Source organism: Siphateles boraxobius, unplaced genomic scaffold (genome assembly GCF_051911475.1).
Source record: "Siphateles boraxobius isolate OS27281-9 unplaced genomic scaffold, OSU_SipBor_1 22, whole genome shotgun sequence".
In the NCBI taxonomy this organism is placed as follows: domain Eukaryota; kingdom Metazoa; phylum Chordata; class Actinopteri; order Cypriniformes; family Leuciscidae; genus Siphateles; species Siphateles boraxobius.
Window position 1 is genome coordinate 14,021,234 of NW_027508833.1, and position 65,904 is coordinate 14,087,137.

The 65,904-nt window shown below is 39.9% G+C and overlaps 2 protein-coding genes and 1 long non-coding RNA gene across 5 annotated transcripts; all 3 read right to left on the reverse strand.

Annotated features, from left to right (window-relative positions):
- Positions 1 to 8,903: 8,903 nt before the first annotated feature.
- On the reverse strand, positions 8,904 to 12,014 carry LOC143746697 (uncharacterized). Its single transcript, XR_013206600.1, has 2 exons — positions 9,442 to 12,014; positions 8,904 to 9,236 (listed from the first exon to the last, which is right to left on the reverse strand). It is a non-coding gene; the product is annotated as an uncharacterized LOC143746697 (long non-coding RNA).
- Positions 12,015 to 12,960: 946 nt separating this feature from the next.
- lgals8b (galectin 8b) lies at positions 12,961 to 28,523 on the reverse strand. Of its 3 annotated transcripts, none has more exons than XM_077238699.1 (9): positions 28,333 to 28,523; positions 28,049 to 28,137; positions 27,273 to 27,483; positions 26,979 to 27,098; positions 26,502 to 26,528; positions 26,279 to 26,367; positions 26,040 to 26,106; positions 16,609 to 16,754; positions 12,961 to 13,376 (listed from the first exon to the last, which is right to left on the reverse strand). In XM_077238699.1, the coding sequence occupies exons 1-9, from the start codon at positions 28,369 to 28,371 to the stop codon at positions 13,289 to 13,291; spliced, it is 876 nt and encodes a 291-aa protein (XP_077094814.1). In that variant the 5' UTR covers positions 28,372 to 28,523; the 3' UTR covers positions 12,961 to 13,288. The 3 variants fall into 3 exon arrangements, with proteins under 3 accessions (XP_077094814.1, XP_077094813.1, XP_077094812.1); XM_077238698.1 differs by having other exon boundaries at positions 26,040 to 26,121; XM_077238697.1 differs by having other exon boundaries at positions 26,040 to 26,205.
- An 18,686-nt stretch (positions 28,524 to 47,209) lies between these two features.
- Positions 47,210 to 54,589, reverse strand: gnmt (glycine N-methyltransferase). The gene is made up of 6 exons (XM_077238691.1): positions 54,261 to 54,589; positions 51,943 to 52,070; positions 51,745 to 51,858; positions 51,527 to 51,669; positions 50,324 to 50,448; positions 47,210 to 48,539 (listed from the first exon to the last, which is right to left on the reverse strand). Exons 1-6 carry the CDS (start codon positions 54,464 to 54,466, stop codon positions 48,368 to 48,370), a joined length of 888 nt encoding a protein of 295 aa, XP_077094806.1. The 5' UTR covers positions 54,467 to 54,589; the 3' UTR covers positions 47,210 to 48,367.
- Positions 54,590 to 65,904: the final 11,315 nt, after the last annotated feature.

Genomic DNA, 65,904 nt, shown 5'->3' on the forward strand with positions numbered 1-65,904 from the left:
AAGGTAAAAAGTTCACCCTGCATCATCTGACTTAGATCAGAACTGACAAGTTTGTGTCCGTGAGGTGAAATGAAGGTTCATTTCCGGAGGTCATTTCCGGCTTGTGTCTGAAAATTACGCATATTGCGTCTTAAGGTTGTCCGTATGTCCAGACGCTAACCGTGCGTCGCCGTTTACATCTGGATATTGCAATTCCATGTATACAAGAGAAACTCTCTCTGCTCACGCATGTAAACGGGTTATTCCTAATGTTTCACAAACCCGAATAGTGACCTTAACCCGACCATAACCCGAAAATTGTCTGCATGTAAACGTTGTCAATGAGCTGGGGCGAGGTGTGTGGTTATATAGCTGAAGTGATTGAGGGTGCAGATGAGGTGCAGGTGTGTTTGATTAGAACTCAGGAGACTGAGTGCGCTGTGATTGGCTGGTGCGCTGTGATGGGTTGGTGCAGGAACCTAGCAGATCTGTGGTTGTGGACGCAAGTTCTTCTTTGTAGAAAAAGAGCGAACGATTTCTTCTTTGCAGAATGGAGCACACTATAATTCAATAATCCTCACAAATACATCAGCATAATGTACTTTGTTTATAAATTCAGCCTTCAATCTCAATCAAGTAATAGTAAATAACCGCTGTTCCCTCAGGAAAATGATTGTGCGTGCTCTGAGCCAAAACAATAAACGCACAAGTTGTGTGTCATCAAGTATCTTAGACAAGGATGCACACACTTCCTGAAGCGTTTTCACGAGCCATGATTACCTTTTTGAAGTTTTCTGGTTGAAGCGTACAAACAAAACAGTCCCTGAAGATGAAAAGATGTTGACATGTTCTGGCGCCCGAACAGGGACATCCTGGTAAAGAGTAAGAGCAAGGTTAAAATTATGGACGCATCTCATGACGAGGCTGATGTGGGTACGGACCCAGACTTCACTGCTGAACCTTTTACAACTCGCCGTGAAACAATTCAAGAAATGATTCGGTCCTTTAGTAGTTTGTACTTGGAGTCTGAAGAGGAGGCCATCGTACAGGAAGAGGAAGAAGAGGTTGGTTTGACTAATTTTCCACCACCTCCACCAGTAGAGGAAGAGGAAGACGAAAGTCTCATCAGTCTTACCTGAAGAGGATCTCCCGAGTCCTATTGCAATATGTCATGCACAGGATGTGGGTAAGGATTTGTCTGTGGACTGGGAAGAATTAAAAAAATCACAGAAGGACGACCAAGCACTGCGGGATCTATGGGACAAAGCCAAATATCCCCCACAAGGCCCAGATCATATTCACTACGTTGTACAGAATCAGTTTTTGTTCTATGCATTCCTGACCCACTGAAAGGTAGCAGTTTGCAAGTGGTTATTCCCACAGATATTCGTCAGAAATTCCTTGAATTCGCCCATGATAACCCACTGAGCGTACATTTGGGGCGTGTGAAGACGTTACGTCGGTTACTCAATGTAGTATACTGGCCAGAAATTCGACGGGATGATTGGAATCATTGCAAGCAGTGTCAGGTTTGCCAAAAGTATAAACCACGCATTCACAAGCTTTCTGGACAGCTACATTCTACACCTTTGTTGATTACCCGAACTGGTGCTTGGTTATGAATTGAAACACTTTTTGTTGGACTTCTACTCCGGGACTTCTAATGAACTTTTGGAATATTGGAAACGCTCGCTTCTAACCTGAGCTACTTGTGGTGTAGTGAGAAACTGACTATATTTCTGCCTGGACTTAAACATGTGATGAACTGAAATTTTCTAACATAATGAAGTTATGTTTTTCTTTTTCTTTGGATGTGATGATTTGCTGAAAATATTGCTGTTGTGTATATATCTATATAGTTTGGGTTATCTCACAAAAACATAAATACACTTAACTCTACTCTTGGATGAATGGATCCCCTTCATTTAGTATGTGACCAAAACAAGAGTGTTACATATAATGGCTGACATGTTCAGGCGCCTCTTACAGTATATACTTCCGGGTAGCACTAGTAGTGACGTCATAGGCAGTCTCCGGCCAGTAGGATTGCAGTGATTAAATAAGCGTTTCAGACACCGGTTCACATGGAAGCGTTCCCCATCAACGCAGTGCTAGTTCCCTTTCGAAAGCAAACATTTGACAACCAACGTCAAAGACGTTCTTTTTCTTTTTTCTCTTTATGATGTGCTCAACTTCCATGTGCTCAGTCACCCAATCTTGTCTCATTCAACACAATGCATGAGTTATTTTAATTAGCACATACCAAAATCTCGAAATCTCTGCAATGGATGTCTTACATTTGTTATGGCATGATGTTTTGCCATTACAATTTTTCTTTTTTAAATTTCCTGTGGATAGAAATTTTTAATGAGAGGCTATAAAACATTGTTATAAAGTTGTATATCTCGCTTATGTTCCCAGGTAAAATAATTAAGTTTCACATTCATCACACTTCACTCCTCTGCTGAAAATGACCAAATTCCTATATGGTTATCATAACATCTGCTACTTTGTCTTGCACGGGCCAACAAAATCGTGCAACTTTTGTCGACTGGTTGTAAGTACAACTTCCCAGGGTCATATAATCAGATATATAACATTTCTCAAATGTTTTTCCAGACATTTCTTCTTTCTCACGATTATTTTGTTTGGTTTCAAGGTTGCTCTGACAATATAGATGCAATATAGATGGGCCCCCTGGGTTTACAATTACATTTTATGCATTTGGCGGACACTTCAATTTTTTTAATTGCATTGCTAGTGCCATGCTATACTGAGGCTACAGGTATGCTTTATGAGATACAGGAATGCTTCTTACTAATAATACTAAAATCGTTTGGCTGGTTGCTAGAGTACGCTTGCTGTATGTTAGCCATGTTAAGATCTTCTGGTTGGTTACTGGGCATTCTAGGGTATTCGAGCTAAAAACTATTTTAGCGCCTTTAAAAATCTTTTAAGATTTTGCAAGTTCCTGGGCCTTATTAATCTTATAGCCGGTTGCTAGGCATTTTGAGGGCTCTCTAACTGGTTACTAGGCATTTGTTTTTTGCCTGATTGCTGTTGGGTTTTATGCACTGACATTTACATAGATTAATAATGAATATATGAAGAGTTCAGATGCAAAAGCCTCTAAGTGCCATCTGAAAATTTCTTCTAGAATGATCATTTTTATCAAGCCTGTATATTTAAGTTCATTAATTTCAATTAAATGTCAATGAAAATGACCTATTAATTGTCATTTAAGTGAAATTACTGAACTTAAATGTAAGAGCTTGACAAAAATGATCATTTTAGAAGAAAATTTCAGATGACACTTAGAGGCTTTTGCATCTAAGCTCTTCATTGTAAAAACTAAAATAAAAAAACATCTTTAAACTTGTGTTGTAAACTCACTTTGATAGCCAATAATGATCCACTTGATATGTGCTTATAGCTGATTAAAAACAATAACATTTTGGTTACTGAGATTTTTAATGCATGGCTCTAATAACAACTATGAATTATGTTCATCATCTTTCTCACAGTTTGTGCAATAAATCTATGATTATAGTAGTAATCTTGTAAATTATTACAGTGGAGAAAATAATTATTTGATTATTTTTAAGTTTGCCAACTTACAAAGATATGAAGGGTAAATAATTTTTATGGTAGATTTATTTTAACGGATAGAGACAGAATATCAAAATCCAGAAAAAAAAACATTATATAAAGGTTATACATTGATCTGCATTTCAGTGAGTGAAATAAGTATTTGCTTCCCAAGCAAAAAATAATTTAGTACTTGGTGGAGAAACCCTTGTTGCCAAGCACAGAGGTAAGACGTTTCTTGTAGTTGGTCACCAGGTTTGCACACATCTCAGGAGGGGTTTTGGTCCATTCCTCTTTACAGATCCTCTCTAAATCCTTAAGGTTTCTTGGTTGTCATTTTTTGGCCACAGATTTTCTATAGTATTAAGATTTGGAGACTGGCTAGGCCACTCCAAGACCTTAATGTGCTTCTTCCTGAGCCACTCCTTTGTTGCTTTGGCGGAATGTTTTGGGTTATTGTCATGCTGGAAGACCCATGCACGACCCATCTTCAGTGTTCTGGCTGAGGTTCTCGTCCAAGATTTTAAGGTACATGGCCCCCGTCCATCGGCCCCTCAATACGCCGACGTCGTCCTGTACCCTTACCACAGAAACAGCCCCAGAGCATCATGGACGTGACGTCACGCGCAAGGCTCAGTGGTAGGTTGCAGCAGTTGCCGCAGGGGAGCCAATGAGCACGCAATATGGCCTGCTCTAGGTCTGCTAGCTGCTGCACTGCGTTGACAATAAATACAAAATTAAGGATAATTTTTGGCATCAATATCTTGAGCAAAGATGACTTTACCCGTAGCGTAAGCTAGCTTACGCAATACGAGAGAACCTCTCCTAAGAAAACTCAAGGGTCATGAGCCCAACTAAAGCAAACACTGATCTCAATCATGGTGACATCAAATTTATGTTAAAGTTTATTGCACTTTATTTAAATTAGCATATTTTACTTTAATTTTATGGTTTTTGTTTGGCAGCCATAGCTGCCAGTCATTTGACCCTTTTTTTACGATTTTTTTACAATGAAGGTATTTGATCATAATAATGCAGGAAATATGGGGGTGGCTTAGCGTATAAAAGCCAGGCTCATAAGTTACCTCACTGATTTCATCATCTTCAGCGAAGCTCTCCGCATCGCTGGACTCTGAGAGAAGCCGCCGCCGTTGAAACCAGCGACCACCAAGCAGAGGAAAGAGCCTGAGGAAGCCGGCCATCTTCAGCCTTCCGTGTCTGCTACGCCATCCGGCGACGAATATCCTTTAATGCTATAGCGTTCTGTGTTCTTACTAAAAGAGCGCGAGGCGTTTTTCTAAAAATGCCTTGCATTTCCTGTGGCTCGAACAGAGCCCCGCCCAGCGCCGGAGACCGCCATGTGCTCGGCGCTCTCTTCCTGGGCACGGAACATGGGAAGCGATTCCGCAGTCGACCCTGCGGAATGACTCGAGGCCTTCGCTGCAAATACTGTCACCCCGGAGCTCGCAGGATTACGTTACATCCCGCCAGCTTCTCTCTCTCCTTCTCCGCCCCTCCCGGACGCACAGCTGCCGCCTTTGGCCCGCACTGCCGCCGCCTCAGGGGACGAAGCTGAAAGAACGGACCTAGGTGACAGCTGTAAGAACGGACCTAGGTGACAGCTGTTTAAGGTATATTCGGCAGCCAACGAGCCGGTAAAACAACCCGCTCGCCTGCACACACTGCCGTTGCTATGGCAACCCAGACGAACCTCTCAAAAGATGGTTGAGTCCCGCCGTGGCCGGACCACCATTGAAACATCTCGCTCTGTCAGTCCCCTAAGAAAAGGCTACTGCAGCAATGTATTCGGCAGCCAATGAGCCGGTAATGCTACCCGCTCGCCTGCAAAATCTCAAGAGTGTAACGTCTGGCTATCCGGCTCTTGCCGTGGTGCTCTAAGTGTAGTATTGTGCCCACATCTCAGTGTTCACCCCTACACGCAAGCAGGTTACCCCCGTGTCTCTCACACTCACAGAGCCCACTCTCATAAAGCTGGCAATTGCCGCTCGAGTGTTAGATGTAGAGAATGTGCCCACAAATCTGTGCTCACACGTACTCGCTGCCCGCTCTGTTACACGGGAACAGCCTCACAGCGGCCATGCTGTGAATATAAGTCACATGCCCGCCCATGAGCGCTCACGCTTACTGACAAACACTTCGCCCCAGGCTCCGCTCGCGATAAATATAGGCACGAAATGTTCCCCATTCCCAGTAATCGGGTCATATCAAGTGGTTCAGGCAGTTACAGCTGTCAGCGAGCTGCCGTTACTGAGATCAGAGAGCGTGCGCACCCCGCTCACGCCTCAGGTACAGTTTCCCGAGCCCGCGCTGCGCGGCCAACGGAACCCGGAGTCCATTCTGCCCCTAACCATACATGTAGAAGCATGGAAGGCTATTCCAGATGTGACAGATTGGGTGCTAAGCACGATAAGTCAGGGCTAGTCGCTTCAGTTCGCTCGCCGTCCCCCTCGCTTTCGAGCTCGGGCCGAGACGAAAGTGAAAGCGGATGTAGCTCATCTACTCCGCGCAGAAATAGCCAAACTGCTGTGCAAAGGGGCCATAGTACCTCCTTCTCAGAGCGAGTCAGGCTTCTACAGCCGTTATTTTCTCTTACCCAAGAAGGACACACCTATCTTAGATATAAGACATTTGAACAAAGCTCTCATGAGACGGCCGTTCAAAATGATTACGACCAGACAAATCCTCGCGCACATTTGCCTGGGAGACTGGTTCGTTTCTCTCGATCTGAAAGATGCATACTTTAGATTCGCCTTCGACGGTCGGCATATCAATACACCTTCCTCCCGTTCGGCCTATCCTTAGCACCCCGTTCATTTACGAAATGCATGGATACGGCTCTCGCCCCTTTGAGAGTGAAAAGGCTGCAAATTCTGAACTATTTGGACGATTGGATGATTTTAGCCCAGTCAGAGATGGAACTGATATCTCACAGAGCTGCGCTTCTCAGCCATCTGGAAAGCTTGGGTCTCACGGTCAACTGGACCAAGAGCTCATTACTGCCCAGTCAGTCAGTTTCCTTCCTAGGAATAGAACTGGACTCGGTGGCTATGATGGCCCACTTACCGACACAGCAAGTGCGCCGTGTTCGACAGCTAGCCGCGTCTTTCCAGAGAAGCAGTATTATACCTCTGAAGACATTCCAGAGGATGCTAGGCTGTATGGCATCAGCTGCGGCTGTGCTTCAGCTGGGCCTGCTGCGCATGCGCCCGCTACAATGCTGGCTGAACTCCCAAGTGCCTCACAGGGCTTGGGTTTCAGGCTACAGGCGAATAAGAGTGACTCAGAGCTGCGTTTCGGCTCTGCAGCCCTGGTTAGCGGCCGACTGGTACCAACGGGGAGTGACGATGGGGGCTGTTTCACATCGATTGCTCATCTCGACGGACGCCTCCAACCTGGGTTGGGGCGCCGTCTTCGACGTCAGACCAAGAGAAACACTTCAACATAAACTGTCTGGAAATGATAGTGGTCGAGAACGCGCTTAAACGCTTCCTCCCTTTCATAAAGGACCACCATGTACTGGTCCGCTCGGACAACATGTCGGTGGTGTCCTACATAAACCGTCACGGCGGTGTCAGATCCAGAAACCTCTGCCATCTGACGGAACGCCTTCTTATGTGGTCTCAGGGCCGCCTGCACTCGCTGAGAGCCGCGCACGTGTCAGGCCATTTGAACGACGGTCCAGACACACTGTCCAAGAACCACATCCCCCCGGGGGAATGCTCCTTGCACCCCCAAACAGTCCAGTTACTATGGCCTTTTCGGCAAAGCGAAAGTCGGCCTGTTTGCGTCAAAAGACAACGCTCATTGCCAGCTGTTCTTTTCAAAGAACGAGGATGCGCTGGCCCAAATCTGGCCCAGCCTCCCACTTTATGCCTTCCCTCCGGTCTCTCTGTTACCACAGGTAATCAAGAGAATCAGGGAAACGCGCCACTCGGTGCTCTTTATAGCCCCGCGCTGGGAGAATCAAACTTGGTTCCCGGAGCTGATGCGGCTGTCCCACACAGCCCCTTGGCCGATTCCGGTGAGCAGAGACCTCCTCCCTCAAGCCCACAGGCTCAATCTGGCATCCCCATCCAGAGCGCTGGTATCTACATGCATGGTTGATCAACGGATACCCGTTGACCACCCGGAGTGATGAACACGATCACGCAATCCAGAGCCCCCTCTACGAGGCGGCTTTACTTGTCTAAATGGTCGGCGTTCTCCAAATGGTGTGCTGATAGAGATCTAGACCCACGAATGTGCGGGGTCCCGGGGTTGCTTAGCTTCCTTCAGGAGCTGTTGGATAAGGGCAGGCCCCAATCCACGCTTAAAGTCTATGTGGCTGCCGTTGCAGCGTTCGCTGAGTCGACGCGCGGCCAGTCAATAGGAAGGAACGAGCTCGTCATTCGCTTCCTTAGAGTAGCTAGACGGGTGGACCCCCCGCGACCCCCCTCGGTTCCCCTCTGGGATCTTTCACTGGTCCTAGAGGCCCTGAAAGCTTTCCCCTTTGAACCGTTAGACTCCGTGGACCTAAAGTATCTCTTGCTCAAAACCGTTTTTCTGACAGCTCTGTCATCAGTTAAACGTGTGGGGGATCTAAACGCTCTGTTAGTGCTACGTGTCTTGAGTTCAGGCCAAATGACTCTAAAGTTATCCTCAAGCCAAGACATGGTTATGTCCCTAAAATATTGGGCACCCCATTCAGAGCGCAGGTCATTTCTCTCTCGGTTCTGCCTGCATCCGACAGTGAGGGTGATGTGAATCTCCTCTGCCCCGTTAGGGCGCTCAGGATTTACATTACGCGCTCCGCCTCTTTCAGGCGTTTGGAACAACTGCCCGCAGGGCAGCCAATGAGCACGCAATATGGCCTGCTCTAGGTCTGCTAGCTGCTGCACTGCGTTGAAAATAAATACAAAATTAAGGATAATTTTTGGCTTCAATATCTCGAACAAAGATGACTTTACCCGTAGCGTAAGCTAGCTCACGCAATACTCGTTCCCTCTTCTAGAGAGAACCGAGGTTACGTTAGTAACCGAGTATCGTTTTTAACATTAGTGTCACAGTAAGTCACATATAGTCACAGTAAATCATACATGTAGTTAACTACATGTTTTTTTAGTAAATAATCAGGAAATATATGTAAATAAGTGTTTCTGTTAAAAAGCTTAATGAAGATTTCTGTAATAGTCTTTTGCACTTATTTAAATTAGGATATTTTACATTCATTTTATGGCACCCATTGCTGACAGTCATTGACTGTTTTTTTATGGGATTTCTTTTACAGTTAGGGTGTTTGATTGTAATAATCCAGATAATGTCACGACAAAAGGTTAGGATCCAAGTGCAGTATTTATTTGGGACAATCCAAAATCGTAGTCAGCCAGGCAAAGGTTCAAAATCCATACAAAGCAGTCCAAAAACAAGAAACAAAAACAGGAACAGATCTCCAAAGTGCCAGTGACATTAAACAAGGACTCCATGACAATCACAGAAACAAACACACAGATACTAACTAGGTGAGATGACGGAAACAGATGTGTGCAATGATTAATGAGTGACAAAACAGGATGATGGGAAATGTAGTCTGAGTGAAGGACACCATGGTGGAAGAGGACCTCTGGTGGATACCCAGGGAAACACAAACCCGACACTGTGACAGATAATAGCTGTAAAATAACAGTGTTTTTCTGTAAAACATTTAAAGAAAATATTTGTAAAAGTTTTTTGCACTTAATTTAAATTAGGATATTTTACTTTATTTTTACGGTTTTTGTTTGGCAGCCGTAGCTGCCAGTCATTTGACCCTTTTTTTAACGATTATATTTTTTACAGTGTGGGCTGATCCCTCACCTTTCTCATGATCATCCTTACCCCATGAGGCGAGATATTGCATGGAGCTCCAGACCGAGGGAGATTGATGGTTATTTTGTATTTCTTCCATTTCCGAATAATGGCTCCAACAGCTGTCTCCTTCTAACCAAGCTTCTTGCTTATGATCTTGTAGCCCATTCCAGCCTTGTGCAGGTCTACAATATTGTCCCTGATGTCCTTTGACAGCTCTTTGGTTTTGCCCATGGTGGTGGAGAGGTTGGAATGGAAGATACAGATTCTGTGGACAGGTGTCTTTTATACACATAACAACCTGAGTACTTTCTAAAAGTGACAGGACTAATCTCTGTTCCACATGGGCACATAACCAATCTGTGGGAGGCAGAATTCTTGCTGGACAAATGTACCCAGTTCGGTTTAAAATAGCTAAAGCCAGATTTACTTATTTAGGAATTGTTGTAACTAGGAAGTTTAGCTCTCTACGAGAAACCAATTATGTCCCCCTTTTGTTGAAATTGAAAAGAAATATTCAGTTCTGGAGAACTCTTCCTATCTCGTTAATAGGTAGAATAAATGCCATCAAGATGGTTTTTCTCCCGCAACTATTATATCTGTTGCAAAACACCCCTTTATTTCTCCCCAAATCCTTTTGTAAGCAACTCGATTCAACTATCTTACCCTTTATTTGGAATTATAAAAATAGTAGAATTAAGCAAATACATCTTTCTAAACCCAGAAAGGCAGGGGGTCTTGCTTTTCCGGACTTACGCTGCTATTACTGGGTAGCTAACCTCAGAATTATATCAATAATATTAAATGACAAAAGTGGACAACTGGACTGGCTCAGACTAGAACAGGATGAATGTACCCCCTACGATCTTGGTGCTGTGATTCTTTCACCAACGAGCTGTAAAAAATAAATCTACAGGTGCAGCCCTGTCATTAGTAGTATGATCCGTATTTGGAAACAAATTAGAATTAATTTTGGGGTGGAGACGTTACCTTTATCAATTCCCATAGCTGACAATCCCTCTTTTATACCCTCCAGATTGGATAAAGGTTTTCAGCAATGGAGAGAATCAGGAATTCACGCAGTAAGGGATCTGTATCAAGACGGTACATTCGTCTCCTTTGAAAAATTTCGGGAGAAATACAAACTTCATAGAAGTAATTTTTTTAGGTTCTTGCAAGTCAGGCACTATGTACAATCTTACTTAAACAGGCTCTCTATAATTAGCCCTTCTTGTCTGGATACCTGCCTTAATTATTATTTTGGCAAAGGGAAAATGATTTCCTACATTTATAACACCCTCCAGGCCTCCCAATTGCCTGTTACATCTTCAATCAAGAGTCTATGGGAGGAAGAATTAAAGTCAGAGATTTTTGATGAGTTATGGGCTGATAGCCTGGAAGAGATTAATAGATGTTCTATAAACTCCAGAAATTGCCCCATTCAGTTCAAAATCTTGCATAGACTACACTATTCTAAAACAAAATTATCCAGAATATTTCCAGCTGTCTCCCCAAAGTGTGATAAATGCAAGACGGCGGATGCGACCCTGCTTCACAGTTATGTAGTTTGTCCTAATCCTCCAAACTTCTGGTGCAAGATTTTCAATGTCATCTCTGAAATCACAAATCAATATATTGAACCAGAGGAGTTTTTAATTGTGTTTGGGGTTTCAAGACATGGGCTCTGCTTGTCCAAGTCTCAACAACAATTTCTTTCCTATGGGCTTTTAACAGCCAAAAAGCTTATTTTAACTTTCTGGAAAAGTGAATTGCCGCCATCTTTCCAGCTATGGCTCGACGAACTCACAAATACTCTTCATCTGGAACGTATACGGCTCCATATAAGGAATAAAAGACAACAGTTTGCTAAAATTTGGGAACCCTTCATAAGGTATTTAGGTGGAGAAGACATGGAGGAAAGAGATGCTGACTCAACTTGAGTTGGACATAAGACCACTCCATTGTTGGTAGCGGTTTTATTGTTTATTTATTTTGTTTTTTATTTACTATATTATCCTGTTAGATTTTTTGTATATATAAGGAAAAGACGGAGAATCTTTGGATATATTTCCTGTGAAACTTATTTGTACTCTTTATATTTCTCCAATAAAAAAAAATAAAAATAAAAATAAAAAAAATAATTCTTGCTGGTTGCTTGGGGATCAAAAACGTAATAATCAAACAATAAATATTTTGTGACATTTGAGCCACATTTAATGCATGAATGTCATTTCATTACACTTTTCAAAAAAAACATTTTTGATGGCTGCTCTGTTAAGTCTTCGCCGTCAGTTAGGAACCTGGGTGTGCTCTTTGATACCAATCTTTCATTTGAAAGTCATGTGTCTAGTGTCTGTAAAACCGCATTTTTCCATCTTAAAAATATATCTAAATTACGTCATATGCTCTCATTGACAAATGCGGAACAACTAGTTCATGCGTTCATGACATCAAGGCTAGATTATTGTAATGCTCTACTGGGTGGTTGCCCTGCACGCTTAATAAACAAACTACAGCTAGTCCAAAACGCAGCCGCTAGAGTTCTTACCAGAACCAGGAAGTACGACCATATTAGCCCGGTTCTGTCAACACTGCATTGGCTCCCTATTAAACATCGTATAAATTTTAAAATATTGCTGATTACTTACAAAGCACTAAATGGTTTAGCTCTGCAGTACTTGAGCGAGCTCTTAACGAATTATAGTCCTTCACGTCTATTGCGATCTCAAAACTCCGGCCAGTTGATAATACCTAGAATATCTAAATCGACTGCTGGCGGTAGATCCTTGTCCTATTTAGCACCAAAACTTTGGAACAATCTTCCTAACATTGTCCGGGAAGCAGACACAGTCTGTCAGTTCAAAGCTAGACTAAAAACACATCTCTTTGACCTAGCATTCACATAACACTCTATAGACTTCTATAATTTAATATTAGGCTGCTTAGATTAGGTCAGCCGGAACTGGGAACACTTCCCTCAAATCCTGATGTACTCGTTACATCATAAGAAGAATGGCATCTACGCTAATTTTAGTGTCTTTGTTTATCCCGAGGTTTTCCCGCAGCCTGCCGGATCCAGGCCGTTTCCAGATCTGACGAAGGACTTTCGCCTGGACCCGATGACAATGCAGTGCTGAAGTGCCAACTAGCCTCTCCCTATGGAGGATCCCTATACCACTCTACAGATAAAGAGTTGTGGAATTTTTCGGTTCGCGTACCTACCTAAAGTGATAAGATAAAATAAAAATTCTGCATCAAAATTTATAGACAAGTAGTTTGTTTAGGCATGGTTTGTAAGGAATTATAAACCTGCGCACATATATTCAAACGCACATAACTATAGAATCAATTCTTAATGCGCATGTGAACGCCATCAGCGTCTATCACAGGTTCACGTTTAAAGTCTGTTTAGAGAGAACGGTGTCGTCTTAGCGGCCCCTAATTTAATAACAAACAATCATTTAGATGGAAGTGAATCAATCAAAACTAACTTTAGCTGGAAAAAACATTTTTCAAGAGCCACTATAAAAACCAAACCAATCTCTGTTACCTTAAATTATATCTTTATCTCTGTAAAGCTGCTTTGAAACAATCTACATTGTTAAAAGCGCTATATAAATGAGGATGACTTGACTTGACTTGACATTTCACAAAAGACGTTTGTTGGGTTATAAATTATAAAACAATAGAAAAACTAAACAAAATTTAGGAAGTATTTGGATACTTTAGTTGTCATACATTTACTAAAGGTATGTTTCACTAATTATATGGGCTGCGTTTCCCGAAATCTTAACGCTACGTCGTTCTTAAGCTGTACCACATTGTTAATACGTGTTTCCCGAAACGTCCTTAGTTAAGTATACCTGAGGGAAGGAAGTCATACTAAGTCATGTAAGTCATACTTTCGGAAGGTTGGTCTGGACCACTCTAAGCTTTGCCTTATCACTGTTAACAGGTAGCCACCACTGCAAAAAAAAAAAAAAAAAACGTCTTTAAACATTTGTAGTGGGTGGTGATGGCGGAAAACTTCCTAAGGTATGGTAGGGAACACGCCTAGAAATGGTATAAATTTAGTTCAGTTGTATAACTTCGTAGCGTGCTAAGAGACAAAGTTATCGGGAAACGCAGCCATGAACTACACCTGTATGAATGTGACTTCATTTAGAATATCCCTTATAAAATCATTTTGGAACCACCTGGGTAAGCAATTAAAAAAAAACAAAAAGGCTAAGAAGAAATGTAAAGTTAGCTCTGAGAAAATGATCCCATCAATGATTCTAAACATTTCACCAACATGTCCTTATCAGATATCTAGGGAAATACGATTACTACCAAGAGATGCCTATAAAGAACATGCTATTATTATTTGAGATTTGAAGTTAATCAAACTAATAAAGAAAAAGAAAAATCTAATGAAATTCAGTTATGTAAACCTAGAATGCTTCTCACAGTACTGCTAGAGCAATCAAACAAATAAATTAGATATTTTTTTTTGTCTTCGAGTCTTTCTTGTTTTCATTGTGTAAAGAGGGCAAACTTGGATTAGAAAAAATTTGGGTTGTGATTGAAAAAAGCCCTTCATGTTAAGTGATGGCTGATTGTAAAAATATAGATCACCTCTTTTACATACATAGTACAATGTAATGTACATCTGATTTAGACCTGACACCTCCGAACCATATGTTCTTTAAAACTAGGGATGCACCAATACCACTTTTTCCATAACTAGGCCGATACCAATACTTTCATTTTTGGTACTCACCGATACCATGACCTGTATTTTCATTTTTGTAATTTGTAAATATATTAGGTAGAGAAACCAAAAGAATATGAATTTTATTAATTGGTTTAATTTTGTTTAGAAAGCATATATTTACTCCTGTTATTTTCATGCTTAATTATACCTGTTAAAATATATTGTACGAGCTTCTGTTGCTTTCACTGTTCATTCTATTCCTTATATCATATTTTATAAACAGGAAAGGGGCCGCACTATGCATAAATTGTTTTATTTGCAAATAAAACAATTTATGCATAGTGCGCCTCTTTCCTGCTTATATATTCTAATCATCAGGCCAGCATTCTTAAAGTTTAAGTTTAATCATTGAGTGAAGGCTGTTCCTATCTCCATTCATTTATATCATATTTTACCTTTCATTTAAAGGTGCTCTAAGCGATGTTGGGTGACGTCACTTCTTGTTGACGTTTAAAGTATTGTCAAACAAAACGGAGGCTAGCTAGACCCTCCCTCCTCCTCATACGCACTAACCCCCCAAACCCCACCCCCATATTGTCGGTTTTGGCATTGACATCGCTTAGAGCCCCTTTAATAGCACAGACAGAGATTATTTAGAGCTGCTTCAGCAGGCCTCAGTGCTAAGGATTTTTTTCTACTTGCGTGGTTGGGTCAGTGGTTCAAATGTTTAGATACCAGTGAAAAAACAGGAAAAACTACGAGCCTATTTAATGTAAAATTAAAACATTATTAAAGACAAGTAAACCGTCAGTAATAAAATAAGAACAAATAAGTAAATTACAAATAAAATAGAACAAGGATACAACTGAAATAAACAGTAATTTCAGGGGTTCAGTAGTTTTCAGGTACAGAATTTGAATAAAGTAATCACATATAAAATAACACTGCATAGTCATCACTGCATAAATTAAATATAGATTATTTTTCATTAAAGTTACAAAAGTCATTCAGTCAAGAGCAATTAGTGAATTTTTTTTTTGTCCTTTGTTTGATTAACATCAGTAGCAGGTTTATTAAGCTGTGATGTCCCTTTAAGACCGAATGCAGGGTTCAAATATACTGTTACACATGCGTTTTATTTCTCAACTGTTTACGTTCAGTTAGGATATTACCAACTATGTTTACTAGGATACTCGCCAGTACAGGTATTTTTACATAATTTCGTGTGAATTCAGTTCAAGTGCAAGAAGACTTCAAGAATTTAATTCAGTATTCAAGAACTGTCTAAATGCGGCTTACTAGGCACGAGCTTCGGATGTTTGCACACAGTAAACTTCTTGTCCTGTAATCAGGGCCGTACCCACCATTGAGGTCCGAAGTGTGTAATTTTTGAACTGTATAAAATGAAGGTTGTGAAATAATTGCCTAATATTAACCGCTTCAGCGGTCTAACAACACTGCTCATCGATGTCAAAATGTTTGAGATGACCAATCAAATCCAAAGTAGACGGGTTTTATGAGAAAAAGAGCAGATATCTTGTTCTTTGCTATTACAGTGGAAACTATATGCTCAATTTAACAGCACAAGCACCTATTAAATGTATTTCCATAATAGTATTATTGTATAAATATATATTTCTGTACCTCAAATGTGTTTGAATATTTCACAAGTATCAGCACTGGGACTTTTCACCGTTTGTATCACTCCGCTTGTCTGTGTTTGCACAACTTGCATGATAAGCCAGTAGAGGGCGACAGGTGACTTTCTTTATGAGTGAGCAATTGAAACATTAATTGAACTGATTAGTCCAAAAATATTGATTAATTTAGCAACAGAACCCCCTAGAAACATCAATTTTGGGACCTCTGTATTTATAAAATCCTGCGTATGGCCCTGCCTGTAATAATAATATAATAATAACATAAATCACGTAACAGTTCAAGTATTTACTTACATTTACGATTTAGTTTTAATCCAAATGTGTGCTTAGTAAATGTGATCAGTAATCAAGAGCATGCAACAGAAGTGCACTTTCTCTCTCTTTAACGTCAGTTAATGTTAGTAATATGTGCCTTGTTTTACTTTATTTGCTACTGACATATCCGACCGAACTGCAAACTTTCCAGCAATTTCTTGGAAAAGGGAAGCGCTCAACAAGCTTTCGGGTCTGCGCCGCTGAGCACTCAATCTACTCCGCGTTTCGCTTATCAGCTCGTGCAAACAAGCTATATAGGCGTAAATATTTGTTCACGTTTTTAAACATTTACTTCATAGACATCCTTCTCTGATATATCCATTCTGTTCTCTGTTGTCTGTTTCTTTGTCACAAGCTGTGTGGTATCGGAGCATTTCAATGAGTAGGAGTACACAAGCGCAGTATTGGGCCCAATACTGATACCAGTATCGTGCATCCCTGTTTAAAACCGTGTATTGGCTGTGGAACACTGGAAAGAAAAGTGAGGAATAATCAAATATCCTTCTGTTTTTTTTTACATCTCACCACAATTGAACATTCTGCAGTTCCACGTCACCCAGAATCTCCAGCTGATCAATGGAGGTCAAGTCCTGCACTCTGTGCTTGTAATCCAGCAGGTGGGATCCATTAACTGCTATCTTAAACTGATGAAGCTGACATAGGATGATCATCTGACAAGATAAAAAAAGAAAAAAGTTTATTGTTATTCACAAATACACAATTCTTGCTTCTGAAGACAAATAACGTAACTCAAATGTCTGATAGAACATGGTAGAAATGGAATGCTACATTAGAAACATGCTAGCAATGTGCTAAACCATTGCTGAAAAATCCAGTATAAACCAGCATGTTGGTCCAAACAGGTTCATGCTGGTTCAAGCTGTTAAAGTGCTGAAGCTGGTCAAGCAAAACTGAGCACTTCCGCTTCCCAAGCTGGGGACCAGCAACCAGCATCCCATGCTGGTCCCAGCATGCAAAACATTCCTTATGCTGGTGACAGCAATGCTGGGCAATGTTTCAGCAGGGAGATGTTGGACCTACTATTCAGGCTCATTATTATTCTTCCGATTCTTATTCTCAGACCAAAGTTTCTAAAATTAATCTTGGGTAACACTTTATTTATAAGATAGGTACTGTTACATATCTTACATGTACTTACTATAGTAATAACAGTAAATTATGCATTATACTAATTATATAGTAAGTACATGTTGTTAATTTCTATTACTTCCTGATTCTCTGAAGTTTTCCTTTTCTTGGTGTAGTAATCCCTCAACTAAAAATACAGCTCTTGATTTATTTGTCCAAAATATACTATACATCGAATTTCCCTTTCAGTCGCTCACATTCGATGTAGTCGAATGATTGGGATCAAGCTTAGGGAGCCTGTCGAGTACTGTTAAAACGAACCTGCATCTCACACTCAGCCCCGCGGGTATAAATACGAAAGTGGATGCACACACCAGTTGTCTTTCGCTTCGGAGCCGATCGACGTGTGTTGTTATATTACAACGAGCGAATGTGTCGACACTTCTTCAGGAAGTCTCTCCCGGTGCTGGTGGTTCTACAGCGCGAGTGCAGCGGTGGTCACGAGCCTTCTGAACACTCAACTGCTGTTTTAACAGCATAACAATTCTGTGTTTGTTTGTCTGACCGCCGGTTGAGGGCGAAGAAAGTGAGTGCTTCACTGGTACAGGCTGCACCATCCCTGTCAGTGTTGCCGCGATCGTTCCCCTGTGTGCTCCAGCACTGGTGAGAGTTTTTCATTTTCTGAAAGAGCAACACGGGTGCGTTTCTGGATGCGGTCGTTCCCTGTCCCCCTCTGACGGTCACAATTGTTGCATCATGTGTTTGGGCTTACAGCACGCTGAAGCAGCTTTTGTGGATAGTTAATGTTCCTATTGCGGGAATATGACTATCTCGGTGTTGAGATCAAGACACGCCTTTGTCCGCGAAGGTGTAGTCCCCATTACCATGCCCCAGCCCCAGGTGCCGTATGGGATGGGTGATCGGAGGATAGTGATAGAATACCTGCCCGGTAACCATTCCCTGTCAGTCCTTCATCACACCGCAGCCGGTGGAGTCCCCCGTTGAGCGTGCTGGTCCCTCTGTAATGACCTAGCCATTTCATTCGGGGTCCCTCCAGAGGATGCCGATTGCAGCATCGGAGGGTGAGCTGGCCTCTGGAGATGATGACTCGGCTGCGTTACCTCTGGGAGTGTAACGTTGCCCGAGCCAGATCCAGAATTGTCAGCTATGCTGAAAAGGGGCTGTCGGGCTCGAATGGAATCCTCCACCATGTCCTGCTCAGTCTCGGTTGGATGATTGGTTTCTTGGGATGGGCCGTGCTGGTTCTCAACCCCAGTGCCCCAGTGCCTTTCTTTCCCGTGCATGGAGGGCATCCAGTGCATGAAGAGCTTACTAGGTCGTGGATGTCAAAATCCTTAACGTGTTAAAATAATTTAATGCAAATAACTCAATGAAGTAATTTACGTCACACAGTTAGATTGTCTTGGGAGTCGGGAGTTTATCACTACAATGGTGCGATCAGATAATTTTAAGCTGCCAAACTCTGGGAAAGTTTCCAGTCCAGTAAGCGAATGCATTCAAACAATCAGTCCAAAATGGTGCTAATGTAAAGAAAAACAGGCTTATTACATCAGAGATGACAGTGACTCGCGGACGGTTTTCAGTTAATTATTCATTCTGGTGTACGTTTAGCTTTAAAACACGAGCTCAATCATATTCTGTTGTGTAAAATACAGATTGACTGGAACGTCAAAACATCCCAAAACATGTATGGCCAGATGATGTTAAAAACTATGTTTCTCGGCTGGATAAAGCAAACCAGCATCTAGTAAAGTTTTGATGGATTCATTTTAGAATTAGTAACATAGGCTTGGGCACAACTATAAAACTGTCAACGAGATTTTTTAAAGACAAACTGTTGTTGTTTCTTATTTATTTACAGACTTGTGCAGTGGAACTGTTGTATAGTATAAACACAATATCACACTCATAGCCATGCGATATGGCTGTATATCAGGCCTCCGGTCAATCACAGCTGTGCAGATATACAGCCATATCATTGGTGGTGGTTGTGGAGATTCCCCCTTTCTATGTAAAGTGCTATGTAGAGAGCAGAGAAAAGCACTGTATATATGTAATGAATTATTATTATATCGTATGGCTTCTCGTGTGATATTGCTCATAATGTATATTATAAATGTGATAAATTTGATACAAGACATGTGTACATATATATATATATATATATATATATATATATATATATATATACACATGTTTTGCCTACATAGGTGGCATAGGTCAAGTCAAGTGAATCTGTCAAAACGGCGATGGCTTGCACATGCATATCACGTGTTTAGTCTAAAGGTAACATTAAGGTGTTAACATAAAGGTGTGCATTTAAATATATATGTGTGCAGGCACGCAAGTCTTTCTTTACAACTTGACATTGCCAAATTACTTGTCTGGCCTGCATAATACAGAATTTTTTGTCGTTTCTGCGAACTGGAATCATTATGATAACGTTTTATCTGTACAGAGGTAAAGGGAAGGAGAAGGGTGCCTTCACAGGAGTGAGACTAGTTGACACTTCAGGATTGCATTGTTGTCGGGTTCAGGCGCAGGTCCTTCATCAGATCTAGATACGGCCTGGATCTGGCGGACTATGGTAAAACTCGGGAAAAACAGAGAGACTAACATAAGGGTAGACGCCAGTCTTCTTATGATGTAACGAGTACATCAGGTGTTATGGAAAGTGTTCCCGGTTCCGGCTGACCTAGTTTATGCAGCCTAACAATTGAATTATATAAATTGATAATGTTTATGCTAGGTTAAAGAGATGTGTTTTTAGTATAGATTTAAACAGAGTTTAAATTTTAAACAGACTTATTTTACATCTTGTGAAAAGGGCATTATAGGACCCCTTTAAGATGGAAGAATGCAGTTTTACAGATGCTAGAAACGTGGATTTCAAATGAAAGATTGGTATCAAAGATCACACCCAGGTTCCTAACCGACGACTAAGACTTGACAGAGCTGCCATCAAGTGTTAGACAGTAACACTTTTACAAAAAGTAAAAAGCGGGGCTTCCGGTGGCGCGCGCTGCAAGATGGCTGCACAGCACTAGGCTCCTGAATAAAACCTCCTAATTGAAGTTTTTTTTTCACGCTGAGGAAGAATCTCTTATTTTGTCACAACGGTATAAGTTTTATTTCCAGTATGGCAACTAGTAAGAAATCGAGTTCACCGCAGAAATCGGCAACGGGCTGCAAACGACTCAAAACGTTAGAGGACGACGTAGCCTCAATTGTTAGCCATGCAATCGAAGCACAACAGGAGGCCATGCGCGAAATGGTTTCCCGCATGTTGACAGAGGCAATACAATCGGCCCTTAATCCATTCAAGGACTTTATCAATGAAAACTGCGCTGCTCTTCGTTCGATGAAAGAAGAAATTGATTCCTTGAGTAAAAATGTGGCGTCGATCACAACCAAAGTGGATAATCTTCAAGGCCGTTTACGCAACACTAAAAAAGATACGAACCTCTGCCTATCTCAGCTTGAACAGATGCAACGGAAGTGCAATGACCTAGAAGATCGGTCACGTCGCAACAATGTCCGCCTGGTTAATCTACCAACTGGAATGGAAGGGGATGATCCGGTCGGCTTTCTACAGAAAATGCTACCTAAATGGATCCGCGACCTGTCGGCGCGCTCTAGTCGGATCGAGATCGATAGAGCTCACCGAGTGTATTCGAGTTCCAACTCACCAAAACCACGAGCGTTGATATTCCGTCTCCTCCGCTATCCTGACAGGCAAGCCATTCTTCAAGGAGCCCGGAAAGCAAAACTCACTCTGCCCGGAGGAGCGCGCCTGGAATTCTACGCGGACTACAGTCACGAAACAGCACAAAAGAGGAAGGCTTTTTCGACCGTAAGATTCAAGCTACACCAGAAAGGCGCAGAAACTTTCCTAATCTACCCAGCATCTCTGAGAGTCTCACACAAGGGTCAGAAATACTCTTTTGAATCTCCGGAGAGCGCTGAAAAATATCTCGAGGGTCTTGATGTTAACGCATCAGTATCCACTGCTCGTAGATCCTTAAACTTCCCGCCACCGGAGGAAATGGAGGAATCAGCCGGTGACATCGTTTGAGTTTTGCTGAACAACCTATACAATACTTGGACTAATTCTCTGTCAGCGTATTTATGGACTTTAGTTCACCAAAGTGAAATGGTAAATTATTTTTATTTTCATATAAATGCATTTTGTCAAACAATTTTCAGTTTTCAAAATTCAATTTTCAAATGGTATAGGCTGTAGACAGTTAATTTTGTTTGTCTACTCAGAGAAGACGACTAGGTTACAGTTCTTAGACTTAAATCTAAGTTAAATCTAGTTGCCTTAAATCTAGTTAATGGAATAGTGCATGTTTGACAGTTCTCCTGATTTTGAAATACATTTCTTTAATTTAAATCTCCTCAACTGTTAAATCCATAGGGGGCTAAGAAGGTTAATAGTGTTCAGACATTGCCTCGCGACCGCCACAGACGTTTGCTAAAAGGGGAAGGTGGGAGAGGGAGGGGACGCTTAGGCGCTTAAAGCACTCGGGACCTTTTTTGTTTGTGTTTTTGCATATTGCAATGGGAACTTTAATGGTACACTCAATAACTTGCTCTAACAATTACATGCTAATCTGTGTGTGTGCGGTTACTACAGACTATGGTTAAAATAAGCATGCTGTCTTTTAACGTCAGGGGGTTAAACTCTCCTATTAAACGTACACGGGTGTTAGATCTTTTACACAGGAAAAAGGTTGATGTAGCGTTTCTTCAGGAAACCCACCTGACCGCCATGGATGCTAAAAGACTGCAAAATAGGCGTTATATCCCCATAGTATCATCTAGCTGTAAATCTAAGAAGAAGGGAGTGACAATTTTATTTAAACGTAATTCTAATTTTATTATTGAACACACAGGTTCCGATGAGAATGGTAGAATTGCATATTGCTGTACGTTAATAGAAGGAAAGAGGGTGGCATTTGTGAATATTTATGCTCCGAACTCTTATGACGCCTCCTTCTTTCCAAATGTCTCCAAAACCATACTATCTCTCCAAGGCTATTCAATCATCATTGGATCTGATATGAATGCCGTGCTCGACACAGTTTTGGATCGTTCTAATCCTTCAGTTTCAGTAGCACAAACTCAGTCTTCTACAGCGCTGAGATTGCTCATTAAAGATATAGATGTATGTGATGCCTGGCGACTACATAATCCAACAGCCAAGGAATACACCTATTTCTCCCCAAGTCATAAATCATTTTCAAGAATTGATTATATTTTACTTTCATCTTCGTTACTTTCAGGGCTAATCAATATTGAATTTCTACCACAAAGTATTTCAGATCATAATGCTGTACTAGCACATCTTCAGATTAATACATCTTGTAAACCATCCCGATGGAGATTTAATACGGTTTTACTGCAAAATGAAGACTTTCTTTCTCAACTAAGAGCAGGATTGATTGAATTTATCAATATAAACCAGGACTCTGTTTCTAATCAGGAAATGCTATGGGCCTCCATCAAAGGGTTTTTAAGGAACAATGCTATCTCCTTTTCGGCTAAGCTTAAAAAAAATTATCTTGAACAAATATCAATGTTAGAGAGAAGATGTGGGGAATTGGAAAAGGAATTAAGCAATCAATTTTCCAATGATACACAACAAAAATTAAGTGTAGAGAGGGTCGCACTTAATGATCTGTTGCGAAGAAGAGCTGAGTATTTAATGCACATTACAAAACATAAATATTACATAGATGGAAGCAGACCGAGCAGACTCCTTGCACTTACTCTTAAAAAACATGAGCGGCGTTTTAACATTCCAGCAATCCAGAGTTCAAAAAATGGTCTCACCTCACATCCTACAGACATTAACAAAACGTTCATGTCATTTTTCGAAAAATTATATTCTTCAGAAATGCAACCCAGTACTGATCAGTTTAAACAATTTTTTGATCAGTTAAACTTAAACATACTTTCAAAGGAGGAAGCTGACAGCCTTGAATCTGAAATCACCATAGAAGAATTACACTGCGCATTATTAAATTCAAACAAAGGAAAGTCCCCAGGAATCGATGGCTTACCAGTTGATTTATATCTGGTGCTGTGGGATCTACTTGGCCATATATGGTTACGTACTATAAATGAGTCCATATTCAAAGGCCGTTTTCACAAAGACCTCAATACAGCTCTAATCACGGTTATGCCTAAACCCGGCAAAGATCATTCGGACTGTTCTGATTATAGGCCCATCTCCTTGATTAACGATGACATTAAAATGTATGCTAAAGTTATTGCCAGGCGTCTATACAGTCAGTGATACATAAATTAATTGACTCAGATCAATCAGGATTTATTACGGGTCGTTTGGCTTCTGACAATGTTCGTCGAGTGCTACATATCATTGCCGAATCCGAGAAATTAGAAACACCCAGTGGCCTCCTGTTTATTGACGCTGAAAAAGCCTTCGATCGGCTGGAATGGAGCTATCTATGGTATACATTGAAGAAGTTCAATTTCGGTGACCATTTTATTAGAATGATTCAAACTCTATACACTAATCCCATGGCCAGGGTTTCTACTGGTGGACTCATTTCAGATACTTTTAATATCTGCAGAGGTACAAGGCAAGGGTGTCCGCTTTCTCCCCTTATGTTCAACTTATCGTTAGAACCCATGGCACAGTATATTAGACAATGTAAACTTATTACCCCGATTCAGTTAGGCTCATCAACCCATTTTATCTCTTTGTATGCCGACGATACTCTGCTATTTTTATCTGATCTACAACGCTCACTTCCTAACGCCCTTCAAATTATAGACGAATTTGGCACATTATCGGGGTTTAAAATTAATCATTCTAAAACTATTTTAATGCCTCTCAATTCAGATGGTTTTAATTTTTCTATGCCAAATAATATTCAGATTTCAACACAAGTCAAATACTTAGGGATTCAGTTGAGACCCACTTTACCCCTCATTTCCAAAGTTAACTATATGTCTATCTATGGGGAAGTTGAGTCGGATATTCAAAGATGGATTTGTCTGCCTTCATCGCCATCTGCCCGAATGTCAACAATAAAAATGAATATTGTGCCCCGCATTAATTTTATTAGCTCTATGCTTCCTCTCCCCCCACCAGTGAATTACTGGAAAAAGTTGGACTCTTTACTAATAAAATTTATTTGGAATGGAAAGCGTCCCCGCATTAAGTGGTCTACACTTCAAAAAAGTAAAATAAAAGGTGGAATGGGCTGCCCAAATTTTAAATGGTACCACTGGTCTTTTATCCTGCTCTCAGTTTTGAAATGGTTTGATTCGAGCGCACAGTCTTCATGGAAACAATTAGAAAAAGAGCGCATTTTACCAATTCGTTTGCAAGATTTTTTATTTTCAGGCCTTTCTCACAGGAAATGCTCATTATATTATGGTCCTTTAATTTCCTATACCCTTCAAAAAGATTGAAGCCTGTTTTACATCTAAAACTTTATGGCACACTCATACTCCGATTTGGCACAATCTGAACTTACTTTCTGGCGGTCAACCTTTCGTACAGCCCTCCTGGTCTACAAAAGGTATCCTAACGTTAAACGACATAAAAGGGGAAGATTCAATTCTGGATTTTCGTGACTTAATAGAAAGATTTAATATTTCTCATAACACTTTATTTTTATATTTCAAATTACGTGCCGTGTTAAAGACCCATAAGTTACCTTGGGGTATAAATCTGTATACTCACCCGGTGGTGAATTGGATCTCAAACGCACCAAGCACAGGAATTGTTTCGTATTTTTATCTCTGCTTTCAAAATCTTAATACAGACAATTTTTCTAAAGCTAGGGCTTGGATATTAGATCTGAACGTTTCTTACAGGACAATTGAATGGAATACAGTGTGGGATAATACATTCCATGCATCCACGAACCCGAACCACCAATTCATTCATTTTAAAGTTATTCACAGGGCATATCTTACCACACGCATACGACATGTAATGGGTCTATCACCCCAACCGTATTGTAATTTCTGTGGACCGGGATGTGTGGACACTTTGGTACATATGCTGTGGGGCTGTCCAGATGTGCAAAAATTCTGGGATGGGGTGCTTGATGTTTTGTACAAGGCTTCGAGGATTTTATTATTTTATTTTATTATTGAATGACAATTCTCAATTTCCTCTATGTGAGAAGGTACGGAAATTCTGGTTAGCTGCCATGACTGCTGCAAAGAAGTTACTGGTTCAACGTTGGAAACCTCCACATGACCTTTCTATTAAACATTGGCTTCACTCCTTATTGGAGATATTATACCTGGAGCTGTCATCTGCACGGACCAATCACACTAACCCTAGGACTTTTTCGATGTGGAAGAACTGGATATCTATAGTCAAGAAATTCTTGTCTACTTAATCTGCAGCTACTTATGGATGTTGGCATTAACCTTATTTTATTTGTCTTTCTCTAAATTAATTTTATTTTATCCCTTGTTAATCGGATACTGCTCAATGTCCCGAAGTGCAATGGGGTGGGTGCGGGAAGGGGTGGGGGTTAGAGGGAAATTAGTACTTATATAAGTTTTTCTTTCTTATTTTACAAAATATTGTCAAACTTTTTCAAAATAAATAAAAACACTAAATTACAAAAAAAAAAAAAGTAAAAAGCGGAGGTTTTTGGTCCAATAATTAGAATCTCTGTTTTTTCAGAATTAAGTAGTAGGAAATTACTAGTCATCCAGTTTTTTATATCAGCTATGCATTCCATTAATTTTGTGAATTGGTAAGTTTCGTCAGGGCGCGAAGAAATATAGAGCTGAGTATCACAGTGAAAATTAATGCCATGCTTCCAAGCAAAGGTCAGAGGTACCTCAAAGTAGTTTCCAGCTGAAAAGGGAAAGTATGGCAGTTCACGCTCCTCTGGCCCCCATGACTGGCTGAGAAAAGAGTTCCTGATAAGCATGTCAGATTTGATGTGTGCGTTAAGGTGCAGGGCGATGTTGTTTGATTGGCTGCACCTTAGGTTAACAGTGAAACTTGAGAAAAGACAAAACAAGATAATTAGGTGTCAAAGGCAAAAACTGTACAAAAGATAAGTTTAGTATCTACCTGTGAGGGAATAAGCTGATATGCCCTTTGATTGTTATATGCTGCCCTGGAATGACTCCTCTAAGTAAACTGCCCTTGTAGGGTATGCTCTGCAAAATGACAGTTCATGTGGTGAGTCATGTTTTTATCATGTTAATATGAAGTGCATTTTTTTCATTAATAGGAAAAAATGTAATTATGAAAATTCAATTGTTGATGTCAGGTGAAGGGGTGCTAAACTTACTTGGTCATCTGATTTTGAAAATATTGCCTGTGCAAAAACAGAACATATGTCATTGCAAAGTTGAAAAGTTGAATATTTACCCTTTTCAACAACAGCTTGTATCCTTATGTTTTGTATACAAATATAAATTGTGATATAAATTATGCCCAAATGATATTAATTATGCATACATGGAGCTGAACTAACTGTATAATACTTTTTAAAAACCTCAAAGTTGGCCAGTCGGTGCACTGTAATCTAAGCACAGGGTGGCTACTATGTTTATATATATATATATATATATATATATAAACATAATAGAAAAAAATATTTATTTAAAAAAAAAAATATATATATTTTTTTTTTTTTGTCTCTATAATTCCCATACTTGAGTGTTAATGACTTAAATATTATACTAACATTTGGAATATAATAATGATAAAATGAATAATAAAGTAGGTGTGTCCACATTTTTGGATAGTAGTGTTTGTCACTTACTGAGTCAGGGATAAAGCCAATGGCATGCAGTTCTACTTTTCCAGAGACTGAAAATGTGTCGACCATCTCAAGAGGAATTCTGTGTTCATACTCCAAAATGTGAACGCCATTTACTGCAACCTACAAGTAAAATAGTTAAATTCCTGTCACTTAACAAATCTACATTTTCTCTCTGGAACTAGCTCTATTACAACTACTACTATGAATAATAATTAATATCTGGGTATAAATGCTTTAAACCAGATAGGGTGAAGACTATCTTTGTTTACCTGTAATATAATGTTTCACACTCACTTTGAAAACATCACAAAGTACCAAGATAATGGTCTCAAAGGTAGCTCCTTGTTTAAAAGGCATGAGGTCCATATTTTCTTCTTTTCCCCAGTTTTCGTGTTGTAAAGAGTTGCACACGATCTGCGGAGAGCTGCTGAAGCGGGGATTGAAGTGAAAGGCAACATCCGCCTGTGGCTTTGTGCTGCAGCCACATGTCAAATCAAACTGAAACCTATGGAAGCACATATTGTACTACACGGAAATATTTGTACCTCCCTTTTTAGTATTCCTCATTTGTAGTAAGCCTAAGTCAATATGATCACTTGGAACCTACTACAGCAACTGAAATGAGAAAATAACATTTAGGTGAAAATATAGGGTTTTTAATTGAGTATACTGTATTCATGAGTTATTGCTAAAATACCACCAGTAGTGAATCTCACTTGGCTGTACCACAACTTTTAAATGTGAAAATTTAGGTGAATTGTATAGTGAATTTTTATAAATAATTTGTATGATAACGGGAGTTTTTTGGGGCAAAATCCACCCATAGCATATCATTGTGAGACAATTAACAGTTTATGTGAACATGCCATAGTCCTGAATATATAAAATTTAAAAAACACTTGAATTAATGAATGATTTGACATTGCTTATGTTGCATAGGCGAATAGTGTTCACTACAATAAACATTAAATGAAACTGGGACACAGAAGGGCATAGAACCTCAATCCTAAATAAATATAAATAAAATTAATGCAGACTATGGCATGCTTTAAGATTCTCATGTAATTTACCTGTCAGTATCATTATGAACACATCCCTGTATAACAATCATCTCTCCTGGGTGAAGCCCACCCGGTATAATCTCAGTGAAGGGGACAGTCTGGTGAAAATCAAAATAAAAACCACGTTCATAACGTTATAAACACAATACTTTTGCATTTTATTATAGTCTAGGTTACTATTATGATAGAAACAGAATGTTAATTTCGTAAGCTAAATACAGTAGCTACTGTTGTCGTAATTTAGCCTTCGCTTAGCTGTAAAGGCGTCTCAAATAAATAAATCGATGACTTACTGGATTGAGGATCGTCTTTTTTGCATTTGCGACTGACATTAAAATTCCTCTATTTAACAATAATATACGTTATTATTATATATATATATAAGTTTTCAAAACAACGCGGCCTTTCTAAATCCCCGTTTTCTCCATTGACAACGGGGTGACAGGCTGCGTCTCAAAATCTACGGAGCTGCCTGCTAAAACAACACCATTGCTGCGTCCCAATTCGCATACTATCCGTCCTAAATAGTATTCGAAAATAGAATTAGTACGTCCCAAATGGTAGTATGTTGAAATGAGTGTTCCAAAGAGACCCGGATGGTCTACTATATCCGGCGGTCAGAATCCGAAGTGCAGATCGATGCACACTCTAACGGCTGATATTGCCCACAAACCATCGCGCGTTGGACGAGGATTCGGTTAGAACTACAAACACGAGTGAAAAGTGTTAAAATAAACTACAGACATGGAGGACGCGCGAGTCCGGCGGTTATGTAGACGTTTGGTAAAGGGGTTTGAGCGATTAATTGTCAGTATCTGACGAAAATGTATTTATTCAATGTTGTCTACATTTTATTGCATTTGCAGCAGCATTGTGAACTTTTGTAAAGATACGTTTAGCCATTAACTTTTAAATGCATCATTACATTCAAATTGCAAACACATGAGGAGAGTGAGAGTCTCCGCATGAAAGACCTGCGACTGGCAGGTGAACGTGCAACAACATTTCTCTCCGAAACGGTAAGAAATTATATTAGATTGAATGGAGATTTTAACTGTGACGAGTTGATTGACAGGGCAGTTTACGGTGACAGGATGCACGCGATAGAGCTGTCCGTTAAAGATGACGACGTAGTATGTCCCAAAGCTTGCCTACTATTTTGCTACACACTCAAAAGTATATACTTTTTCTTCACAAAAAGAGTACATACTTTTAGGGCGTAGTATAAGTAGGCGAATTGGGACGCAGCATCTGTCTTCTTACGATGCATTTGGGAATTAACGATTACTCCAGTGCTCTCATAGTTCTACGAATATTTTCAAGTGCTACTTAAGTTACGATGGTTTCGCGAAACAACAGACCATAATATCAAAGAGTATAGAAGAACAAGAGGCGAAACTCAATAGAACGTTCCATTGCAACACCAGCGCCCAGCAGCAGGGTGATTCTTTAATTGGAGATACATTTGAAGTCCGAAGCCATTTATTTTTAACAGCTTTACCAAAATTTTACTCCAAAAACAAATTTTATTTTATTTTAATTCTTTTTAAGAGTCACAAAATGTTAGAGTGTAAAACTAGAAAATATTTTATTTTAAAAGCTATTTCATGATGCTGAAAGTCATGATATCATACTGTCCTTAGTGGGTGGTATTTTTTTCAAACAAGGGTAAAATATGCATTAAACATGTTTTAAATGACAAATTTCTGGTTGGGGTTTTAATTATTTTGTTTATAAATTATTATTGGTGACAGTCTCCAAATTATGCTAAATTAATTTGTTTAAAAGTAACTTTTACTGTTGAAAAATACCAATCCATAAATCCTGTGTCAATTCTGTTACTACATGTTATTGTCTCTTTAAATTATGCTTATCTGTCGCATCAGTATCCTAAGCAACGCAAGATGATGTCACTTCCCTTTTGGTATTAAACTCTGAAGAACTAGGAGGTATGTGTTTTGTTCTCTATGAAGCCATGTAAGGCACTTGCACCAAGAGTTCTTATATAACATGTCAAAACTGTTTCAACAATCTCATAGGGAAAGCAAAGTTCCAAGATATTAACAAAAGGAGGTATTAAAAGTTTTTAAAATCATCTTTAGTATCAGGCCATGTGCTCTTAGCCTTTATGCTAGCATGTGGTGTTATTAGTAAAAAATTCTAAAAATGTCAACTCTGTTACTGTCAATTCTGTTACCAAGGTACGGTAACAGAATTGACCAATTCCTTGGTTACAATCACACAATGATGCAAACACACACAAAAATGCATAATGTGTGTTTATAGCCACACACACACACACACACGCACGCACGCACGCAGGCACGCACACACACACAGATCAATTGGGTCATTCTACCATGTTCAGAGGATTTCAACACACAGACACACACATGCACCCTCCACCCAAGCATGTGTGGTTATTTGTCATGCTACCGTACAACAGAGATGGAGGACTCGAGTCACATGACTTGACTCGAGTCAGACTCGAGTCGCAAATTTAAGGACTTGAGACTTGCTTGACTAAATTAAGAAAATGACTCGACTTGACTTTGACTTGAGATCCAATGACTTGAGACTTGACTTGACTTGAACTGTATGACTCGAGAATGACTTGATATACATTTATCATCGCAACATCAATTGATGAACAAAATGAAAGCAACGGAACCATTGACGCCAGTCATCAGATTCTGCGCGATTGCGTGACACTGCACAAGCCCAGAAAAAAACATACATTGCGATGAGCGCGCTAAATACAAAAACATCTCCCAGCATCGTTTCTTTTGGATATAAACACTAGAAATTGACTATATTCATACAAGAAGATTTGCTGTACGCATAATAACTGGCAAGGGATATCGGACGACCATCACATCCTCGAACAGTCGAACTTCATTCACCACGTCTAAAAGTAAGCTATGGCTTGTTTAACCTGTTTGTTATAGTCAATGTGACTATCTTTAAATAGAGAATATTGATCAAAACAGCATGCCTCTTTATACACAATTATGTTTTCAAATGTAGCTTAATGTTGTCAATATTCAAATGATAATTAATGATGTCATATGTTTTGTATAACATTTGCCACATTTCTTTTCAAATCATGCTTTAAAGCCAAATATGTCGTTCTTTCCAATGACAAAAACAACATAGAAAACTGTTAATGTTTTGTCGTGTTTTATGTTTCTCTTAAAGCAGGGTTAGATGTTATCAGGGGTTACATTTATAAGATGTTATCAAAATGCCAGCAGAATTAATATTGCACCCAAAATGTGGTGGAAAAAATGCCCTAGTATGAGTTATTTTCATAATTATAACATATGATATGAAAAAAATATTTCCAGAATATTGACGCGATTGCAAATGTGATAATGATTTTATAAAACAGTTCAGTAAACAAAGAGTGAATATTGTGATGTGACATTTAGACATAGCCTAATATTCCAAATATTTTCTGTTTTTGCTCGATTTCTCCAATGCCAATAGTTCCAAACAAACCAGAGAAAGAGTTATGTGATTCACATAATGATATATTTGTGATTCAGTGACCTAGTTGCTTAGTTCCAGAACGAATCTGCCGTTTTGAACATAAGTTAAATGAATGCTTCTATGACTCGTACATTAATACGGTAATTTGGCGCCACCTATTGGTGGTTTTAACTTCATAATTAAAAATATATAACTTGTATTAAGGGGATGCCAGTTTGAAGAATGCCTTTGGTCGCATAGGAATTATACTTGAATTGTGAATTGTTTAATACCTTTTAATGGTCTTCTGCAATGTTTGAGGCATATTTATTTTTTCATGCTTTAATGTTGGCCTAATTTCAGTTACATTTAGATTTTTATTGTAGTAACCACTCAGCTATATGTGGAAATGCATATATAAAAAAAAAAAGTTGCAAATAAAACCATAGTCCACAACTTCTGTAGTTTTAACTTATTTTAATATATAAATTCAGTGAAATCGTCAAACGTTTGTATGACTTGCCAGTGACTTGTGACCCAAGCTACGACTTGACTTGACTTGCTTGACATAAGGCAGTGACTTGACTTGACTTGACTTGCCTTTATAAAAAATTTACTTGGACTTGCTTGAGACTCGAAGGTTAAGACTTGAGACTTGCTTGTGACTTGCACATGTGTGACTTACTCCCACCTCTGCCGTACAATAATATAATAATAATGTAATATAATGTAAAAATGTGTGCCTCAGGCATGCCACTCTCTGCTGCGGAGAAACAGAGTAGATATCGAGCGAGACGTGATGCTACCCCAGAGAGAAGAGAGGAGAACTTAAAAAAGGATAGGGAAAGATGGAGGCACAAGAAAGAAATGGGAAGAGTCAGATTGGTTGCAGACTTAACACCAAGAGAGAGGAGGAGACAGCAGAAATACTGGAAGAATGCCCAGGCTGCCAGTCGAGCCAGCCGAGAGCAGTGTAGAGACCTGGAGGTCAATGAGACTCACGTGAGGGTCAAGTGCATGCACCAAATGTGACCCTGGATGACAAAAGCAGTCATATGGGTAATTTTTTTGAAATTGAGATTTATACATCACATGAAATCTGAATAAATAATTTCCATTGATGTATGGTTTGTTAGGATAGGACAATATTTGGCCGAGATACAACTATTTGAATTAATCTGGAATCTGAGGGTGCAAAAAATCTAAACATTGAGAAAATCGCCTTTAAAGTTGTCAATTTATGTTCGTGATTGTGCTGCATTCACTCACAAAAATAAATGTTTTATACATTTACGGTAGGAAATTTACAAAATACATGCGACACGGCATGTAGAGATCCAGAGGGATATCTGGTTGAGTATTTCTCAATAACTCAGCAGTTATTTTCTTGTTATAGGCATGTTCTGGTTGGTTTGGGTCAATTCTGTTACCCCGTCAATTCTGTTGCCAGATGTGTCAATTCTGTTTTTAGTCTTTCATCTTGAATATTAATGAGATAATACATTGAAATATCAAACTACTTAATATTGATATTTTTATATTGTGCAAGAGTAAGATATATGTTATAGTTTTAACTCTACCCTGTAATGTTCAAGTAATTTGATAAAAAAAAAACAAGTGCACCCTTTGGATAATCCACTATTGCCTGGGGGTGAATCTAATTTTGAAGTTGTATAAATATAACATTTAATATCGGTTTTAAAGGCCTGAATAAAAGGACTATGTGACAAATTAAACTAAAAAGAGTTATAATTTTTTGATGTACTGTTACTTCTATATATTTGGTTGTTCGTCCGTAACAGAATTGACGAGAAAAACTATGAACAGGTGATATTTTGATAAAATAGAGAAAATAATAAACTATCTGTATTTGTATAGCACTGAATATATCAACTTTAAAGTGTTTTCAAGGTAATTCTTAAACAATGGTTCTGTATGACAACCTTTTTTTTTTTTTATTGAAATACAAAATGTATCTCCAATTATAGAATCACCCAGCATCGCTACGCTTCCGCCATTTTGGGGTGAAAGCGCCTCGGCAGTCCACTAGTGTGCATGTGTCGTTCGCGAACGAGCCGCTCTAAAAGCCGATTCTTTAAAAAGAGCCGGACTTCCCATCACTATCCTCTAGCTTTTTGCTGTCGCTATGGCAATATCAGCTGCTTTGTAATTTTTTTTAAGTAGCCTACATTAAAGATCAAATCCAAACTGAATGATGACAACACAGAATAACGTACTCGGTTACTAACGTAACCTCGGTTCTCTCTAGAGAGGGAACGAGTACTGCGTAATATCTTACGCTATGGGGAAAACCTCTTTTCCACGAGATATTGAAGCTTAAAATTATCCTTCATTTTGAATTAATGTAAAAAGCTGTGCAGCAGTATGCAGATATAGGCAGGACGGCTCGCGTGCCTATTGGCTGCCCTGCGGCAACAGCAGCAGCCTATCGAGAGAGGCGCTGCGTGACACCATCCTATGGGGGCATTTCGCGCCCATTTCGTCACGTCCCGCCAGAAAATGTGCAATCTCGCCCTATAAATATAGCTCGATAAGGCTGGTACACTGGTTTTCATCGTCGAAGCGAACCAGAACTATGTATGCAGTACGCAGTACTCGTTCCCTCTCTACAGAGAACCGAGGTTACGTTAGTAACCGAGTACGTTCTCTTACGAGAGTATCTCTCCCACTGCGTAATATCTTACGCTATGGGGAACACAATGCAAAACGCCGTGCGTACTGGGATCCGACACCAAGGTCCCAAGGGCAGTAGCCCGGGGCTCATGTAGTGCATAATCACCATAGACTGACAGAGAGTCGGAGAAGAGAGGCTGCAAGCATCATTCCCCATGAAATAGCATCCTATAGGAGCTAGTTATGTTAATAGTGTTTGACACAGGCAGGGTGAACGTGTTCAGCCTGAACTGGGTAATAGTACGGGTTATTCTACACCCATAGAGCCGTTTTATCGCTCAGTGAGCGATACACAAGCAAAACTCAGCATCTGGGCCGGCACAGCGGGGCAGATAGCACTGAATTCTATACCGACAGAAGCTTGGCTTGTAAGGCGGGAACCTCTAGGTTATACAACCTTATAAATGTAGACGGCGAGGCCCAGCCCGCAGCCGTACAGATATCCTTCAAGGTAACCCCATTATACCACGCCCACGACGAGGCAACGCCTCTCGTGGAGTGCGCTCTGACACCCAAAGGACACTGCAGGCCCTTAGAAGTGTAAGCCAGTGCTATGGCGTCTACTATCCATCTGGATAGGCTCTGTTTCGATGCGGCCAGTCCCTTGGAGCGTCCGCCGAACAAAATGAAGAGCTGCTCGGTCTGTCTGAAGGCAGACGAGCGGGACACATAAGCTCTCAGTGCCCTGACAGGGCAAAGGAGACTCGCATCCTCCTCCTCATCATGAGCCGAGAGAGCGCACAGGGAAATAACCTGGGCCCTGAACGGTGTGTTGAGGGATTTGGGCACGTACCCGTGCCTTGGTTTGAGTATGACTTTTGAGTCATTAGGCCCAAACTCCATACATGACGCGCTTACAGAAAGCGCTTGTAAGTCCCCTATGCGCTTCACTGAAGCGAGAGCCAAAAGAAACACCGTTTTGAAAGACAGATGCTTCATGTCTGACAAATGGATTGGCTCGAACGGGGCACCTTTCATGGCTTCCAAAACCGTAGAAAGGTCCCACACCGGGACTGAAGGAGGTCTAGGAGGGTTCAGCCTCCGAGCTCCCTTGAGGAATCACACGACTAGGTCGTTGTTCCCCAGTGACTGGCCAGACACAGGTTTTGTGAACGCAGCTATGGCCGCCACGTACACTTTGAGCGTGGATGGGGTCCTGCCCTTATCCAGTAGCTCTTGCAGGAAGGAGAGTACTTCCGTGACCCCGCAGTCTACTGGTGAAAAGCCCTGAGCTTGACACCAGGCAGAGAACACAGACCATTTCGAGGAGTAGAGCCGTCTAGTAGACGGGGGCCTCGCCTGCGTGATCGTGTTTAACACTCCCTCCGGGAGGTTAGCGGGTACCTGTTGATGGCCCATGCGTGCAGGGACCATAGTTGCGGGCGAGGATGCCAAATCGAGCCCTTGGCCTGAGAGAGGAGGTCTTTCCTCAGCGGTATTGGCCACGGGGCAGTGCTGGTCAGCCGCATCAGGACCGGAAACCACGTCTGGTTTGTCCAGAGCGGAGCCACAAGCAGCACTGGGAATCCGTTTTCCCTGTTTCGCTCCAGCACTTGAGACAGGAGTGAGACGGGGGGAAAAGCATAGAGGGGACAGCGGGGCCAAGCGTGGGCCAGCGCGTCCTTGCTCTTGGAGAAATATTTCGGACAGTGAGCATTCTCGTGAGACGCGAACAGGTCCACCTGCGCTCTGCCGAATGTCTCCCACAGCAGTTGGATCGTCTGCGGGTGCAGTGACCATTCCCCTGCTGGGACATTGTTTCTGGACAGTCTGTCTGGTCCCAGATTCAGGCGACCAGGCACATGCGCCGCTTTCAGCAAAAGCAGGTTGTGCTGAGCCCAGACCAGGAGGCGTTCCGTTAGCCTGTAAAGGTTTCGGGACTTGATGCCGCCCTGGCGATTTATGTATGCCACCACTGAAATGTTGTCCGACCGGACCAAGACGTGGTGGCCGTTTATCTGGGGACAGAAGCGCCGTAGCGCGTTGTCGACTGCCATCATTTCCAGACACTTTATGTGTAGGAGCTTTTCCCCTTCTGACCACTGGCCAAAGAACGGTCTGCCCTCGAGCAGCACTCCCCATCCCGAGGTGTAGGCGTCCGTGGACACCACCGTCAAACCGAGGGAGTCCCCAGACTCACACCTGACTGATACCAGTCGGTTTTCTGCCAAGGTTTCAAAGCTGAGACGCATTTCAGATCGACCCGGAGGCGAAACCGACCAGCGGTCCATGCCCCGGGCGGAACTCGCACTTTCAGCCACAGCTGCAGTGGGCGCATGCGAGAAAAAGAAATTTTCTGGCTGGGAGACAGCGAGCTCTTCGCCCAATTGACTGAGAGACCCAGATTCTCGAGATGTTCGAGTAATGTGGCCCTGTGTTCTATGAGCTCTGATCGTGATCGAGCTAGAATCAGCCAATCGTCCAAGTAGTTCAAAATTCGCATGCCCTGAAGTCTCAGGGGTGCGAGAGCCGCGTCCATGCACTTCGTAAATGTATGGGGTGCCAGGGACAGGCCGAACGGCAGGACTTTGTATTTGTATGCCTGGCCCTCGAAGGCGAATCTCAAGAATTGCCTGTGACGTGACGCTATTTGTATTTGAAAATAGGCGTCTTTCAGATCTATTGACATGAACCCGTCCTCCTGGTGAACTTGCGCGAGGATTTTCCTGGTTGTAATCATTCTGAACTGGCGCTTCATGAGCGTTTTGTTCAGCCGTCGCAGATCTAGAATGGGTCTGAGACCCCCATCTTTTTTCGGTACCAGAAAATACCTGCTGTATAGACCCCCGTCGCTCTGAGCCTGAGATAAAGGTTCTATAGCCCCTTTGCTCAGTAGTTTCGCTATCTCGGCTCGAAGTAGATGAGATACTTCGTTTTTTACCGTCGTTTCGACTCGCGCCGCGCAAAGGCGGGGGCGTCGAGTGAACTGCAGCGAATAGCCTCTTTTTATAGTGTTCAGCACCCATTTTGATACCCCGGGAAGCTTTGCCCACGCATCTGCGCGAATATCTAGAGGTAGAATGAAATCTGGGCTCTGGACGCGGCATAGCGGCGGCCGGAGAGCTCCGGTGTACTGAGAAATAGACACTGTGTTTGCAGTGTGCGAGGCGGTGGGTGCGCTGATCACAGCGGGCAGCCCGACCGCGCTCGACGTCTCTCTGACAGGTTGTGGAGAGAAGGTGAGCGGGACAAGCCCCGTGGTGTTCGGCATGTCTGTGCGGGAATGTGGGCGCGGGATAGCGGGCACACTCACTGCAGTGAGAACACTGTCGGCTCGCGCCGATTGAATATGTGTTGGTTTCGTTTTTACAGAAACCGTGGGACATGTTTCGTGTAGTGTTTGTGGGCACTGTATTGTGGGCACGTACACTACATTTATTGCACAATCGACATGAGTCGATTTTATTTCTGCTAGCCCTGTATTGTGATGGGCTGTGTCTGCGTGTGGGAATGGGCACTGAGACGTCGGCATTCTTACAACACTCATAACACCGTCGGCCGTGGCCGGAACACCAGAAAATACACTCTTTATTGGATTTATCTGGGTAGCTGTAAAAACGGCTTTTGTGTGCAGGCAAGCGGGCAAATGGACCGGCTTGTTGACTGCTAAATACGCTGGAACAGTCATATTGCATGGAACTGGACGAGCGAAACGTTTCGGTGAAAATCCGGCCGCAGCGGGATTTGAACACCGTCGCTTTCCCAGAGAGGCTTGGAAGGCTTTGAGACCTCGGGCTTGATTTCAATCCTCGGCCGGGGCCCGCGTTGAGGGGGGCGGCGTCCAGCAGAGCGAGAGCGCGGTCTCTGTTCTCGGGCCTGGCGGCGTTGAGAAGCAGCGGCGGCGGGTTGTGTGGGTTGAGGCTGGGAGCTCCGGGCAGGCGGCTGTTTAGAGCGACCTGCTGCGGAACTATAGCACTTCGGGAGGAAGTGCTTCATCGCCTGTGATGTCTTTTGAACCTCCTGGAATCTGTCCGCGAAATCTTTGACGGCAGATCCGAAGAGGCCAGCTGACGAAATGGGCGCGTCGAGGAATACAGAGCGCTCCGCTTCAGTCATTTCAGACAGCGTCAACCACAGATGTCTCTCAGCCACGGTGAGAGAGGCCATATTCCGCCCAATGGCCTGTGCAGCTGATTTTGTGGCGCGTAGAGCCAAGTCTGTAGCGCTCCGCAAATCTGCAACGCTGATCGATTCAGCGCCTTCCTCGTCCATTTTTCGGAGAAGGTTGGCCTGGAAGATCTGCAAGATGGCCATTGTGTGTAAAGCTGACGCGGCTTGCCCGGCGGCGGTGTAAGCGCAACCGTGCATGGTTGACGTCACTCAGCAGGCTTTAGATGGTAGCGTCGTCTGCGCCCGCCGTCCAGCAGAGGGCGGGCAGAGATGGGAAGCTACCGCTGCTTCCACTGGGGCAAGAGAAAGGTATCCTCTGTCTTTCGCACCGTCCACAGTGGAGAATGCAGCCGAGACAGAGGTACGCACCCTGGCCGAAAGGGGGGCGCCCCAGGACCTCGCGACTTCTTCGTGAAGCTCAGGAAGAAAAGGCGCGGGCCTGGATTGTGACGGCGAGTGGTCCTTTTTGAGGAAGCATCCGTCCAGTCGGTTGCGCGCAGGCTGCGCGGGCGCCTCCCAGTCGATACCGAGGTTGTCGACGGCTTGAGAGACGGCTTGCAGACGCATCAGCTCTGATTCAATGCCGGCTCGTTTTCCAGAAGGCTCGCGGCTAGCAGGGGGGAGGTCCACAGAGCTCGCCCATTCCTCACTATCTGATGCCAGGAGAGAACAGACCTCGGTTGTTTCGTCGACCTCAATGGCGGAAGCGGCGGCGGACGGAGGGACTTGAGCGATGCCAGCGAAGCTAGCGGGCGAACCGGCGAGCTTTGGCGGGCAGGAGAAAGCTCGGGGCCGCGCTGGGCACGGCGCTTTTTACGGCGCGGCGCTACGGCGGGCTGAAGTGCAGGCTCTGAGAAGGATGCCAGGCGAGTCCTCAGAGTCACCATAGGCAGTAGCTCACAGAGAGGGCATCCGCCGTCGACGAGAGCAAGAGCCGCATGATCCTCACCCAGGCAGGAAACGCAGATGACATGACGGTCCCCGTCGCTGAGTGTGGCTCGGCACGAGCCGCAGGATCTTTGCATCTTGAAAAAGACGCAGCTCTTTTAGCAGAGAGAGAGACGGTGAAAAAATGTGTGTCGCAGCGGCGAACACACACACACAGTAATGAAAGGATATAACGCCGGAAAGCGTAGCAGGTACGGCGGCTAAAGGCGGTGGTGCCAGCGACTTCAGACACAAAGGGTGAGATTGCGCCTTTTCTGGCGGGACGTGACGAGATGGGCGCGAAATGCCCCCATAGGATGGTGTCACACAGCACCTCTCTCGATAGGCTGCTGCTGTTGCCGCAGGGCAGCCAATAGGCACGCGAGCCGTCCTGCCTATATCTGCATACTGCTGCACAGCGTTTTACATTAATTCAAAATTAAGGATAATTTTTAGCTTCAATATCTCGTGGAAAAGAGGCTTTCCCCATAGCGTAAGATATTACGCAGTACGAGAGATACTCTCGTAAGAGAACTACAATGACTAGACTAGTGATCATCAAATCCCTTTTAACAGTTTCACAGACTTAGACAAGTTTTCTACTTTTTTTCCACAAAACCTTTAGTATTAGCATTACAAACACTGAATTAATACCAACATATAACAGTAAGTAAAGGACATGCTATATCAGATAATTGGGAATGTTGGACAATATTTATATATAACAGCAATAGAATAGCTTTACAGTCAACTGTTTTTTGTTTGTTTGTTTTTTTGCAGTATACTATGTTATATTAATAACAGCCACATAAAAAAACACAGCCACTGTCCATCATGTTCTATAAGATCATCATGTTTGTAGCATGATCCAGGGGATTACCCATACAGAAATGTAATGTCAATATAAGTAAATTACATATATAGCCTAATGTCAGTGCCCATGTATGTCTGCTGCCTATATGAGAATATATGCAAAATTCATATAAAACACATAGACATATATGAAACAATATAGCAAAAATGGCCGTTTTCATGTAAGTGCCATATATTTTCCCGTATATGCACATAAATGTTAAATATATGTAGCCTAAGATGCATATGTATGCATATATGTACTTATTTCAATGCATCAGTATCACATGCATGTATGTTTACATATTATTAAATATGTGGAAAACTAATAGGCCTATGTATGTCACATATTTATACTTAATGTTGTCCATATATGCGAGAAATACTATAGCCTACTCTGTAATATATGCAGATATATGTTATCATATATACAGTAGATTAACTCAAATATTTTCTTCACGTGTTTGGACACATAATGTTCATATATGTTGCAGACATAGGCTATATTGTGTTCTCAGATAAGTCAAATATATGTATAGATATATTTCATGCTATTTAAAATATAACATTATATTACATGAAATTTTTCTATGGGTAAAAAGTACAAAATATATTTCAGGCCTAGTGGAGTTGGTAAGTAATAAATGTGTAAAGTTGCATTAAATGGAAATACTCAATAAAGCAAGAAAAAACTACCTCAAATGTGTATTTAATGATTGGATTAACTGTTATCTGTTCTGTTGTCCAGTAACTCCAGTTGGAATTTTCACCCCAAAATGGCGGCCGCGCTACCGAAGCGCCACCTAGTGGCTGTTTCCAAAAAAACATCAGATTTTCGCCTCTTGTTCTTCTATACTCTTTGATAATATTAGTAGGCTATCAGTCGTACGATCGTTTTTACGAATTTAGGCTTATGATGCTTTTGGGAAACCCATGGACGTCAGGACTTGTTCCGTTGGACCAATCAAAATTGTCAAGGCGGGCTTATATGATGATGGACAGATGATCAACAGAAACGTAATCGTCCACGTCACCAAAGAGCGCTTGCGTTTAATTATTTTACAACAAAGAATGGCTTCCGCTGGAGAATTTGATGTGTAGATTCAGCCATCGCTTCTGTTATAGAAGATGTAGACCGCGCATTGGTTTTAAAAGACGAACAGAGAACCGCGATCAAGGCATTTGTCGATCCAATTGAGTGCAGAGGCATTTTCTTTCCTGGTTCGTTTGAAACACGCCCCATTATCACAGCCCAATGGAGCAGTATCAGACTCACATCAAAGAGTATAGAAGTCATTCTGACTGGAATCGGAGTATGACGACGTCAGCAGGGCCGGTTCTAGACATTTGGAGGCCCTAGGCAATATTCATCTTCGAGGCCCCCCACCCCCAATAAAAAACTCTTGAAACAAATATGATTCCTAACCTTTTAATTTATACAACATTTAATTTTAAATGTTTTTACTTACACAGTACATAAGTTTGGACACATTACTATTTTTAATGTTTTTGAAAGAAGTCTCTTATGCTCATCAAGCCTGGATTTATTTGATCAAAAATACAGAAAAATAATATATTATAAAAATTTAAAATAATGGTTTTCCTATTTTACTATACTTTAAAATATATTTCTGTGATGCTAAGCAGAATTTAGTGTCATGTGATCCTTCAGAAAACTTTATAATATTCTGATTTATTATCAAATGTTAGAAATGGTGCTTAGTATTTATTTTATAACCTGTGATACTTTTTTTCAGGATTTTTTTTATTATTAAAAAGTTGTTTTAAAAAAGTCTTCACTATCACTTGTTATATATTTAACACATCCTTGCTGAATATTCCTGTTTTTTTTGTTTGTATTTTTGATCAAATAAATGCAGGCTTGTAGAGCATAATAAAAAACTTCTTTCAAAAACATTAAAACTAGTAATTGGTCCAGACTTTTTACCTGTAGGCTACTGTATGTGCATATTAATCAAACTTCATCTAAGGTAATCTCTTTTTTGTTTAATGAAGATGTTATTGTTTTTTTGCTGTTTTATTTAATTTATTTACAGTTCCAGAATACCACTTCAGCAGGGGCGGCGCCAGATAATGTTTAAGGCAGCTGCTGAGGGGGTGCTAGATCATTGACAGGGGGAGCTGCGTAAATATATATATTAAAAATATATTAAAATATTAAAAATATTAATCTATGCCCACCTCTAATATATATATATATAAATATATATATAATTAGGCTACACACACACACACACAATTATTTAAATGAGCAAAATTTATGATGAGATGTGCTCCAGTTCACGTGCAGTGCAATGCAATCACCGTCGCCTCCATATCATGATCATATTGTCTGCTATATTTGCTTCTTATTTATTATATACAGGCAATTGGTTGATGAAAAATTTATTAAAATTAAGATACAATTTATAAAAAATGAAATTCACTTTAAAGAAAGGCTTTCTACAAAACAAAACTTAATTTAGTGGTCAAAATCATGTCTGACCCATCATATCTTCCGACATTTTGCGAATCTTACTCATGCTGTTCTATTTCCATAATCAGCACAGATGTAAAAAAAAAAAATAACATTATAATATTTTAACAAAAATGAAACTAAATGCGCTTATTTAATGGCACATATAGTGGGCCTACAGACTCCGAAATATTGAAATTAACATTAATAATGCTGTAGAAGTGCAGTTTATTAATAGTAAATGTTAACTAATCTAATTAAGTTACCGATTTTTTTATACACCGATTCAGCGGTCTGGTGATCTGGCCGACCTTTTACTATGGTGTCAATCAGGGGCGGATTGGCCATCGGGAATACCGGGAACAATCCCGAACGGCCGGTCCATTTCAGGCCGAAGACCGGCCGGTGGTCTAAGAGGTTTTTTTTTTTTTTTTTAATGATACGCGACCGGCCTAACCGGCCGCTTAGTGCCTGCACCGGAACGCTGTGTGTGTGTGTGTGTGTGTGTGTGTGTGTGTGTGATTCAAAACGGGCCAAACCAATACTTTCAATCTGAGGAGAGATGCGAGATGCTCTTAACTTGGACTGATCCTCGTTTTTCCTGACATCCGATTGGCTCTAACTAGGCGCCGATCAAAGGAGTTTACTTTTGATCATGTTTGGCGGGTTTGTGTGAATGCAATGCAACAGAGACGGACGGTAAAAATGGCGAAAAGGAGAGATTACTGTCTATGGAAAGAAGAGAACGAAATGGGTGGGGCCGAAAAATAAGAATTAAAAAGAAAAGATATTTGGCACAAGAGGCAGCTAAATGCACCAAATTAACAGACCTTTTCCGTAGTGGAAAGAGTGCTGTGGCAGCCGGAGGTGCAGATGAGGAAGGACCCAGCAGCATGGACAGGACAGGTGGACGATTAGGGGTATATTGGTGATTTATAATACACTGAAATTGTTTATATTTGCATTTAAATATAGGCCTTTATTACATGGCTTGGTAGAATTCCAATGTAGCATGCGGTGTTATTTCTTGATAACAGACCGCTGTTAAGTATAACACACCGTTGCCATGAAAAACTGCGCGTTGCCATGGATGCAGTTCAGAGACGGAACAGACTATTTTCTTTAGCGGAAGCAATACAATCGTTTTTAAATCAATACACTGCTTTTTAAATCAATATTTTGTGTGAAATTATTGATTTATTTGGTAGGTAGACATGTAATAAGCGGGATAATGTATAGTGAGGCGGTTGCTATAGCGAATACAAACGCTATAACAACCGCCTCGCTATACATTATCCCTTACATATATTATATATTTATAGATATATTATATATTATAAACAGCAGTTTGTCGTCACACACAGACAACATCCTTCTATAAGCAAGGAATCTCTGTATGTCTGTATATGTATATTAGCTGTTAAGGTCAGAGAGGGACAGGTTGATGATGACCCCTGCAGTCATATTGATGAGAAGGGGGAGGAAGGAAAGCAGCAAGAGAAAGAAGAGCTGGAGGATGAGGAGAATGGAACCAGCACAAAAACAAGGACAGGTACAGGGGCAGAGTGCAGGGCTCGGTACTAGGCAATCATATTATGCATATTTATCATGTTCTTCTCAGCTGTGCAATCAGTAAGCAGAGGCAGGGAGAGTTGAAAGTGAGGACACACACACAAATCTCTATTTTATGGGACTGCATCGTAGTTTTTGAGTATCTGAGTGGGTATTTGGTAGTATTTGTAACTATTTTATCACTCCGACTGACTGTACACATGACATGCTGGTAGTTAGCAGTATACTGTGACTTAAGTGTTTGAGATTAGGTTTTGCTGACCTGGTTGTGTTCAGTGCAGTTGTGACTTGTTTATACTAGCTGAAGAGGCAGGTATCATCCTAAAATTTCTTGAAGGTCTTCAGTGTAATCTGATTCTCTTTATACCATAAAAACACTATTAGAATTAAAATAACTGCAAAAAATCCTTGTGCTCGTGCACCAAGGGCACTCGCGTAAAAGGCCTCTCCATCTTAAAGTCCCGGGCTGAATTTCAGTCCCAGTACGTCCCTGGTGTCAATTGAATTTGATTAATATGCGCGAGGGAGAGAGAGCAACACAGCGCTCGTGTTGTTTGAAGACTTGAGAGTGCTCGCGCGCGGCCGGTGCGTGTTCTCTCTCTCTCTCTCTCTCTCTCTCTCTCTCTCTCTCTCTCTCTCTCTCTCTCTCTCTCTCTCTCTCTCTCTCTCTCTCTCTCTCTCTCTCTCTCTGCTCGTTATAGCAGTTATACCTGTCAAGAGCAGCTCGTTATACCTGTCAAGAGCAGCAGTCATTCTATTCTACATCACTCACCGATCAAAAAAGGCTTTGCGGGACAAAAATTTGCTTTGGCAACCGCCAAAAAAATTCAATGAAGGGAAACCCCTGTTTTTATGTCGAAATAAGGAGATATTATATTGAAATAACGACTTAATATCTCCAAATAACAAGATAAGTTTTCTTTTTTCTTCACCATGCGGCTTCCATAGAATAGCCTGAATATAATTGATTACAGACATTATGTTCGGGGGTGCTATCGGGGTGCTTTGGTCTTTCTTGGGGGTGCTGAAGCACCTGCTAGCCCCTCCCTAGCGCCGCCCATGCACTTCAGTGATATATGCTTTTATCATTTTTTTCATAGGTTGTATGGGCAGGATTTTCCCCTCCCATTTAATCAATATTGACTGCAGATATTGTCATATTATTAATATAAGTAGCCTAATATGATATCATGCATTGCATTGCTACCTTAAATATGCTATACACAAATCAAGTGGACGAGAAAGACACGATCGCTACTGATTAGAAAAAAAAATCTAAACTGATATTATTGGCGATATTATTGGCGTAAGTAGGCTGATGTCAGACAGGGTATAATCTAATCATCAGGAGAATTTAGAAGATAGACCCATGAGATCCTTTATTTGAAACATTTAAAAATGTTGTAGTGTGTTGGCTTTTTAACTTTGAATACAAACGTCTTGACTTTTACTTTTGTAGCGTTTTTAGTCAGCTCCCGACGCGATGTTATTCATTGTACGCGCAAATTCAAAGCGTCGCGTCTGGGCACGGTAATGACGCTCGCGCTCTTTTAAACTCGTAATAAAGCGGTGGATGATTTTTCCAGAAATGACGCTGATCTACAGTACAAGTTTATATTTAGAATACATTGCAATCACTCCAAAATAGATGACGACAACGCACACACCTGTATTACGAGCTTTACTTCTTTGCGTGCCTATTTAGGCTTTTGCTACGCAGCACCTGATGGGCTGGCGTTAATGTGACGTAATGTAACAGTCTATGGTTAAGATAAACATCGTCACTATTTTTAGTTAATTAATAAATATTGAAATAAATTGTAGGACATTTGTACATTTTTTATTTATTTATTTTTTGTCCCTCTGTCTGGGCCCCATCCCGCCAATCGGGCCCTAGGCACGTGCCTAGTTTGCCTTTAGGTTAATCCGGCTCTGGACGTCAGGCTAGCACAAACCTGTAAATTCAGCTCAAAATATCTCACATTGGTGCAACCAATATCTCACATCTCAGGTGTTTCTGTCGACCTCTTGTGGACAAAAATAATATAACATGATGTTTCATGACTCTTGCCACTAGATCACCATATAGCTCTCTATATGGAGAAAATTAACTGTTCTGCTGGGTCATAAAGACTATTCATCATTATAGATATTCATCTATTTAGACATTATAAAATAAATTTTTGGTACATTTTTGTTGTCATTTTGACCCTTTTTTAAAAGGTTTTTCTATATAAATTGATGTGTCAGATATTGTAATAATTCATGTAGTAAGAAAAAAAACAAGTAAAACCCTTAAGAATATTAATTTGAAAATGCTTATTTTAATTCAGAATAAAAGAAAATACTGTTACAGCTTCAAAAAATGCTGTTATAATCTCACCATTTATTTTACATTTGTGTGGGGGTTGATGTGTGTGTGTTGGGGGGGGAGGGGGGGGGGTGTGTTCAGCATTGGGGATGTTCTATAGTCTCATGCCTTCATTTGTGTGTGTTTGTTCTGGATTGTGCCAGAATTTTTATATTTTTTTGACAAAAAAAAAAAATTCTTAACACTACATTCATTCCTATGGAGGTCAAATTGACCCCATAGGGAAAGATTTGTTACTTTTTTTTAATTTCAACCACATAAACTCCTCGAATCCAGTCAATTTTTTTGTGCATTCCAAGTTCAAGTGCGACAAAATTCATTAAGGTCTTGGACCACTCTGATGAACAATCAATATTTTATAAAAAAAATATATATATATATATATATATATATATATATTTCGGGTTCAAATGACCCAAAGGGAAGGATGAAGACACATACGCAGGCGGATAATTTCCATAATGACCAACACGATCTACCAAGAGCAGCGCAAATTAGCATCTGGTTTAAGACGTGCTTTTTTGGGCGTATAATAAGCTACCAGTAAATTGACTAGCACAAACCTTAGTAAAACCACCTTGCATGATTCATTTAAATACTCTCCTCCCATAAATGAATATGTGAATTATTGTTAACTATTATTGTTAAAAGGTGAGCTCTTAGCATCACAACAAATAAACAACAATAAAGTCAAAACTGTTTTTAATTATTTATTTTTTTAGGTCAGCAAACAGAGAAACAATAATTCTCTTGCAAACCTCATAATTTATTAATGCTGCAATTCATGTTGGAAAATCACAAACCCTTATATTTCATCAATATTGTTCAAAGTTCTGTGTTCAGACAACTAGTTGAGGGACACCATTTGGGTGAATTCTTTTGGTCTACCATGGTGTTTTATGCAGTTTATAGTAATTCACACACTTCTTAGCACTACTTAGTGAATCAAATGGTCTCATAAACCGTTGTTTTTTTTAATAATGTAACTAATTGGTTTAATTAATCCAACTTTTAAATATGTTTTACATATGAACTTGAAATATGGTTAAATACACATGGAGGAAAAGAAAATGGTGTTAGAGCCCCCTATAAGCAAGCCAAAAGCAACAATGGCATGGATGTGATTACCTGTGACATTGTGTCACAACTATTATTATAATTATATTTATATTCCTTTTAAATATAATACATATTGTAGCATAATCCACAATGATTTAATATTTGGGACAGGGAAAAGGTGGTGTTTATATATTTATCGTCTTATATTCTGACATGAGTCGGTGTCCAAAGATGTCCATGTTTAGAAAAACAATTACAAACCAGCACAGTGGAATTATATATAAAAAAAAACATAAAAAAAAAAAAACATTGTGTGAACAGGCTCTTAACTATGTTCTGTAAAGTACAATGTAAATGAAAAATGTTCAACGCAAAAGAAGCTGTTATTCTGGAATTGCAATTCTGGAAGATACAAAGTGATTGTGGCTCTACATTTAGACACTCATTCTAACTCATGTAGAAATGTGGAATCTGAATATCAAACCAATTATACAAGAAGTGGTATAATTAAAGAACAATAATGTGTATTGCGAAAGGTTAAATAAAAAATAAAAAAAATTCTTGTGAAGCGTTGAAGGAAATAAGCAATAAAATTAAGAGTATGTTGGCCTCTTACCAGTTCAAATGAGGTACAAATCTTTGTATGAAATCCCAAAATCAATTTTACACTTTCCAAGAAAAACAACTAAAAGATTTCCCTGATGCGTTGTCTTAAGAGCCCCAGTCATGGCATTTGCACAGAGAAAAACAGTTTTCCATGTGAAGATGAAATGTGAATTGCAGAATTCATGTGGCTTTAAGTAGTCTTTGTAACCACATGGATGAAATAGCAGGGCACTTCTCCTTGCCCTGGGGTGTACTGCTTGAAGTCACCATATACATTGTGCTCGCATTTTCCAAAAAATGATGCTCTTAAAATCTCCTTAAAACTCTCCACACGATGGGGGTAGTATGACAGGCGGAATTTACTACAAGACAGAAAGAAAAAACATATGAATAAAAACATCATGTATAACCAATTCCTGATTCACACATACATTTGCATTGTATATAAAATATACACATTTATAATTTCATATAAAATGGTAATAGATCAATAAAATGGTAATAGATCAACAAAAACTTAGTGAGGTATTGAAAGAACTGTTAAGCAAACTAGTATTTGTGTCGAACATTTAAAAAGCATCTAAACATATTCATTCCCATTCTACGAATAATTTTGGATTTATCTTAAATGCAAACTACAAATTATTTTACATATACTAGGGATGCATTGATTGTTTGGCTACCGGCCGGCATAAATCTGTTAATAAATTTAAGGCTGATCTTTTTTTACAACTGCAAACTTGTTCAGCCCTTAAAGCATGACATCACTGGAGGGTGTATTATTTATTACGGTAAAGAATTTGCGATGTGATGGATTCAGACCTTGTTTATTTCAGATGATTATGGCTGATTGTTTTAAAAATAAAAATAAGTATTAACTGTAAGGTGCCCGTTTTCAAGAATCGCTGCGGTAATTTTTCTGGCTCAGTAAACTTAGAGATAGAGGACAAATATCCTGCAAATGAATGTAAAAATAGATATGGTGGAATGGACTGGAGCAACATGAGGGTGTGTAAATAACAAAATGTAAATTTTTGTATGACATCACACTGAGGACAACTTAGGGACCCATATGTAAGTATTACAAAAGTTTCAAAGATTCAATGATGCTCCAGAACAGGGATAGGCAACTCCGGTCCTTGAGGGCCACTGTCCTGCAGAGTTTAGCTCAAACCCTAATTAAAAACACCCGAACAAGCTAATCAATGTTTTCAGGATAACAAAAAAATGTTTTTTGCCAGGGTTGGAGCTAAACTCTGCAGGACAGTGGCCCTCAAGGACCGGAGTTGCCCATCCCTGCTCCAGAAGATTGATTAAAGGGGCTCTAAGCGAAGTCACGCGTATTTAGGCCAAAACATTTTTTGTCACATACAGCAAACATCTCCTCACTATCCGCTAGCTGCCTGTCCCCTGAACACACTGTAAAAAGACGCGGTCTCTGCAGACACCCCAGGCTCCAAAATTGGCAACAAAAACAAAATAGGCTAACCCACACCACGAAACATAAACTGTTCCAGCCAATAACCGACAAGGATTTGGGGGTGGGGTTTGGGGGGTTAGTGTGCAGATGAGGGAGGGTCTAGCTAGCCTCCGTTTTGTTTGACATTACCTCGAACGTCAACAAGAAGTGACGTCACCCAACCTCGCATAGAGCACATTTAATCTGACGAGTCGTTTGAGAAACATTTAAAATGTGGTGATGTGTATATTATGAGGAAATGAAACATTTGATTGACATTTGATGCATGTAAACCTGTTGTAGGAGACTCCAAAACAACATTAGGAAACTTTTAAATAGCATAATAGGGGCACTTTAATGCATCGTGTTTCCTTCTGGAGCATCATTGAATGTTTGAACCTTTTGTAATACCTGCGTATGAGTCCCTCAATTGTCCTCAGTGTGAAAGAAAATCATACAGACACTGCTGTAAAGGATTCAAATATGCAAAAGATGCTGGAAAACCAAAGAATTTGCAGGGTGTAAAGTCACGGTTCGCTACGTAACTCGGTTTTGGGGTCACATTACAGTTTGTTCCACCAAGCGGCATTTAGTCTCCCCTGAGGTAGTTGGTACAGTACAGCCTCCTATAGTGCACTGATAATGCATCACAACCACCCAAAAACTGACCCCACCAGGTCACAGTACCTCGTCTCAGGCGGAGTCTGAATGTCCTCTGGTTGAGGCAGTATTAGAGTGTAGTCCAATGTGATCATGTGAGGCTTGTTATTAACCCACAGCACTGAGGTGGAGATGTCCTGCCTCAGGTCACTCTGAAACATAAGTCCTTAAGTATATGAGCCTCACAGAATGCAACAGTGTCGTTTTTCAAGATTAAATTTAAATTAATAAAAAGATGACTTGCTTAATGAGTCATTATAGTGTATATAATTTATTATATACTATGGTATAGCTTCTCCAGATTTAAGCATAATTTTATAGAATGATTTACCAACTACAGATCCTGTCAAACTGTATGTTTTTTTTAATATTCTTTCTTATATGCCGACAGTGTTGTCTTCTAATCTATGATTTGGCTCAGTTACATTAATGTTTAGGCAGGTATGGCTGACCAAATAGTTATCAGAAGGCTTACATGGAATATGTCTAAATTTTTTCAATTTTTTTTTGCAGCTAACAAACAATCAAGTGTATGCATAACTTTAGTTAAAAGCCAACAAGCAACATTATAGTATATATGCTATTCTTAAAACACAATGAAGAGCACTGTAGTGTGGTTACATGTACACAATTGGGTTCCCTTTCAGTCAGTCACGTTCAACGTTACGTTCTCAGGCGAGATCCCAATTCGTTAGTCGTTCTGACGCAACTTCTCCGTTCCTCCTCCTTCAGGGAACGGGGGTTACATACTTTTTTTTTAACTGTTTTTATTGAACTTTTCTTATAAACAATGTGTAATTAAAAAAAACAATAATAATAATAAAACAACAAAAAAACAAAAACAGAAACAAATAAACTTAAAATAAATACACATTATTTATCACATTATTACAGAACATTATCTGCATTTTTCAAACATTAACATATCTATTTATTTCAAGCAAATTTTCAATTAATGCCCCCTTCTGTCGAAAAATGTCAGATTTTAGCTGCAAATCAGAAGTCATCTTCTCAAATATGTATATCTGTTTCAGTCTATGTTTCCATTCTGTCACCGTGGGTTCGTGCACCTTCATCCAATTCACAGTAATTGTCTTCCTAGCTACCATTAACAATATATGCAATACAAATAAGTCGGATTTACTTTACAGATCTGAGGGGAAACCATCCAGCAAAAACAAATCTGGGCGCATTGGAATGGGGGTTACATACTTAACTGAGACGTTTTACCTTATAGTAAATATTCTTTCCTTGGGGCGCTTGACCAGTCTCGAGGATGTAATCATAGTTACGGTGGTCAATAATTAGGATCCCTCCAGGTTTCACCATGCTGGCTATGTTTTGCAAGGCAAGCTTCTGATCACTCTGGTCCCCTGTGAGATATGAGAAAGAAGTTAATTAGATAAATCTGTCAAATTCTGAAACCAATTTTTGTTTGGTATTCTTACCTTTGAAGTCTGGTAAATGAGCGAATGAGTTCCCTAGACAGATTACTGCATCAAACCCATCTCCAGGTTTCTTAACATCTTCGTGTAATGTTAGCCAGTTGGCCTCTTCAATTACTAAAAAGAAAAGATCAGACCAGGGAGAAACTTTTAAAACAATTTTCTTTTTTATTCTCACTCAAAACAGAGATCTTCATTTACCCCAGTTATCGAAGGCTGGCTCTTTTCTCCTCTCCCATCTCTCTTTAAGAGCATATTTGAGCATTTTGTCACTGGCATCCACACTAACCACCTTGAATCCTTCCTCTACCAACATGATGGAATCCACCCTTAAAAAAAAGGTAAAAATGTGCAAACGTAAAACCATGTGCAAATGTGAACACCATGCTGAGTATTTTCTCCTTAAAACAGCAGTGAACCAAAGACAGTCTCAAAAAAGCGCTTTGGAAAAGGTAAAGTTGCCCGAGTGGATCTCTCAGCTGGTGTAAGTGATTGGAGGTGGGGCTAATTTGCACATTCACAAGTTCACACTTACGAATGATCAGAGAGTAAATGGTTATGCGTATTTGGCGTGCTGTCCGGGGGGAGGGCTCCGAGCTCAGAAATTGGGCCCTAACCCAGAGTACTCCCCCCGTATCTCTGTTTAGGAAGATAACCAGGCAAGTGTGAGGAAATGGGGTGGTGGAGGGATGCTAAAAACTGTCGAGGAAGAGAGTTGACTGCGTATATTTATAGGCTTTACTCATGCTGATGGAGTGGACCTGTTGATTACTAATTGCTGACATCTGGTTGGAATGACTTGATTGTTTGATCATTAGAACGTGTTCCTCCCGAACCTTGTTAATAAAACATCAATTATGGGTCCACGTATACTAAATGAAGCAAGGGTGCAGTTTACATTCAAGCTATTTTAAGGCATGAATAATTTTTTTTACTGATTTTTTTATTTATTTAAATGTCATTTTGATGATCAAATATGAGTTTTAAGGGATACAATTATTGACTAAAGGGGGGCTAGTCCCAGGCTGAAATGCACTTTTGAGCTGTTTTAACTGAAAGCAACTTGCACTGATATATCCAAAAATATGTCAGTGCCATTGTTTTGGCTCAAGATGCACACCAGTAAACTTGTTAGGCACGTTTATAAAAGCTACTTAATTGTTCTAATTAAACTAAGGCCTAATCCTAGTTTAATCTAAGCCCTGTCTGTGAAACCAGGCCATAGAGTATTAGTATAGGCTTATGTTGACTAATTTTTGTACATACAGGTGCTGTATTAAGCAGCACATAAGGTACTGAATGAAAAGTGTTTCTGTTGCTACATGAAAACGTCTGTGTATTTGCTAATCCAAACTGGAGTTTTTTGTGGAGTTTCAGGAACAAGACAAGAATGGTACATTGTAAACATACAGCGAAACTAGAGAGCCATTTTATTTCAAATTGAGCTCATAAAGCTCAGTGCAAGTAGACCATTAATGAACAAAAACCCCTGGGAAAGTTAATGCATGTGTAATTCAATAGAAAAACAGAACAACATGTTTGGGCAGGAGTTCAAAGGTACGTCTAAACAGAAAACAGGTTTTGTAGGTTATGCTGAGTTAACAATTGTCCATTACGACCATTTATTAATGGACTACCTCACACCAATTTTCACTTACTTTCATGTCTTTATGGAGTACCTACAAAATAAATTTCAATAAACATATATTGTATTACTTTTTTGGTGTCATACAGATTTTTTTGCAGTCAAATTCAAATGCCACTTTTTTTTAAAATCAGTGACACTTTACAATAACTTTTTATTAGTTAACAACTTCTACTTAACATGAATGCACTGCAAACTAAGATGACTATTTTTATTAACTAACATTAACAAAGATTAATAAATACTGTAACAAATGTATTGCTTATTCATTGTTAGTTAATACATTAACGGAGTTAAAAGTTTATTGTATTATTGTAAGTATTACAGTATTATTGTAAGTGTTACAGAATCATCTTTCAAAAGTATATTTAAACTATCTATTAATACACAAAAATATAAATTATTTGTTTCTTTTAAAACACACACCGGCTCTGAAATATGATCACTTAAAATACAGCTATACAGCTGCCAGTGACAAAAAAGCACAAGCACTCTTTCATCGTTGGACTCTGGCTGCAAAACTGACTTTGTGTAATTTAGCCAAAATGGCATTCCACTTATCAAAAAGCTTCAGGGCCAACCCACATGACCCAGATTAGTAAGAGGTGGAGTTGAGTAAACCAAGAAGACAGTAACCAATCTATCAGTGGACTAAATGTCTATAAGGCTAAATGCTTTGTTATTAAATCTGAAATGTGACAAATATCCATCGGACAGATAAGCAGAGTAAATAAATAAAGTACTACAGACAATCGAAATGGCCTTGCCCATCAGATATCATGTGAGGGACAGTTTTTATTCGTTTTATTTCTTTCTTAATTTTATTATTTTTTCTTAAGTTTATTTCTTAATTTTAAGTTTTATTAGTTCATACCCTGTACCGCAGGCTACATCCAGCACCCTCTGAACCCCATGTTTTCTGAGCAGGGCAAACACCCAGCTCTTGTACTCCTCTGTCCGGCTCCGAGTGTCTCCGATGTACAGCTGCCACACTTTCGCTGCTTTACCGTCGGCATACTGATCAGGAAGACCAACTGCACCTATACCGAGAGAGCGTGTACGGTAAACACTGTCCACCATACTGAATTATCACACCACGTGAACTGTTCGTCTTCCGGATCTGAAATAAACCTCCTGCCTGTTTTCTGTCTTCGGTTGTTTGCGTCTCTTTTTCATGCTTATATGTCTGTTGACATTTGCGTCTGTGTTGAAACGGAAACTTTTGACCAATCGGACGCCCGTATACACTTACGCCTACAATGCTATTGGCCGAGGCGTGTGATGACGTGCCAGGCTGCTGACACACCCGCTCTATGTTTCATCATATTTTTAAAAGGTTAAAACTAAATGTCAGGTAGAGTGATTGATATGATAATGTTGGCAAAATGTCGAAATGTGGGTCTTAGTAACTAAAAGATATTTAGAACATTTTGCGTCTGACGTTTGCGTCTGAGAGTTTTTAAAATGGATATTTATGGAAAGAAAACTCCCGTAGCTGTCTATGTCCATTGTTTTCATTCGTGAGTTTGTCTTATTTAAGATAATACACTGAAAAGTAACATGTAATGTGTAACTTGACATTTTGATGTAGGCTAATAGTCCAATACCAGTCATGATACAGATATGAAATGTATAATTTACTGTCTGTAAATTAGTTTTCTTCAGCTGACAAAGTCTGGACTCAGCACTATTTTTTGCACTTGCATTCTTGAACTGATAATCTCTTTCCACCCCCTCACCTCTCTTGTACTCAGTGACACCAGTGTGAGCACTGATTCAGAAGAAAATAGTAAATTAGCTGGCTACTAGTGTAGTAAAGCACAATAGAACTGGATGAAAGATATCAGTTAGGAAAACAGAATGACAGTTACAAAAACAGCCTGATTCATGTTGACTGGTCATTAGGGCTGTCAAAATTGCTCAAAAATGACGTGCGAATATTCCCTCTTAAAAAACACATATTCCGGTATTCGAACATCTGATTGCGCATTTTGTCACAGGAAAAATTTATACAAAAGAGACAACTACTTGTATATGTAGTTTATTTAAGTTTAAACATATTGGACAACGTATTAACTAACACAAAAACAAGTAAATCAACTAATGGCCAAGATAATGACCTACTAATGACCTACTCTCGCTCGCACTCGCAGGCACTCTCTCTCTCCCAATAGGTTGGTTTCACGTGACGTCGCGCTGCTGCATCGCGAGAGCGCGAAAATTCAGATTGAGGGCAGGAAGTGAAATAGCTGAGGGTCTGCCATCAATGTTTTGTGTAGTTTGCGTGATTTTTTTCCCAAACCACTTCAGCGGAAATCCCGCCCTGCAGCCGATTTCATTGGTTTAGGTTACAGTGACGGGTAGGTTTAGGGATCAGTGTTTGGTGTAGGCAATCAGTACAGTGATTGACATGACCAATGAAAACTTTAGAATCGGCTGCAGGGCGGGATTTCCGCTGAAGTGGTTTGGGAAAAAAAATCACGCGTGTAGTTTACGGCTGCTCAAATCGTTCTAATCGAGAAATGGGAAAGGGTTTTTATAGAGTACCAAAGACCTGTATATTTATAAATATAAATATATAGAGGTGAGAAATGTAAAAAGCTCACAGAACAACGCCGTAAAAAGTGGATTTTTAACGTAACGTTACGTCTGCGGTTTGGGAGGAGCAGAGTCTGTTAATGCCGTGTCTGCAGCGATGGTATGTTAGCTAGCCAACGTGTTTTTTTGTGTCTGTTTTTATATAGAATTAGGTTGTCGTTCAGGGGTTCAGTGGGAATGGGACATTAAATGATCAAGGTAAAGTAGACTCAATACGGACTCGCGGCAACGTTTTCCTCCATAGACGTATTCTCCATGTTTACTTCCTGCCATCCATCTGAAATCGCCCCGCCTTCCCGCGTCATCATAATCGCCATCATAATCACGTGACTGAAACCCAGCTATTGACTGATTACGACCAGAGATACTGCTTGATGGCATCGTGGCATCCGAAGCGGGACGAGAATGTGTGTGTGTATTTTCAGCGTGATCTTTTAAAACAACAAAACAAAAACTCTTCTAGCACATGTATTTACCTGTGTCAGTGGTGTTGTCGATGCCTCGAGAGAAAAGAAAGTGCAGAGCGTGAAAGCACCAAAGTGACTTAAGCCCCGTTCACACTACAAGCGACAAAGTGTGTCTGGTGATGCGACAAAGTTGACATCTGTTTAACTTTATGTAAATGAAGAGCGACTTTCGGGAGTGACAACCAATAGGAGTGGAGCGCGCATGATCCTTCTCCACATCATTGGATGTCATTCATAAAGGCAACCAGTAGTGGGAACGCCCACTAGCGATCTCATCGCCAGCCACTGGCGACATGCAGCGACAAAGTCGCTTGTATTGTGAACGGGGCTTTAAGGATTGCCGTAAAGAAGTATCTCTGGTGGAACGATGTGTATGACGTCATTGACATTTTAAAAGAATTTTTAAAGCAAATGAGTGACTCTAAAAAATCTAACACCCAGCAATGAGTAATTTCTTTGCATCTCCTTTCGAATACAACATTCAAATTACTAGACAAAAAATTATATCCTGAGAAAAGGGGATTTTGAGAGGTATAGCTCCATAGACCTCCATTCATTCTGCACTCGTCCTGTGAGCGCCCTCATATGAACCTAGAGTGGAACTGCAACCAGTTCAGAAGCCGTAAGTTTTCTGAGTGAAATTTCTCCCAAGGGGGTAATCCATCAGCCGGAAGTTGAAGCCTCGCGGGAGCCACCATGGTAGCAGAACTTCACCTGCTGTTAGCATTCCATTGACTCCCATTCATTTTGGCGTCACTTTGACAGCGAATAACTTTACATCTGAGGCGTCCAAAGACTTCATTTGTCCATTATTTATTTCTAAATAAACACGACAATGTATAAAAGGCTCCATTACTTTGTATCTTACGTTATGGCCCCGTAGAAGCCTCTTTTGTTAAAAACAGGCTAACGATTGCGTCATAACCACGCAACTTTATGTCGCACAATAGAGACATTACCGTATAGACAGGAGGAGAAGCTCGCAGGCAGTCTTTTACTGTCTATGAGGCAATCGGGGGAACATAGAGGCATTAAGTCAAGGAAGAAGCCAATAGATAGAGAGTCCATAAAAACAACGGGACAAAATATTTCAACAACGTTTTTGAGGAATTAGGTGATTCAGATTTGTTTTGCCACAGCTACAACTACAAGATGTACAACTGTCAGACTTTCGTCACTCTCAGTTTGAGCCTGCGCAGTCGCTCAGCAATTAGACAGGAAGTGCAATAATCAGGCTTCAGTCTTCACCGTTGAAATCAATGGGGTCGCTGTGTCCATTTCTTTTTCTGTCTATGAGTTCTCCCCATTTTAGACATTTTCTAGCTAGCATAACGGTTTAAAGGGGTGATAAAAAAGGCTTTCACTTTTCTAACTTTAGTTTTTAGTTAGTGTGTAATGTTGCTGTTTGAGCATAAACAACATCTGCAAAGTTACAGTGCTCAAAGTTCAAAGCAAACGGAGATATTTGCTTTTAAAGAAATCAATTTCTAAGGACAACAGCAAACAGCCGGTAGGGACTACACGGCATTCCTCCAGGGTTGCGGACGTCAGCAAACCCCAATAAACCCCCCCTCCGAGAATACGAAATAAGGGGGGGGAGGCCATTTTATATTGCGTTGGAGAAGAGTTATTGTGGTATAGGAGTGTTGTTGCCGCCGCAATGTCGTCGAAACGCTGTTATTTTCATCAGTGCCCGGATTGCAGCTCCACTTTGTTCAGCCTTCCTAGGGTCGCGGGAGTTAGGGATCAATGGTTAATTATTACCCAAATCTTGCTCTCAGGCTGCACATTTTACGGAGGAAAGCTTCCACAATCTTGGCGAGTTCAATGCAGGATTCGCACAACGGCTTGTGCTGAAAGATGGAGCAGTTCCAACTTTAAGAAATGAAGCTGTTGTTTACGGGGCACAATCTGTAAGTATGATTTATTTTTCGTCGATGTGTTTTCCTGTAATAGTTCGTATGTTAATTGTACGTTGTAGCAAGGAAGTAAACAAATGACAACGCTGTTTGGCTCTGCAAACCAGCTTGTTAAATGCTCATACATAGTTAACGTTATCCGACAAACACCTAACGTTAACGTTACAAACTTTTTTTAAATCTCAACAGTGAACTTGGAATTAGAGTAAATTATTCTTTGATTAGAGCTTTTATGTATTGTTTATCGCTTGTTTATCTACAGGCATGCTAAACATGGTTCTGTGTTTGATTTGGCTACTGCAGTAAAGCCAATGTTTAGTGTTCGTTTTGGGTTAATAGGCTAGTTCTGGCGACAGATATTTGGCTACAATCGTTCTAAAAATACAAAAGTAACCATGCCAGTAACGATCCCTATAGATCCGCAGTCTTTATTCAAAAAAAATCCCTTTGAGGACTGTAGTATAATTTGTTAGAACGATTATATGAAATTCTTGTTTATGAAGCTTATTTTTTTGTAATACTATTATAATTAGTACAATTAAATAACAGGTATCTAAAAGGTAATGAGACAACAAAAAACAAACCTTTCTGAAACGTTGTTTAACAGCCGTTCTTGAACAGGTTCTGCTCGATCATCTTCACTAACATTCTCTGGGTCTGATTCGGGCTCAAATTGGTTTGGTTTTATTGACGCCATCGTTTATAATACACCAAAGCACAAACTAGGCTACCGGTAAAGGTACGGAGCGTGACATTTTGAAAATGTGCACTAGTTGGTTAGCGAATCACAACACACTGGGCCAGCTAACAAATCTGAGCCCATTGCGTATTTTTGAGGGACTTTCTTCATAGAACCCGGAAACCATCAGACCGTTTTTACAAGGAGGGACAGAGCAGTATAGAATAATCAAGTGATGATTGATGAATGTTATCTCTATACAAATGCACTACATGTATCAACAGAAAATTAATATATTCACATTTATTTGCGACAGATATCTTTGCAACAGCCACAAGGCAGTCTTAAAACTGCACTAAATTTGTTGTTGTATTCAGCCATATGTCTTAAAATTTAATCACTGATTTTCAAAGCTTATAGTTGCAAAAATAAGTTTGTGAACCCTTTGATTATATGAATGTCTGCATTAATAACTTATAATGTGGTATGATCTTAATTTACTAACAATTATAGACAAAACAATCTAACATAACTAACACACAAACAATTGTACTTTTTTGTCGTTGAATACATCAAGTTATTATTTACAGTGACAGGTGTAAGTGAACCACTGAACCACCAGTATTTATAAATGTTCCCATGTCTGGTTTGGACTTTTGTCTTATTTCCTGTTTCTGTGCCATGTTTGTAGTCCTTTGTAGTTTTTCATGTTGATTAGTTCCTGATTGCTCCCAGGTGTGTTGTTAGATACTAATAATCATATCATGTAGTAAAATATAATTTATTGTTACTACTGTAAATCTATATTAAATTATTATGGGATCTCCTTCAATGCTTTCAGAATCTTTATATTTTACTTAATATTTTTATAATAACATATTTTAATGACAGTATTGAATGATATGGAAAAGGAATTATTTTATTTATCAAAATAAACAGAAACTAATACAAACTTTGCTAGTGATTGTTTTAAACAAGATTTAACGTAGACATTATTAAAAACATATTATTTTAGCTAAAGTATTTGTATCAAAACTGTGTGCCTTAACCAAAAAATGATATTACTTGATATGATTAGGCCATCAGTCCTGCAATAAAGAACAATTAATAAATGCATATTTTAACTGAAATGCTAAAATGATACTAACTTGCCATCCTCGTCCATCAGAGATACCTACCAGGATGAACTGAAATGCTCTGGAGCAGAAACAATTTACTCAAGGAGATCAGTGTGATCTTTGCAGACCATCAGTTATGAAGCACACACTGCAATAGATATTCAGATATTGCAATAGAACACATTGAATAAGCTGCCATAAATGTTGAATGTTGGTTTGTCAGCTTAGATCGTTATTATTTATTTATTTGAGATAACCTTGTACAATGCCAATGTTGAAATAATCTTTAAGCATAGTTACTTCAGATCACCAGTAGAGGTCATCATCGCCTAACTCATCATCAATCATCATCTTCCCCTGCGCATTCAAGTCTGAGTTTATTCGTGCGCTGAGCGTAAATGATCAGCAGAGTTACATTATAATTATTTGACCCATCATGTAATTCACTAAAACAAATGTTTTGGCTCCTGTTCTTAGTCAAGAATCAAATATTTATGTTGTTATAAACTAAATTGTTATGGGGGGAGAACGGGTGGTTGTCACATGGGGAGAGTTGCAACACCATCAAACCCCAAAAGCTAGGAGGCCTATGATAATTTCAGTGTTTATTCTATTCGTACCTGATCCCATATGGATGGATGTGAAAGCAGGAAATAGGTTCATACAGATTTTATATATATAATTATTTTTTTGAGGTAAGAATTAAAACTTTTTTGACCAAAGCTATATTTTGTTTAGTAGGCCTTAAACGTTTGCAGATAAAATCATAACTTATATTAGATTAAATTTAGTTTCACAGGAAAATTTTGATTTTTCAAACCCTTATGCTAATACAGCTTACTAAACATGCCTGAGAGGGTAGGGGTGGGTTGTAACATCTTTAAAAAGTGTTACAAGCACCCCCTTACATAAAACTAAGAACAGTTAATTTTTTTAAATTAATTTTACAGAATGCCAAGACAGACAGAGGTGTGTTTGTGTTTACAAAAAGGAAATCATGATGATTCAATGGACAGAACAGTCAGATGAGTTGCGAAAAAAATGCTGAAAGCCAGTGGTGAGGTCACATAATCCTCACCTCAGACAATGAAATTGTTGAATGAAGATGTTTGTAGGGAGCCATTTGATAACTGAAAGCCAGAAGTGTGGGTAAAATGTGCTCTATGCAGTTTCGGGGCCCACCAAGCCCTTTGTTCTAGTAGACTAATTTATACATACAATGCACACAATCCTGGGTCAAACAGAAAGTGGATTTTAGTTAGGGTCAATCACAGAGAAAGGCATTGTTTTGGATTGTTCATATGGATTGTTTCAATAAACCAAATTTTTTAAGCATACAATGTGGCCTCTGATTTTGCTCTTTTTGTTGAATTGTTACAACTTACAATTCCCAAGCATGTGTTACAATTCCCCAGCACCCCACCATGTGTTACAAACCTTCACGGTAGTGGGGTAGATTGTAACAAAGGCACACCATTTATTTGACAAACTCATAAGGGCTGTGATATTCGTGCTGAGGTTTGAATTGGTGGCTTTTGTAGTAAACAAATGTGTGTGATTTTTTGTATAAAAGTTTGAGCACTCTAACTCAAAACATCAGTGAGTTGCTGAGGCAAAAAGTGTTACAACCATACCCGTTCTCCCTCTACTGTATTGTCTAAAGTGTGTGTGTGTGTGTGTGATTTCATATGAGGTCAATCATCAAATCCAGTAACTGGCAATCCCAAAAGAAAAGTACAGAAAACTAGATATATAATTACAGATAACAGAGTAATAAGAAAGTATAAATAAATATTTGTGTAAAGAATTACAAATGTTGTTGTTTGGGAGAAATACTTTGAGCACTTGATCTTCGTAGCTGCAAAGTGTGTTAGAACTCAATGCATTGATACGTCATAGCGCAGACAAAGCAGGCCTACATACCCACTATGGTTGTATTGGGAAATTACAATAGGCTATAGTATTTAATACATTACATATGGACTATAAATGATGCAAACTATAGAAAAAATAACTTACAATAGGCCTAAATAAAGTGACATTAAATTTAATAATTTTAAATTTAATAGTCCACACCACAACAATAAAGATGGAATCACTTTCAGAATGATTTTTTCAGCTTATGAACGATAAAAAAAAATAAAAAAAACATTGACAGCCAATCAGAATCCATCATTTACTTGTACTGTTACATTTCTTCCAGGTATACTTTTTATCATTCCATGTGAAGTAACCTTTTTAATTCCCCTGTTTGTGAACCTTTATGACTTCTGGGGAGTGTCTTAATGAAGCAAGACTGTTTTTCAATTCAGTAGAAACTTTTTATGGCGGCATGGTTAGTAGCATACGTAACTCTATTCTTCCATTCTGCTAGCATGTTTCTGATGGAAGTGAGTGTGTGATACGCGTGATTTTTTTTTCCCAAACCACTTCAGCGGAAATCCCGCCCTGCAGCCGATTTCATTGGTTTAGGTTACAGTGACGGGTAGGTTTAGGGATCAGTGTTTGGTGTAGGCAATCAGTACAGTGATTGACATGACCAATGAAAACTTTAGAATCGGCTGCAGGGCGGGATTTCCGCTGAAGTGGTTTGGGAAAAAAAATCACGCGTGTGATACAATGCAAATATTGGCAGCTTTCAGAGTTGGCCTAGTTACTAAAATGAATAACTCTCAGTTTTAAAGTGAGAAAATATAGTAGGTTTGAAATGGTAGATTGAAGAGGGTGGAGTCTTACACTGGAGCATTTTAAGCAACACTGGCCTCTGTGCTCAGAGGTGTATTAATATTGTGGTCAAAATGGGCATGTTAATAAGTTTGCCAAATTTGAATAGCCCAGTTACCTTACACTGTATTGCTGGTATGCAGGCTCTAATCTGAGTCTTTTCAGCATATGATGAATGAAATAAATATTCAAGAGACTGTCGATCTAGCACTTTTCCTGTATGGAAATATAGTGATTAAATCCCTTGATTTAGTCACGCAAACAAACGTGACGGGTTCCCATTGTCACATCCCTTCCTCATGACCATTAAGTCTAAATAAGTGGCCTTTGTGTTTTAGAAATAGAATTCACACATAACAATTGCGAGAATGTAATGACGTGGAAAAGACAAAGGTTTATAACTTTACAAGGCCATGAAATAGAAGAGATAGGGCTCATCTATCAAGATGGACATGTTTTAGCACCATTCATGCTTAGTTGAAATTATGAGAAGTGGCAATATTTGACCTTAAATGGGACTTTAAGTTTAACAGTTCAGTTTTACATATTACAGTGGATATAAAAAGTCTACACACCCCTGTTAAAACAGCTGTTTTTTTAATTGTAAAAAAATGAAACAAAGATAAATCATATCAGAACTTGTGCACCTTTAATGTAAAAATTACAACCTATGCAATGCCACTGAAAACAGTGACACAGAAAAAGGATATAAAAATACAAACTTAAATAACCCAAAAACTAACAAGTGTGCACACTATTGAATGTGGCTGTGTTCAGAATTAACAAATACCAAGCTCAAAGTACTTCATACCCGTCTTCACCTGAACTATTCTTGTGAGATTTTGACTTGTAAGACATCTTTTTTTGTGATCAACTTTTTATTGTCTTTAGATATAACAAAAAACATCTATACAAACAAACAAACAAACAGGGATAAGGGGGAGCAACAGATCAATATTTTAACAATCTGAAAGAAAAGGGGAATGAAAGAAAGGTTTATAAGGTCATTCCTTTATATAATCTTACATGTTGAAAGAAAAACATTGCCGTGCATCAATGGTACTTGGTTTAGCCTTGTTAATTTGTGCTGTTAATCTCCTTAAAGTACATCTTTGAGTATCAATTTTGATCTTGACTAGAATGTTATTAAAATTGTCTCTTATGGAGGTTTTTATTTATGGTAATACCCAAATAGATGAAAGAAAGAATCTTTAATAGGAATACATGAAGGGATACCAGAGTTAACCTTAACATAGTTAATTGGCAAGTTTCATTTCATTTACATTTAGCTGATAGCTTTTATCAAAAGCAACTTACAATTGCTATATGTCAGAGGTCGCACGCCTCTGGAGCAACTAGGGGTTCAGTGTCTTGCTCAGGGACACATTGGTGTCTCACAGTGGATTCAAAATGGTGTGTCTTATCCACTGCACCATCAGCGATTTTGATATTCTACGTATTACTGGCCAGAATTTTGAGACCAAGGGTACAAACTCTAAGCTGCTCCTTTTTGGGCCAGCTGGAGTTTGTTTATTAAGTCTGCAAGGCAACCATCCAGTAAAGCATCACAATAATCTAGCCTTGAGGCCATGAATGCATTGTGATTTTTATGCATTTGACATTAAGTGCATATCATAATTTAAAGATATTTTATATGATGGAAAATGCAGTTCTACAAATGAAATGTGACTTTCACGAGAAAGCATGCTATCAAAAAGCACACCCAGGTTCCTAACTGGGAACACTTCCCTTAAATCCTGATGTACTTGTTACATCATAAGAAGAATGGCATCTATGCTAATTTTAGTGTCTTTGTTTATCCCGAGGTTTTCCCGCAGCCTGCCGGATCCAGGCCGTTTCCAGATCTGATGAAGGACCTTCGCCTGGACCCGATGACAACGCAGTGCTGAAGTGCCAACTAGCCTCTCTCTATGGAGGATCCCTATACCACTCTACAGATAAAGCATTGTGGAAAATTCAGTTCGCGTACCTACCCGAAGTGATAAAATAAAATAAAATTCTGCATCAAAATTTAAAGGCAAGAAGATCAAGAGTGATACTCAAAGATGGAATAATCTTAAAGTCTCTCTTCAAGGCCGAATTTCCGCAGTCAAAATTAATGTGTTACCTCGGCTTAATTTTCTTTTTTTTATGCTGCCACTTTCCCCCCCTCCAGGTTACTTTAAGGAGACCAATTCCATACTTTCCCAGTTTATCTGGAATGGTAAGCGAGCCAGAATAAAACTAGCCACATTGCAGCATCCTATACTTTCAGGAGGATTGGCTGTGCCAAATTTGAAATATATTATTGTTCATTCCAGATTAAGGCTCTTCATATTTGGGTTGATTCTCAATCCAAAGTTCCATGGAGAGAAGTTGAAGCTGACAAGGTTAAACCACATAGGCTCCAAGATATTCTATTTGCTGGTACAGGAAATAAAAATAAGTACAAATTTGGCCCGGTTGTGGCCAATTCTATTAGGATCTGGAAAAGGATTGAACGTCTGATGGGAGGGCCTTTCAAATTTTGTAGCAACACACCCTTATGGCACAACTTTAAATTTTTATGTGGAAATCAGCCATTTGTCCAGCCTTCTTGGTCTTCATTGGGCATAAACTCATGCAGCGACCTATTTGATAACCAGGGACTCTGCGCACTTCAAGAACTAAGAACTAAGTTTTGTTTACCAGCATCCTCATATTTTGTCTTTTTTCAGCTACGCTCGGTTCTCAAGGCATATGGAGTTCCCTGGGCATCCCCCATTTCTTCCCACCCTATGTGGGATTGGATCGCACCATCCTCTGGTCGGCCTTCTGTTTCGTTAATATATAGTAAACTTAATGATCGCGTTGCAAAGCCTCTTTCTATTAAATCTATCTGGAAGGATGAATTATCTGATTTTAATGTATCTGTCGACTGGGAGAGGGTGTGGTCTAATCTAATCTTAATTTCTAAAAACCTGGCTCATCGTCTTATCCATTTCAAAGTCATACATAGAGCATACATAACCCC

Bases quoted from the DNA above. Each gene is read 5' to 3' on its own strand.
- lgals8b (XM_077238697.1), bottom strand. From the start codon at position 28,371: ATGTCAGTCGCAAATGCAAAAAAGACGATCCTCAATCCA. The intron at 28,138-28,332 runs GTAAGTCATCGA...GATTTTCACCAG, and splicing joins AAAAGACGATCCTCAATCCA to ACTGTCCCCTTCACTGAGAT. The intron at 26,368-26,501 runs GTAAGTTTAGCA...GTCATTTTGCAG, and splicing joins TTTCAAAATCAGATGACCAA to AGCATACCCTACAAGGGCAG.
- gnmt (XM_077238691.1), bottom strand. From the start codon at position 54,466: ATGGTGGACAGTGTTTACCGTACACGCTCTCTCGGTATAGGTGCAGTT. The intron at 51,670-51,744 runs GTAAGAATACCA...CATATCTCACAG, and splicing joins TCATTTACCAGACTTCAAAG to GGGACCAGAGTGATCAGAAG. The intron at 50,449-51,526 runs GTAAAACGTCTC...CTTATGTTTCAG, and splicing joins GAAAGAATATTTACTATAAG to AGTGACCTGAGGCAGGACAT.